Source organism: Amborella trichopoda, chromosome 3, assembly GCF_054954075.1.
Source record: "Amborella trichopoda isolate Santa Cruz 75 chromosome 3, AtrichopodaSantaCruz75HAP2 v2.0, whole genome shotgun sequence".
Lineage (NCBI taxonomy): Eukaryota > Viridiplantae > Streptophyta > Magnoliopsida > Amborellales > Amborellaceae > Amborella > Amborella trichopoda.
The window spans coordinates 24018284-24090372 of NC_142338.1; positions in this window are offsets into that span (position 1 = coordinate 24018284).

Consider the following 72089-nt stretch of genomic DNA (forward strand, 5'->3'; position numbering starts at 1 on the left):
GACTCAAGCATCCTCATTAGTCAACCTTGCTCCTGCCTGCCTACTTGTCCTTCATTGACCAAGGTACCTTCCGCCTCGGTACTTGAAGGTTTTCCCCAAGGGTACCATCCTAAACCAGCCCTGTCACTTTGGTTGTGTCTATGGAGCCCACAAGAGAGCTTAGAGCAATGACCTGATAGAAGATCAAGTTCTCATCGTCCCCAGCCCAAGATGACTCCAGCATCCATTGCCGCACTTGATGGAGACAACTCTATCCCATGAAAGAAAAGCTGACCAGCCGTGACCTAGATCACAGTTTTGGTGCGAGGTCCATCGAAACCTCAAAGCTAAACGCAATAGAGGTCTACAAATTTTGACTAGGGAGATGACCTAGGCAGTCAAAACAACCAATTTTGGCGATCGTCTTCACCTAAATCCCATCTACCCCCTTCAGATGATTAAGCCTGAAGAAGAGTTCCACGAGCCCTGTGTTGTGGTTATTGTTTTAGAAGAAGACCCAGTCGCTCAGCAGCCAAGGTCCCAAGACCATCGAGAACCGGTCCAAACACGACCAGCATACAAGAGTCGAGTAGAGTCAAGGCATGCTTACCCCCTGCTGACTGACCTACCATGTGCGACCCGTCAAGTTCGCAAGCCCTCATTTGGCACTAATGTTGACCTTTATATAGAAACAATCAGTGTAATGGTCGTAAGCGAGCCCGGTGATGCGCAGGAAATCACATGAATAAGTTTGAGCACATGGTGCACGCGATGATGGAAAAGATCGATCGTATCGATACCTCACGCTAGTCGGCTAACCATGAGGTCAATTCCCATCACTCTAATGGTGCACCTCCATGGCAGCCCCCTCCCTCTACCTCACAGGACAATTCTGTCCCTCATCTAGCCTCGCAGACAAATATTGATGCTATGGTCACCTATAGCCTAAAGGACAGAAAAATCCCGGGGATACAAGCTTCAACGACTTATCAAAGGCCATACCCTTCTTATATTGATTAGGTCCCATTTCCCTCAGATTATAAGAAAGGGAAGTTTCCTTTATTTAACGGAACCACATCCCCCAACCAGCATATTGCCCACTTCCAGGTAGATGTCGAGAAACAGTGGCTGACGGGAGACTTCTTCTTCGACAGTTCGTTGAGACCCTCAATGGCCCAACATTTCAATGGCATGCTTGACTTCCTCCAAACTCAGTCCACACATGGTAGGAGATGGAGAAAATGTTCTATCAATGCTTCTATGAGGTCGAGAGAGAGGTTCAAATCATCAAACTTCTCACCCTGACTCAAGACCCCATTGAACTTGTGGATCAGTTCACATCAAGATGGAGAAACTTGGCTTTCTGCCATCCAAATCCTATGCCTGCGAAGGAAGCAGTCCAAACTTGTGTGCAGAAGATGCGACCCAAGATCGCTCTACATGTCGAGGCCTCTAATCCGACCTTCATGTCAGAGTTGATCTCTAAATCAGTCTGCATAGAAATTTTATCACGCCACCATGGTGGGACTCGACAACCATCTATAGGTTCAGCAAACAACAGGGGCAATGGTAACTCTCGAAATAACACACAGGGCAGCTAATAGAAAGGGGTAATCAGTGCAGCCCTCATGGTCACTATTTCAAAGAAGGCTCCCTCCCAAACTTTGGACCTATCTAAAGGGGTGAGCATGGCAAAGGTAACACCCCAGGCCGGCAAGCAACAACAGTCGTACAATCGGGTACCCTAACCAGCCAACCTTGTTCGGGGTGATTATTTCACCAGGCATAGGAACAAGGTATATACCTTCGAGAATTGCGATATTACGATTATTATTGGAACAACAAATGATCTAGCTTCCAGAAATCAAATTCCCTGAGCAACTTGGCCTTGACACTTAGGCGAATTATTGTGCCTACCATTGGAGGATCAATCATCCCACAAATGACTGCTACATGCTAAAGGATTTTATTGACGTCCTGATTCAAAAGGGTTTGATAAATCTTGAAGACTTAAAGAAGGACTTTGGGGCGGGCGACGCCTCTCATGTCGTAACCATCGAAGAGGAAGATGAAATGTCCGGTATCCTTTACGCCATCTTCATTATAATGCTTCAGGAAGGCATAATCACACTGAAGTAGGCAAGGCAACCCCGTTGCCTTGCTAAGGGGATTGAAGCTCGTTGGTGTCCATACCATCAGATAAGAAGCCATTACCTATCAAAATGCACAAGTTTCCTTGATATATTCACAAAGAAAATACGGGAGTGTCAGAAGTTTTACAATCTCCCTGTAAGTGATCCCCAAGTCACTTCTCCATCGGGGCAAGGAGATCTCCCACAGCAAGACCTTCCTATAAATAACTCAGATTCTACAGAACCCTCGATTCCCCAGCCATGGATAGTCTATCATGGCCAAAGCAAACTCAAGTCTTTAAGACGAGAAGCAATTCGCCAAGCTAAGGCTGTTCACCAGCCTAGTGAGATGAATCAAACGTCACCTCAAAAAATCAGAAGAAGACGACACTGAAGAAACAAGATCGCTCAACCCACAACCGAGCAGGAATTTCTCAGGCCCCTTCCACCACTGCCAACTTTACTGGACTTCATCCTTGGCACGATCCTTCTTCCTTCTTCATCCTGTCAGGAAGATGTCCCCGTGCCACCTTCCACTCAACATTCGTCCAATGAGGGTGACGACGTTAATAACACTCGCCAATGTTCTGAGAAAGGAAAAGACCTAAAAGACCCCCTGCACCCGTTCAACCCTGGTAATGACATAAAAAGCTGCCCAGATCGGTCTGATGAAGGGAACAACCTTAAAAGTTCCCCACCTTCTAAACCTTCTCCTCCTTTTTCTACTGCTTCTCATTCTTCCTCTTGTACATCCTCTTCAGGTACAACCTTGATATGCCCGGACTTAAAGTTTCTCGATCGAGAATTCAAAGGAATCAATATAAGCAGGATGCAGCAGAACACAAGCAACAAGATTCTTAACAGTTGCTGATGCCCTGGCAGCTAAAGCTCAGGCAGAGCCTCCTTCTTCAAAGAAACATAAGAAGTTGAAGCTAAAGAAACCCCAGTGGCCCCTTGAGCCTGACTTTGAGCAGAGACTGAGAGAGTCAAGAGGGAAATGTTTTTGCACTCAGGAGGCTTGCCACATGATACAAGTCTGTGAAGAACCAGCTGGATCGAAGCAAACACTCCAGGCATCGGTACGAATACCGTGTGATTTGTATGAAGGCACCCTTCACATCATTATCACTGAACCTCAATGTCCCTCTAACATTCGAAATAAGTTTCTCCAATCTGACATGTTCTCCACGTTTGAGGTTGACCTTTCCGTCACTGGGTTCAAGAAAAGAGCAGGAAGCATGACCTACCCCGGAGCCCAATTGGACACATAAATGTCAGGGTCATGGGTCTCCATGCATGAAGTTGATGAAAAGGCCTCTGAGAACAACGAGGAAGAGTTGCAAGAAGCCCAGAAAGAATGGGAAGAAGGTGGTCAGGTCGCAGTTGATGAACTCGAAGAAATAAATCTTGGAGACGAAGTAGACCCCATGCCCACTTTCATTTCAGCGAATATGTCTCTAGAAGGGAAAGAAGATTTCACTACCTTCTTAAGAGCAAACCGAGAAGTATTTTCTTAGCATCACCATGAGGTGCTTGGTTTAGAACCTCAAGTTGTTGTTCATCGTTTATTTTAACCGTCAAACCTGTCAAGCAGAAATCAAGAAGGCTCAGGCCTGACCTTGAAATGTAGATAGACACTGAGATAACCAAGCTCAAACAAGCAGGTTTCATCCATGAAGTCAAATACCCGAAATGGCTAGCAAATGTCATTTCGGTAAAAAAGAAGAATGATCAAATCAGGGTGTGTGTTGACTGTCGTGACTTAAATACCGTATGTCCCAAGGATGACTTCCTATTGCCATTCATCGAGATGCTCATCGACTCTATAGCTCACTGTCAAATCTTTTCCTTCATGGACGGATACTCCGGGTATAATCAGATAAGGATGGCACCCGAAGATGAGGAGGCCACTGCATTCTTAACTCCAAAAGGGGTCTTCTGTTACACAATTATGCCTTTTGGATTAAAGAATGCTGGAGCCACATACCAAAGAGCAATGACGACCATTTTCATAGACATGAGGCACAAAGACGTGGAATCTTATGTTGATGACTTGGTGGTGAAATCTGAAGAGAAGGATGCTCACATGAGAAACCCTTAAAAGTTATTTAAGCATTTACGTCTTCATCAGCTAAAAATGAACCCGCTGAAATGAGCTTTCGACGTACGCCCCAGAAAATTCTTAGGGTTCATCGTCAGACATCGAGGGCTTGAAGTTGAGCCAGTCAAGATCAAGGCAATCCAAGAATTGTTGTCACCAACTACACTTTGAGAACTGTGCTCTCTTCAAGGGCTACTGACAAGCATTCGCAGGTTCATCTTGAACCTCTCATGTCGCTGTAAATCTTTACACACCTGCTAAAGAAAGATATCCCTTTCATCTGGGATGAAGCATGTCAGGCATCCATTGACGACCTCAGGTATTATTTACTCAACCCTTCAGTGCTCTCTACACCAATATTGGAAAAATCCCTCATTCTATACATGACTGCTTTAGAACAGTTACTCGGAGCATTATTGGCACAAAACAATGAAGAGGGAAAAGTGACTGTGCTATATTACCTCAGCCGCAAGATGCAAGGGGCCGAGAAGAATTATCCCCCTATTGAGAAGATGAGCATGGCCATGATCTTCACAGTACAAAAACATCACCATTACTTTCTTGGTCATGAAGTGAAACTTATATCAAAAGCTGATCCCGTAAAATTTCTCATGACACGCCCATGCTTGTTAGGACGCCTTGCTAAGTGGGCATTATTGCTTATTGAATTCGACATCATGTATGTCCCGTAGAAGGCTCTCAAGGCCCATGCCTTGACTGACTTTCTCGCAGCACACCCCTTACCAGCAGAATTCCTCTATCAAGCGACCTTTTACTTTGACAGAGACTTCCAATCAGATCGAGGAGGTGTCGGAGTAGTACTCTTAACTTCGAGAGGAGGAATATTGCTACTTTCTTTCTCTCTCGCTCAAGCCGGTTCTCATAATGAGGCAAAATATCAGGCCCTTATTATCGGATTGGAGATAGCCTTCAACCTTGGCTTCGAGTAACTCAAGTTCTATGGCGACCCTAAGATTGTTATCCGATACCTCAAAGGGATCTATGATGTGAGAAAAGACACTCTCAAGCCTTATCATGATACTGCAAAATCATATATGGCCCAGTTTGAAGATGTATCCCTGAGTCACATCCCCAGGAGGCTAAACTCGCAGGCTGATGCACTTGCGAAAGTTAGTGCTACAATTCAGTTGTCCTCATCAAGACCCATGCTGTTTTGGGTGGCAGAATGGAGACACATCGAACTAAAAATCGAGGTTGATCCGGATGAGGAGAGAAATGTCTTACCTGAGTGCCCACCTTATCCATTTGGAGCACTTCTATCTGCCAAAGAAGTAATCAAGATTGAACAAGGAATAACCCAGAGTCAAGGAGCTAAGGGTCGAAATCAAGAACCAGAATTCTTTGACCCAAAATTCACCGAAGTTCAACAGGTAGAAGATTGGAGAGAGCCCATCATTACTTTCCTAAAACATGGCACGCTTCAGGAAGATCGTGCCGAGCGCAACAACATATGTTGAATGTCTATTATGTTTACCCTCCTTGAAGGAGACATTTTCTTCAGACGATCGTTTGACGACATTCTCCTTAGATAGTTCGATATCCAAGAAGCAAATAAGGTGTTAGAAGAAGTCCACTCAGGCATTTGTGGACTACACCAGTCCGGTCCTAAGCTCTATGAACCAATACGTAGGTTGGGATACTATTGGCCTTCCATGATCATCAATTCCTTAAGCTATGCTAAGAAGTGCCAAGTATGCCAAATACACTCGAGCTTGGTTCACCAGCCGCTAGAGCCCTTACATCTACAGTTGCATCATGGCCCTTCTCACAATGGGGTATGGACATCGCAGGGCCCATTGACCTTCCTTCCTCAATGGGCCATGTTTTTATTCTAGATGCAATAGATTATTTTTCTAAGTGGGTTGAAGCGGTTCCCCTTAAGCAAGTTCCTGGGGTAACGGTGGCCCACTTCGTTCGACATCACATAATATATCGGATCGGAGTGCCCTATCGAATTATATCTGACAACAATCCTCAATTTAGGAGTCATCATATCGATCGCTTAATTAACCAATTCGGTTTCGAATGCAGGCACTTGACTATGTACTACCCTCGGGTGAATGGATTAGTTGAGGCTTTCAATAAGACTCTGTGCAACTTTTTAAGAAAGTCAGTATCAAAACAAGGAAGAACTCACTGTGGGCCTATCGTACCACTATGCGAATATCTACTGATTCCACTCCTTGTTCTCTGGTCTATGGGGGTGAAGTAGTTTTACCTCTCGAAATACAAATCCCTTCACTGCGAGTCGCTATTCACCAAGCAATAACCGAAGACGCGAGAGTCAAGCTACGGTATCAAGAATTGGATGCACTCGATGAAAAGAGGCTAGCGGCTCAGTAGAGCCTTGAACTCAACCAAGGGAGAATGAAGAGGGCTTTTGACAAGTCTGTCAAAGTCCGCTCATCCACCCGCGGTGATCTAGTCTTAGATGTCAAAAGGCCTATTGTTATGCACGACCATTGTAAAGGGAAGTTTGAGCCTAAGTGGGAAGGTCCCTTTATAGTCAGAAAGGTCTCGCTCAATAGAGCCTATATAATGGCACATCCTGAAGGAAGGGAAGTAATGCTCCCTATCAATGGACAATACTTAAAGAAGTAGTACCCATAATGCGTATTCAAAAGAAAGGGACTCAATGTGAAAACAAGCAAGATAGTCCAAAAAAAATTCTAACTCTTTTTGTTGCAGTAAAAACGAGTTACAAGTTACAAGAAGCCCATTACTAGGGAGGTTACAAGTCTCTTGCATCTGAGGATAAGAGGACAGTTACAAACCAAAACTCCTACTTTCGCTCTTGCATCTGAGGATAAGAGGACCGTTATAGGCAAAAACAAACTTCTGCCCCCTGAGGAAGAAGAAAACCCACCAAAGAAAGGCATTCCTCATGAAGAAGAACCAAAACCACTTGAAGAGTTAGCTTTAATTCATCTGACAAGTAAGAGGATGGTTACAAGCCAAAAGACAAAGTAGAGCGACTCCAAGAAGTTACCCTCAGTCCATCCGACGTGTATCTCAAACATAGAAGCAGAACATCTCATCTGATGTGCATATCAATTATACAATGTAGGATTCATTCGACGTGTATATCAAACATACAAGGTGGGCTACCTTGGCAAGGAACTGGTCTATGACGGAAAGCTTACCGTGTTCACTGTGGATGCCCTTCCACAGAACAACATGAACCTCACTGTTTTGCTGCAGGATTTGGCTTCCAACAGGTACCACAAGCCATGCCTTATCATCATTCACTACTTTTTTTCGGCTCATGAACATCGTCGTACATAGCTTAGCGACGAACATCGCAAATCCTGCACATGACTTATTGCCACATGCGAGCATCACTCTCCACATCATTATAAGCCACACATGCTCATGAGCACTGACTGAAGCTAGCACCGGCAGTGTCCTCCAAAGGCTAGCATCAGTTGTGCTCCTAACCCATCGCACTGGTTCCTTTTCTTGAGGGTTAGCACTGATTGTGTCGGCACTCCAAAACATCAGAGCCGGTTCTCCCAGTGCCAGCTGCACTTCTGTTAGCGCCGACCCTGTCGTGACTGTTCGAGACTCCTCGTTTTCAAAGCATAAGTTTTTGCACCTATGGTCGCACGATTTCTAGCGGTAACCGTACAATTTCCCTATGACGGTTCATCTCCCACAACGGTTCACCTCCTGCAATCGTACACTTTCCACGATGGTCCACCTCTCATGACCGTTTGTCTCTTACCGGAACTTCTCCTACATGGCTGAAAAACCTACTGGAAAACTTTCCCGTTTGCGTTTTTCACCTGGATAGCACTAGAACCTCACTGAAAACTCCTCAAAACTTCTCCTAAGTCCACAAGAACCACTGCAACATCACTAACAACGTCGAAAAGCTACCACGATCCCCAGGAATCCTCTAAAAAGTCCCTGAAAAACTCTTGAGACGCACGTAAATGCTCACTGTTTCACTTCCTGCCTCTTCTACCAAAGGAACTGCAGCTGAAACCTCTTTTATTTCCCAGAAAACTCCTCGAAGAACTCTCCTTTTATGCTCCTTTCCCTGCAACTTAACCAAAATATTGGCAAGTCAGCTCGCCGAAGGCCTTCTCTATAGAAACCGCTTGGAGTCCCACTGTTTGCCTAGAACCATCCCTGCAAAACATTTGTTGGAGTCCCACTACTTGCCAAAACATCAATCAAGCACCCTCTCCTCACCGTTAAGCAAATTTTTGCTTAAGTTTTTTTACCATTAGTGAAAACGTGAGGGAAAACAGGATTTAACCCCCTTGTACAGACCAGACTACCCTCAAATGCCCCAACAAATTGGGAATTCCAGTCAAGTCCAAGGGAAGCCAAGTGAGGAAGAGTCGGGTCAAGCTTTTACTCGAGGACGGGGGTAACTCTCATCGGTCCATGCCCAGCGCCGGGTGAATTTCAAACAGCCCTAGCACTGGTTTACTTAGTGTCGGGTGTGTTACCAAAGAACCCTAGATTGACTTATCATTGGGTGTGTTTCCAAACACCCCTAGCGCCGGTTGACTCAGCATCAGGTGTGTTTCCAAATGACCCTCGCGCCGGTTAACTTTGCACCGGTTGTGCTCAAAGAATATCACGGGTCGTTCACAGCGCCGACTAAGTTGTTAACAACCCAGCACCGATTGTGTTTTTGTGAACACTCAACGCCCATTCTCGCAAGAAACCATTAGCGCTGCACCTAGCACTGACCGTATTTCAAGCAGCCTATTGTCACCTGCTTTAGGCTGAAGTCTTGTGCATCCTACCACTATCCTTAGTGGAGTTACACCCAATTCGTGACCTGTCATCCCTAGTGATGTTGCACCCACGCTGTTGCACCCAAATTGTGACCTATCATCCCTAATGGAGTCACGAGCTATCCCTCATCCCCAAAAGAGTCACACGTATACTGCAACCCATTATCCTCAGTGAAGTTAGGGTCATTCTTACCTCTTCAATTCTCGGTGGGTTTGTTTCACACTAAGTAATCTTATCCTCAGAGAGTACACTTACCTCCTTAAGCCCTGGTGAAGTTGGCTTCTATTGGCCACCCTGCCAGGTCACCATTTCAATCTAAGCTGTCAGTTTGTGAATGATCTTAACCATTTCATCCCCACGGAGTCAGATTGCCATCCACTGACCTATTCCCCATGAGTTCCACATACATGGCGACCTAATCATGGTTCATACTGCACGAACCTAAACTGCCCAGCTTTGGTGCAAAATATATAACCATAAACTGTATAGGAGGTCTAGCTGCATGACCTTAAATTGCCCGATCAGTGCTGCACGACCCTAAACTACATAGCCTTGGTCTAGTTGCACGACCCTAAACTGCACAACACCAAGGTCCAAACTGTATGACCTTAAACTGCACGGTGCTAGTTGTATGACTTTAAACTACATAACCACAGTCCAGCTGTATGACCTTAAACCGTAGTGCATATCATAGCCGCATGACGATAAAAGGCTCAACACCATGGTCCAAACTATATGACCTTAAACTGTAGCGGAGGTCTAGTTGCACGACCTTAAACTGCGTGGTCCTAGTTCTATGACTTTAAACTGCATAACCACGGTCCAGTTGTATGACCTTAAACCATAGTGCACATCCTGACTGGATGACGACAAACTACTTTGCATAGGTCCCAGAGGTATGACCTTTAAAACTTTTCCCCGTAAATGCGTACATGTCTTTACGTGCACTTTCACGCATGCCTTCCCAAAACTACCTATTAGTATGCGTGTGCCATGTTTACTACCACTCCAATGTGTCCATTTACTTCATCACCACACCTCATTACCTAGTGAGTCTCACCCACGCTCACAAAACGGTGACTCAACCCGCCATCCATATTTGTTGTAAGTTAATGGGTCACCATTATCCGCTCACATTTCATACATCATCCACATTTCATAGGTAGCCTAATGCCATTTCCCCAAGTTTCAATTGTTTGAATATTAAACTAGGGAATTTGAATATTATATTGAGCACAAATTTCTTGTAACTAGATAAAGAATCCTTTTGTTTCTCTTCCTTTTTTTAGAAATTTATTGTATTTTGTTCTTTCTTTTTTTAGAAATTTGTAAGTTTGAAGATGTTGTAGGTATTGATGGAGAAGGAAGGATTATAACTTCTGGGGTTGTATGACAATATTTTCTTGCAGGAACTAATGGCTTCCGAATCGTTTTCCTATTTATGTCTAAGTCATCTTGTGATTTATTTTTTTGAAATTTTATTTCAATATTGCCATCCTGATGTTCTATTATTTGGCTGGGAATATTATTCTTAGGTATTTCTCTTGGTTGGTTTTCATTATGGATAGACCATGTTTGTGGTAGAATAATATCTGACCAAGTAATAGTTTTTGGAATAATCGTATTAGATTTTTCTATATTGGTTTGAAATAAAATAGTTTGATCCTTCTTATCTGTTTGCATCATAATATTGGGACAGAGGGTATTCATAACTTTATAATATATACGGTATACGATAGCTAGATTTTGAGATCCAGGAGTCATATTGAATCCATGGGTCTTAAGGTTTATTGTTAATATTTCCAATATATTAGGGTCTGTTAATGAAACAGAAAAATTTGGAAAACAGTTGAAATAAATGGGTCCACTACAAAGGCTGGATTCAACCATGCCTTGGAGTGAGTCGGAAAACTTATTGTGCCTCGTATCTCTTAGGCATACGAGCACTGAGTTCTTTAAACCTAAACATGTTAAAGGTTTTATGGCTATTTGTATTAATCCAATGTGTAAATACTTGTAATTATTTTCTTTATGTTTTTTAATTATTTTTCTTGATAACAGTTTGAAGTCTTCCTGGTTTTGTGTCACTGATAAGCTTTCCTCAACTATTTTACTAGCATATCCAAGTTTGAATTTCAATGTTCCTTTTTGATAAATGTCTTTTATCCTTACTTTGGGGATATTCCAGTTTTGTATATAATGTTCAATATCATTTATGACTATCTCTTCCTTATTTTTCACTCTTAAGGTTAGAGGTTGAGTTACTGTGTTACCTTTAAGATTCCTAATTAAATTTGTCATCTGTAGGTTGCGGATAATGACAATCTGGACGACCAAGGGTCCAGCGTGTTCCGCTAAGCGGCTCTTCCCGGCCTTGGCGGGTACTTTGCCTAGACTTCTTTCGTCTCTTGCCTTAACTCTCAGACCAACTTTCTTAGATGTAAATTTAGTTAGGTTTCTACAGTAATACGGTAACTTAGACTCTTAAACAGTTTCACTGTTTGGCTCTGATACCAAATGGGGTTAGGATCTACAGTGAATTATTTTAATGATATTTAAAGTAAGTATGTGAATACTAAGCTATTATACTTTACTAGTTCTTATAAAATAGGATAATAGTTTAAACAGAAGAGTAATATGCAAATGAATGGAATGAGAGATATGTCAATAACAATCCACAGTGTGTGAGCTAGTCTTAGTTATCGAGCCCGTTTTGCTACCACATCAGGCCAATTATTCACCAGCCTAGTCACTGCTCTGATCCTCTCGCTTAGTCGAATTCTTCTCTTCTCCGTCTCTATTCTCTTCTTCTTTTTGAATGCGCACGCTTGATACGGGTGCCGCCCTATCCTTAAAGGGTCCGTAGGGCGAGATCGTGGCACCTAACCAAGCCTATCATGGACTTCATAAAACATGAAAGGCTACCTCAAGATCGAGTGGAACACAACGACATACGAAAAATGTCCATGAAGTATGCCCTTCTTGGCGGGGGTGTCCTCCTTCATCGGTTGTTTGATGTAATTCTCCTTAGAGGCGTCGATGCACAAAAAGTAAGTAAAGTGCTTGTGGAAGTGCACTTCAACTGGTTAGGTGCCTCGATCTCGCTTTCCAGATCCTTCAAGGATTCAGTGACAGCGTCTCGGGTTTCAAGGGAAGACCCTGGACATTTTTGAGATCGCTCTCTCGGGAACCCCAATCGAAGACAGGGGCAGGTGTTACCAACCGGTGAGAGAGGAATTTAAAGGTGGGTTTCGGGCTTACTCTGGCTGACTCGTGTGGGCGCCCTAAGAATTAAAATGGTTCGGAATCGCCTCCCTTGGCTTGTATTCTTCTTGTTTTTTGCATGTTTGCAATCACACACATATATGGCGAAGGCTATAAAATAGGTGGGTCAGACCTCACCCTTTTCCTCTTTGATGAACATAAACAAGAATATGCATTCAAAAAGAAGAAGAGAAGAAAGAGGAGGGAGAGAAGAATTCGACTAAGCGAGAGGATCTGAGCGGTGACTGGGCTGCTAGATGATTGCTTTGACGTGGTAGTCAAGCGTTCTCGGTAACTAAGACTGACTCACAGGATTACTACTTGATGTCATTACTAATACAGACTAGCTAGGTACGATGGTCAGTCTGTCGTGGCAATAACGCAGGCCAAGTAACCCTGGCACAATAACAATACAACTAAATGACAAAACTACCATGACAGGTTAATCTCAATCCCTCGTAGTCGAACGAAAGAGTAGCAGAATTAAGGCTATGCGGAGAGAATAAGTGGAGAAGAAGGGAAAGAAAGATGAGGGAGAAGATAGAAAGAGAAAGGTAGGAAAGACAAGAGAATAAAGCAGAGAGAGGGAAGGAAGGCACAGTCGAGGTTAACCATTACTGACTGTGTTTAGAAGTAAGGGAGAGAAAACAAGTCGGCACTAAGCTTCACTGACTGATAGGAGAAGAGAGACAAAATCAGTCGGTGTTAGGTCTCACCAACTTATAGATGAAGGAGAAAACCAACTAGTGCTAGGTCTCACTTACTGATAGGAGAGGAGAGAGAAGACCAGTTGGTGCTAGATCTTACCGACTGACAGGGGAAGGGAGAGAAAACCAGTCGACATTAGGTCTCTTTGATTAATATGAGAGGAAAGAGAAGACCAGTCAATGCTAGGTTTCGTTGATTGATAGAAGAAGAAAGAGAAAACCAGTCGACACTAGGTCTCACCGACTTATAGACAGAAGGAGTGAGAAAACCAATCGGTGTTAAGCTTCACCGATAGATAAAAATGGAGAGAGAAGAAGAGAGAGAAAACCCGTTAGTGTTATGTCTCGTCGACTGATAAAAGAGGAGAGAGAAGGCCAGTTGGTGCTAAGCTTCACTGATTGAAATATAGAAGGAGAGAGAAAACCAGTCTACGTTATGTCTCATCGATTGATAAAAGAGGAGAGAGAAGAAGAGAGAGAAGACTAGTCGACAATAAGCTTTATCGATTGATAGACATAAGGAGAGAGAAAATCAGTCAGTGTTAGGTGTCACTGACTGACAAAAGAAGACAGAGAGGAAGAGAGAAGATCCGTCGATGCTGGGCTTCACCAATTGCCAAACAGAAGCAAAAAGAAAACTAGTCGTTGCTAGGTCTCGTCGACGGACAGAAGAGGAGAGAAAAGACCAATCAGTGCTAGGCTTCACGGACTGATAGACAGAAGAAGAGAGAAAACTAATCAGTGCTAGGCTTCAGCGATTGATAGAGGAAGGGGAAAACCAACAGGCACTAAGCCTCGTAAGATATGACAGAAGAAAGCCAACCAGCGCTAAGCCTCGTCAGCTGTGACAGAAGAAAACCAACCGGTGCTAAGCCTCACCATTTGCATTAGGAAAGAATAGATGGAGATAAAGATGAGAAGAAGAGAGAGAAAGATATAGAGATGAGAAGGAGATAGAGATGAGAAGAAAGATACACAGAGTATGCATTCACGATCATGTTGTAATTAACGTAACTTGATTTCGTGTTTGGATGAAGATTTTGTCGTCTTGAGTTTTTGGCTGGAATCTTGAAGTCCGACGACCGAAAGTTATAGCAGCTTTGATGCCTACATGTGTGAAATCCAACCATTCTTTATACGTGAGTTTTGGATAAGAAATAGCGTTGAAGCTCATGCACATAATGCAATTGGTTTCGTGTCGATCAGGTATGCGAGCATCGTGATCTTGCTGCTCAAACGAGATGTGCTGCTGTTGAATTTTCTGCAACTCCCTTCATGGATCAGTGACTTTCATTTAGTTTTTCTCTTTGCTAGGGGGTCATCACGGGGCATACCACATATCCAATTGTTCGTCTTGATGAGACGAACACGCTCACCAAATTTGGGAGCGATTCGACTTGGAACGAGTGAGATATAGGCCCCGAAAGTGACTACTTGTAACTGTAAAAACAACCACCTTTAATGGTGTTTTGGTGCAGTGAGGCTACACAGGAATAGTGTGTGGCCTAATCCTTTTTAGTCCTTCACCTATATCTTTGTCTTGGAGTGCCTGATTAAGCCAAAACATGACCCATAGAGGTTTCGACTTTGCCAAATCTAATGGTGGTGGTCTCATAGCTGTTTGACGCACCAAAAGTATAGCTCTAGTTACGGGGTCCATTTCAAGGTGCTAGAGACAAATTTTGCCCAAATTGTTTATTTGTGTTCACTGCCTTAGACATGTCTAATTATGTTGAACCTCAACAGGTGGTCCTTTCAAGTGCTTATGAAGATCTTGACCAGTTCTGGGGCCATTCTTAGATTGTCAGGAATTTCCACTTTTTTGTAAGCTTTATTGACCTGTTTCCTACTAGGGACCAAGGTGCTAAAAAATACATTCAAATAGCTTCCCTCACTGAATGTGGCTTCAAGAGAAGCAAGAAGTACAATCGTTAGAAAAATTTCCTTTGGCTTTTACTTTTTTTCTTCCTAGCCACAGGACCACTTGAATGTTGAGGAGATTCATGTAATGGTGTGACTAAGCTGCTCAGGCGTAGGGATACATTATTCGCGGGTCCGTCCGTGAAGACTTTAGGGGGAGAAGAGATCTTTTTGAGACATCTTGTCCAAGTCCTCACCCTCGTGCGGACTGTTTGTGATTCTAAATCTGAGGGTTTTGTACATCAGTCAAAATCAGGCCCATCGGGCAATTGAGTGCAATGTAGAAGGGCATCGTTCCCATTTGGTCTGGGTTCGTTGGTTTACCTTGGTCGGCACTATTTGCTGCTACAACAGGTTTTCTTTTGATGTTTAGAGTACCACTACGGGTCTCATCTACCGAATCAAGTCAGGGGCAGGTTCTATTAGCCGATCCCAAAGGTCTGATCGTGCCTGTTAAACGAGCTGACGTCTCTGGCAGGTTCTCTCCTCACTTAGTAAGTTTCTTACCTTTGGAGTATTTGTATCTAGTGTGACCTCGTGGGAATAATGTTCTTCCTCATGAGACCTGTCGTGTCGTCTTGGCAAGTCTTCTATCTTTTGAGTCCTTTTTACAATTGGACTCAGGCTGTCGAAATCTTTTGCTTGAAGCTCATATTTTTTGAGTCCCAATACTATGATACCAGGGATTTTTCTCCTTTTGGGTGAGGGCTAAAGCCGCCTGTTGAGACGAGTGTTGCATTATCCGGTTTATTAATCCAAGCGTCCTTTGTGAATTTTCACTTGAACTTGGGAAGCGACGCCGTAAAGACGGTTTTCACCAACTTCTTTTTATTCTGGGGCTCTTTTACTCATAACCTTTCTGTTATGTCCACCCTTTTCATCCATTTTTGCTCACGATGCCCTTTCAGGTTTTCACTGTGCCCAGTTTTTATTCACGGAACTCTTTTACTTATAGTTTTGTGACCATGCCCGTCCATCATTTTTACTCATGGTGTTCTCTTGTTCAGGTATACACCACATCAAACCTGTTATTTTTTTAATTTCAGCTAAGACCACAATGGAGATGGATGACAGTCGGTGAAGGCCCTAGAGTGACTATGGTGGTGGATTGACTCACTTGAGGGAAATGGTGCGAGGCTACCAATGATGTATGATGTGTGAGTGGATGATAGTGACCCATTAACTTACAACGAATATGGATGGCGGGATGGTTTACCATTTTGTGAGTGTGGGTGAGACTCACTGGGGAATGAGTTGTGGTGATGAACTGAATGAACTCACTAGGGAGGTAATGAAGGTGACACACGCATACTAACAGGTAGGTTAGGAAAGGCGTGCGTGAAAGTGCATGTAAAGCCGTGCACACATATGTGAGGGTGAATTTATGATCATGCGTCCTGGACCTTTGCAAAGCAGTTTATCGTCATGCGGCCTAGACACGCACTATGGTTTAAGGTCATATAGTTGGAGTATGGTTATGCAGTTTAAAGTCATACAACTAGGATCGTACAGTTTAAGGTCGTGCAGCTAGACCTCCACTACAGTTTAAGGTCATATAGTTTGGACCATGACTGTGCAATTTAAGGTCGTGCAACTAGACCATCGCTACAATTTATGGTCATATAGTTTGGACCATGGTGCTGAGCCTTTTAACTTCATGCGACTAGGAGGTGTACTATTGTTTAAGCTCATACAACTGGACTGTTGCCATGTAGTTTAAAGTCATACAACTAGGACCGTGTTGTTTAAGGTCGTGCAGCTAGACCTCCGCTACAGTTTAAGGTCATATAGTTCGGATCAGAAAGTTGAGGGTTGTGCAACTTACACCATCGCTACAGTTTAAGGTCATATAGTTTTCGACCATGCAGTTTACGGTTGTGCAACTAAACCATCATTACAGTTTAAGGTCATATAGTTTAGACCATGGCGCTGAGCCTTTTAACATCATGCAGCCAGGATGTGTACTATGGTTTAAGGTCATACAACTAGGACCGTGCAATTTAAGGTCATGCAACTAGACCTCCGCTACAGTTTAAGGTCATATAGTTTGCACCATGGCTGTGTAGTTTAAGGTCTTGCAACTAGGCCATCGCTACAGTTTAAGCTCATATAGTTTTGACCATGGTGTTGAGTCTTTTAACATCATGTGACTAGGACATGTACTATAGTTTAAGGTCATACAGCTGGACTGTGGTCATGCTGTTTAAAGACATACAACTAGGACCTTGCAGTTTAAGGTCATTGAACAAGTCCTCCGCTACAATTTAGGGTCATATAGTATGGACCATGTAGTTTAGGGTCGTGCATCTAGACCTCCACTGTAAATTAAGGTCATATAGTTTGGACCATGCAGTTTAGGGTCATGCATCTAGACCACCACTGTAGTTTTAGGTCATATAGTTTGGACCATGCAGTTTAGGATCGTGTATCTAGACTATCGCTACAGTCTAAGATCATATAGTTTGGACCATGCAGTTTAGGGTCGTGTAACTAGACCATCGTGTTGGTCAGGTGGAACTCTATGAGGAATAGGTCCGTGGATGGCAATCCGACTCTCTGGGCATAAAATGGTTAATGCCATACACAAGAAGAGCACTCAGATGGAAATGGTGACCTGATGAAGAATGGCCAACAGAGGTGGTCATCACTAGGGCTTAAGGGCGGCAAGCTTACTCCCTGGGGTTAATATAGCTTGGTGCGAAACAGGTCCACCGGGAACTGAAGAGGTAAGAATGACCCTAACTCCACTGGGGATAATAGGCTGCAGTATGGGTGCGACTCCTATGGGGATGAGGGATAACTCCTGACTCCATTAGGGATGACGAGTCACAATTTGGGTACAACATCACTGGGGATGAGAGGTCACTGCTTGGGTGCAACCTCACTAAGGATAAGTGGAAGGATGCATAAGACTTCAACCTGGAGTAGGTCACAATAGGCTGCATGAAATACATCCAGCTTCAGGTGTAGCGTTAGTGGTTTATGGCAACTGCTCAATTGGAGCTGAGTTCTCAAAAACAAAACCTGCACTGGGTTGTTAAAGAATCAGTTGACACTGTGAATAGCCTGTGATAAAGTTTGAAGACAACCGGAGCTAAGTTAACCAGCGCTGGGGTCATTTGGAAACACACCCGGTGCTAAGTTAACCAGAGCTAGGGTTGTTTTTAAAACACGCCTGGCACTAAGTCAACGGGCGCTAGGGTTGTTTGGAAGATACCTGACGCTAAGTCAACTGGGGTTAGGGTTGTTTCGAAGGTACCCAGTGCTAAGGTTAGGTCGATGAGATTTACCTCGGGCCTCGAGAGAAAGCCCGATCCAGCTCATCGTCGCCTAGCTTCCCTTGGACGCAACTGGAATTCCCAGTTTGTGAGGGGCATTCGTGGGTAGTGCAGGTTATATAAGGGGGGTAAAGTCTCGTTTTCCCTCATTTTTCATCTGGGGTAAAAAAAACTTAAGCACAAGTTTTCTTTAACCGTGAGGAGAGAGTGATCTGTTGAAGTTTCGATAAGCAGTGGAACTTCGACAAAGGTGATGCAGAGGAAGTTCTTGGCCAACAGTGGGATTTCAGGTGATTTTACAGGGAAGACCTTCGGCATGCGGACTTTGCTAATAATATGGTGAAGTTGCAGGGAAAGGAGCGGGAAAGGAGAGTTGTTTGGGGAGTTTTTCGGCCAATAGGATAAGTTTCGGCTTTAGTCCTTTTCGATAGAAGAGGTGGGAACTGAACCCGTGAGAATTTCCACCCATCTTAGGAGTTTTTCGGGGATTGTCGCCACTTTCCAAAACTATCATTGGTGTTGCAGAGGTTTTCGGGGACCCAAAGAAGTTTGCATAAATTTTTGGTGAGGTACTGGTGCTATCCATGTTTTTGGTGGGAAAGTTTTTCAGCGAGTTTCTGGTCATGTGGCAAACATTTCGGTGGGAAACGAATGGTCACTGGAGGTTGACTGTCGTGGAAGGTGTACAATTGGTGGAGGTGAACCGTTGTGGAGGTGATCCATCGTAGGGAAGGTGTACGGTTACCTCGGGAAATTGTGTGACCATTAAGGAAGTGCGAAAATGTAAATGAGGAGTCTAGGGAAGCGAACAGTCACGATAGAACCGGCACTAACAGAAGTGCAACTGGCACTGAGACAACCAGCCTGATGATGAGTGCTGACACAAACAACGCTGACCTTCAAGAAAAGCTGTCGGCACTGGCCTTTGTAGGATACAGCTGGTGTTAGCTTAAGTCGGTGCTCATCAGCACATGAGGCTTATCATGGTGCGGAGAGTGATGCTCGCTTATGGTAGAAAGTTACGTGCGGGATTTGTGGCACTCAGCGACGAGCGACATATAGTGATGTTCATGGATCAGCAAAGAGTGTTGAGTTATGATAGGGCGTGGCTTGGGGCACCTATTGAAAGCCAACTCCTCCATGATTACAGTGAGGTCCATGTTGTTTTGTGGAAGGGCACCCAGTGTGAACATGATATGCTTTCCTTCATAGGCCAGTTTCTTACCAAGGAAGCCCAATTTGTATGTTTGATATACACGTCGAATGAATCCTTTGTTGTATATTTGGTACACACGTAAAATGAGATATATGGCTTGTATGCTTAATGTACACGTCAGATGGACTAAGGCTAACTTCTTGGAGTCGCTTTGCTTTGTCTTCTGGCTTATAACCATTCTCTTACTCGTCAGGTGAATTAAAATTAACTCTCTAAGTGGTTTCGCTTCTTCTTCATGAGGAAAGCCTTTCTTTCGTGGCTATGCCTCTTCCTCATGGGGCAAGAATTTGTTTTGGCCTGTAACCATCCTTTTATCCACAGATGCACGGGCAAAAGTACAAGTTTTGGTTTGTAATTGTCCTCTTATCCTGAGATGCAAGAGACTTGTAACCTCCCTAGTAATGTGTTTCTTGTAACTCATTTTTACCACAATAAAAAGCGTTAGCATTTTTTTTGGACTATCTTTCTTATTTTCCCGTTGAGTCTCTTTCTTTTGAATACGCATCATGGATAATACCTTTTTAAGTATCGTCCATTGATAGGGGCCATTGCTTCCTCTCCCTCAGGATGTGCAAGTATATAAGCTTCGTTGGGCGAGACCTTTTTTATTATAAGGCGACCTTCCCACTTAGACTCAAACTTCCCTTTACGCCGACCTTGCATAACAATCGGCCTTTTGGCAGCTAAGACAAGATCAAGATGGGTGAATGAATAGACTTTGACAGACTTGTTGAAAGCCTGCTTCATTCTTCTTTGCTTGAGTTTAAGGCTCTGCTGAGCCTCTAACCTCTTTCCTTCGAGTGCGTCCACTTCTTGATACCAGAGCTTGACTATCTCATCTTCGGTTATTCCTTGGTGAATAGAAACTCGCAGTGAAGGGATTTGTATTTCAAGAGGTAAAACGGCTTCACCCCCATAAATGAAAGAATAAGGAGTGGAATAAATAGCATTTCGAGTAGTAGTGCGATAAGCCCATAGGGCTTCAGGAAGCTTATCATGTCAGTTCTTCCTTGTTTTTGATACTTTCTTAAAATGTTGCATAGAGTTTTATTGAAAGCCTTAGCTAATCCATTTGTCTGAGGGTGGTACATAGTCGAGGACCTCCATTCGAAACCGAATTAGTTAACTAAGCGATCGATGTTAGGACTCCTAAGTTGAGGATCATTATCGGATATAATTCAGTTGGGCACTCTGAAGCGATATATGATATGATGTTGAACAAAGTAGGCTACTGCTATCATAGGAACCTGCTTAAGGAGGCCCGCTTCAGCCCACTTAGAGAAATAATATGTTGTAGCTAGGATAAAAACATGGCCCAATGTGGAAGGAATGAGCCCTACGATGTACATACCCCATTGTGAGAAGGGCCATGACGCAACCGTAGGGTGTAATGGATCTGGGGGCGGGTGAACCAGGTCAGAGTATATTTGACATACTTGGCACTTTTTAGCATAGTTTAAGGAATCGACAATAATGGAAAGTCAATAGTATCCCGTCCTACGTATTTGCTCATAGAGCTTAGGACCGAACTGGTGTAGTCCACAAATGCCTGAGTGGGCTTCTTCTAACACCTTATTTGCCTCTTGGATATTGACGCATCTAAGAAGAATGTCATCAAAACGATCGTCTGAAGAGAGCATCTTCCTCAAGGAGGGTATACTTAGTAGACATTCACCGTATGTTGTTGCGTTCAATATGATCTTCCAAGAGCCTGCCATGCTTTAGGAAACTGGTGATGGGTCCTCTCCAATCTGGGTCAAAGAAATCTGATTCTTGGTTTTGACCCTTAGCTGCTTGACTCTGTACTATTTCTTATTCGGCCTTGATTCCTTCTTTGGCTGATAAAAGAGCTCCAAATGGATAAGGAGGGCACTCGAGGAAGATATTTCTCTCGTCGTCTGCATCGATCTCAGCTCTTAGTTCGATGTGTCTCCATTCTGCTACCGAGACAAGCGTGGGCTCTGATGAGAGTAATTGAATTGTAGCACAGAGTTTCACAAGTGCATCAACCTGCAAGTTTAACCTTCTAGGGATGTGACTCGGGGATACATCCTCAAACTGAGCCATATACAATTTTGCAGTATCGTGATAGGGCTTGAGAGTGTCTTTTCTCACATCATAAATTCCTTTGAGCTGTCGGATAACCAACTCAGAGTCGCCATAGATCTTAAGCTGCTTCAAGTCGAGGTCGAAGGCTATCTCTAGTCCGATTCTAAGGGCTTGATATTCTGCCTCATTATGAGAACTGGCATGAGCAAGAGAGAAAGAAAGTGGCAATATTCCTCCTCTCAGACTTAGAAATACTACTCTGGGGCCTCATCGATCCGATTGGAATGCTCCGTCAAAATACAATTCCCACACAAGAGTAAGGTCAACATATAATCTTCTTCATCAGGGAGGTCGCTTGATAGAGGAGATTCTACCGGTATGGGGTGTGTTGCGAGAAAGTTAGCCAAGGCCTGGCCCTTGATGACCTTTTGTGGGACATACATGATGTCGAACTCCATCCGTAATAATGCCCTCTTAGCAAGGTGTTCTGACAAGCATGGGCGTGTCGTGAGAAACTTTACAAGATCAGCTTTCGATATAAGTTTCACTTCATGACCAAGCAAGTAATGGCGGATTTTTTATACTACGAAGATCAAGGCCAGACACATCTTTTCAATAGGGGGATAGTTTACTTCTCGGTCCCTTGCATCTTGCAACTGAGATAATATAATGCAGCCTTTTTTCCTTCTTCATTGTTTTGTGTCAACAATGCTCTGAGGGACTCATCTAAAGCAGTCACATATAGAATGAGGGGTCTTCCCAATACTTGTGTCGAGAGAACTGGAGGATTGAGCTTGATGTCGTTAAGGATTGCTGCATCCCAGATGAATGGCATATCTTTCTTTAGCAGGTGCATAAAAGGTTTACACCGACCTGAGAGGTTTGAGATGAACATGCGAATGTATGTCAGTTGCCCTTGGAGGGAGAGCAGTTCTAGAAGCTTTGTCGGTGACAACATTTCCTGGATTGCTTTGATCTTGACTGGCTCAACATCAAGCCCTCGATGTCTAACGATGAACCCCAAGAATTTTTCGGAGCGCACGCCAAAAGCGCATTTCAGCGGGTTCATTTTTAGTTGATGAAGGTGCAACCGCTTGAATACCATTCCAAGGTCTCTCATGTGATTTCTTAATTGAATGCCTCTCGACACTTTCATTGCGCCAAGAGGTTAATACCCTAAGCCTTGTCTAGCCGCATGATGGGCTGCCGTGGCTTGGATAGCTTCGGAATGGGGAGTTGATACTTTTCCTTTTTTAATGTCTAATTAGCCAAGGGCTCATAGTTCATTTTACTCATGTTTTGGGGAGGCTGGTCACTGTAGATAGTCCAGTCAAGAGGGGCCTTGGCCACCATTAGTGTCTCGTTTACCTCAAGCTCATCATAACTTTTAATCTTCGATACGAACTCTTTGAGATGCTTTGAAGCGATAAGCATGACCACCAATTTACTCTGGAGACTGCGGACTTCGGTTGTTAAGTTTGGTAGGGGATCCTGCACATGACGGGAAGAAAGTAACTCTTTATTGAACTGCTCTCTTGAGAGGTCGGGGAGAAGTAACACTTTTAGCTGGTCACCGATCTGAGGAGTGTCCTCTGTACTTATAGCAACCGAATTTTGAAAAATATTTCGTGGCGGTTGCCGCGCAGCTTCGGCTCTCAAGAGCGCAATGGGGATATGTAAGACTTTCTGCTGGTCTGGCGTATAGGTGATCCTTGGAGCCAGGAATTCTATCCCCACGGCTTGCTCAATCTCAAGAATGACCTCTGGTTCATCGTCCAGCCAAGGCGGCACAAAGCTGAGGGGAGAGGGCCAAGACTCCTTTTTGGGCGTAGGAGGAGTCTCTTGAGGGATGATGGTTGGGATGTTAAAATGAAGAGTAGTTAGGGGTAAAATTCTACCCTGCCTTTCTTCCTCTATGAGCATGTTCATCAGCGCCCTCCTAACATCCTCAACATCTTCATGAGATAACGACACAGTCTTGCTCGTAGACTTGTGACCTTCATCATTCGGCTTCTTAGGTGAGGCCAAATCTGTGAAGTAATATTTAGCATCTGCATAGTGACTTTCAGCCACATGGAACGGTCTCTTATCAACGTAGACCGTACACTATCTCCCATCTCAACTATATTTGTAGCACTGATGCAATGTTGATGGAACCACCCCCGGGTCATGGAGCCACGACCGATCGAGGAGAATATTGTAAGAAGTTTTAGTGTCGATTACATGAAACTGGGCGTAATCGTTCAGGGCCTCGATCTTAAAGCGAAGGCGTAATGTGTCGGTTTGCTTCGCTCCTTACTGGTTGAACCCTTGAACTATGATGTGGGTTGGGGTAAGATCTTTGGATCCCAACCCAAATCGAGTAAGGATCCCCCTTGGAATAAGGTTGACCACCGACCCTCCATCTAACATAATTTGGATGATGAGACATGCATGTAATTCGCCAGTAAAAAAGAGAGGGCGATTATAAAATTTTTCCCTAGTTGCAGATCGTCCTCTGAAAAGGTGATTGGCATACATCCTTGTAGAATTGCCGAGTCTACATCAATGGGTTCTACTTCGTTTCATGCACTTATGGGTAAGAGAGAGTCTGAATCAAAGCCATCTGGTAATCCTTCAAGAGCATGTGGGCATCGTAGACAGTCAGAAGGGCTGGAAGCTTTCGTAGATGCCCTATCACATCATATTTCACATTTTCTTAAACAGGGCCTTGTACTCCTGGTCCTGCCACCGATTTGGGTGGTTTGTTGGGTTGAGGAGGAGGTTTGGGTAGAAAAGGTTTATTTTGGCCTGCTGGCTGACTTAATTGCACAACAGGCTAGGTTTGAGTGATGGAAGTTTGAGGGTTTGGAAGAGATTGGGTGCAAGGCATAAAAGAGGTCACAGAAATTTGGAGAATAGATGGACTGCTTGAAGTATTAGGATTAGGAAGGAGCCCAAGGAGCTGTAAGATAGGTAAACTAGTCTTTGGATTAGGGGGCAGTGGCAGACTTGGGAACTTCAAGGTGCCCGACTTCTACAGTGGAGGCTACAACTACCTCTCCGATCTGAGATTTATCTGCCCCGTGGTGGGTATTGCTCCTGATATTTTCACCATGTGGCAAACTCCTTGAGAATAGGAGATTTTCCCATTTGATTCTTTCAATCTCTGCTCAAAGTCAGGCTCAGGTGGCCACCGGGGTTTCTTTGGCTTCGACTTCTTGTGCTTCTTTAGAGAAGGTGGCTCTGCCTTGGATTTAGCTGCTAAGGCATCGGCAACTGTTAGGAATCCTGATGCTTGTGCGAGGTCTTTCTCAATCGTTTCCACTGCATCCTACTTATATTGGCTCCTGCAAGTTCTTGGTCCAGAGCCTCTAAGTTCGAGCATATCAATGTTGTACTTGTAGAAGAGATAGAAGAAGGAGAATGAAAAATAGGAGAAGAAAGAGGAGAAGGGTTCGAAGGTGGGGGGCTTTTAAGGTTGTTCCCCTCATTAGACCGATCAGGGCGGCTTTTTACATCATCACCAAGGTTGGATGGGTGCAGGGGGTCTTTTAGGTCTTTCGCTTGCTTAGACCGTTGGGGAGTGCTTTTGACATCATCAACCTCATTGGACATATGCCAAGTGGGAGATGGCACGGGGATGTCTTCTTAACATAAAGAAGAAAGAAGGGTCGTGCCAAGGATGAAGTCCAGTAAATTGGTAGTGGAGGAAGGGGCCTGAGAAATTCCTGCTCAACTGTGAGTTAAGCCATCTTGTTTCTTCGACGAGTAGCCCTTGGTGCACGTCTCTTTCTAGTTTTTTGAGGTGATGTTTGATTCATCTCGCTGGGCTGGCGAACAACCCTAGCTTGGCGAACTGCATCTCGCCTTAAGGACTTGAGTCTACTTCAGCCATGGTAGACTATCCATGGCTAGGGAATCGAGGGTTCTACAGAGTCTGAGTCATTGATAGGAAGGTCTTGCTCTATGAGACCTTCTTGCCCTGATAGGGGAATGACTTAGAGATCACTTATATGGAGATTGTAGAACTCCTGACACTCCTACATTTTCTTTGCGAATATATCAAGGAAGCTTGTGCACTCCGATATATAATGGCCTCTTATCTTATGGTATGAGCACTAACGATCTTTAGTCCCCATAGTAAGACGAAGAGGCTGCCTTGCTTGCTTCAGTGTGATTATACCTTCCCGAATTATTATAATCAAGAAGGTGTAAAGGATATCGAGCATTTCGTCTTCCTCTAGGATGGTTATGACATGAGAGGCCTCGGCTGCCCAGAAGCCTCTCTTTAAGCCTTCAAGTTTTATCTGACCCTTCATAATCAGAGCCTCGATAATATCCTTCAGCATGTAATAGTCATCTGTAGGATGATTGATCCTCCGATGGTAGGCACAATAATTCGCCTGAGTGTCAAGGCCAGGCTACTCAAAGAATTTGGTGTCTGGAAGCTGGATCATATTATGTTCCAATAATAACCGGAACGACGTGGGGACACATTCCTTCTCGACGGGGTAGACCTTGTTTCTATGCCTGGTGAAATAATCACCCTGATCAAGGTTGGCTGGTGGGGGTACCCGATTGTAAGATTGTTGTTGCTTGTTAGCCTGGGGTGCTACCTTTGTTGTGCTTACCCCTTTAGAGAGGTCCAAAGTTTGGGAGGAAGCCTTCTTTGAATCAGTGACCATGACGGCCACACTGATTACTCCTTTTTGCTGGCTGCCCCTTGTGTTATTTCGAGAGTTACCATTGCCCCGATCATTTGCTAAACTTGTAGATGGTTGTCGTGTTGCATTATGGTGGCGTGATAGACTTTCTATGCGGACTGATTTAGAAATCAACTTTGACATGGAAGTCGGATTAGAGGGCTCGACATGTAAAGCTATTTCGGGTCGTATGTTCCGCATGCAAGTTTGGACTTCTTCCTTCTTAGGCATAGGGTTAGGATGGCGGGAAGACAAGTTGTCCATCTTGATATGAACTGATCCACGGGCTCATCGGGCTCTTGAGTTAAGGTGAGAAGTTCCATGGTTTTAACCTCTCTCTCGACCTCATAGAAGCGTTGATAGAACAACTTCTCCAGCTCCTCCCATGTGTGGATTGAGTTTGGAGGTAGTCGGGCATACCATTGAAATGTTGGGCTGTCGAGGTCTCAACGAACTATCGAAGAAGAAGTCTCCCATCAGCCACTATTTCTCGACATGCTTCCTAGAAGTGGGCAATATGCTGGTTTGGGGACGTGGTTCCATTGAATAAAGGAAACATCCCTTTCTTATAATTTGAGTGAAACGGGACTTGATCAACATATGAGAGGTATGGCCTTTGATAAGGCTTTACACCCTGTATCCCACGGATTTGTCTATTCTTTAGGCTATGGGTGACCATAGCGTCAATGTCTATGTGAGAGACAGGATGGGGGACAACATTGTCCTGTGAGGTAGAAGGAGGGGGTTACCTTGGAGGTGCACCACCAAAGTGATGGGAATTGACCTCATGGTTAGCCGACTATCGTGCAGCATCGATACGATCAATCTTTTTCATCATCACACATACCATATCCTCGAACTTGATCATGCGCTCTTCCTGCATATCGCTGGGCTTACTTACGACCATTACGCTGACCATTTCACCATGGAGGTCAACCTTAATGGCAACAGACGGCTTGCGAACCTGACAGGTTGTACATGGTAGGTCAGACAGCTGGGGCTAGCATGCCTTGATTGAACTCGACTCTTGTAAGATGATCGTGTTTGGATCGATTCTCGATGGTCTTAGGACCATGGCTACTGAGCAGCTAGGTCTTTTCTTACAATAGTAACCACAACACAGGGCTCATGGAGCTCTTCTTCAGGCTTCATCGTCTGAAGGGGCTAGAAGGGACTTAGGTAAAGAAGGTCGTCAGAATTGTTTGTTTTGACTGCTTTGGTCACCTCCCTAGTCAAAATTTACAGACCCTTATCATGTTTAGTCTTGAGGTTCTGATGGACCTCGTGCCAAAACTGCGATCTCAGTCACGGTTAGTCAACTCTTCGTGCACAGAAGAGAGCTGTCTCCATTAAGTGCGGCAATAGACGAGGGCTAAGAACAGGAATCATCTTGGGCTAGGAAGGATGAAAGACCTGATCTTCCATTAGGTCCACGCCCCGAGGTCTCTTGTGGGCTTGAGAGACACGACCATACTGACGGGGCTGGTTAAGGATGGTACTCTTAAGGAAAACCTTCGAGTACCAAGGCTGAAGGGGGTTGCTCGATGAAGGAGCAGGCTAGAGTAGGGTTGACTCATGAGGAGACCTGAGTCGAGGGTGAGAGGGCGTCTGTGATGGCGACGCGTGTACGCCCCTTGAAGAAGGGTTACGGGAGACTTGGGGGTATACCCGGGCTCGAGCAAGTGTCTATAAGGGAACATGTAGATGCCTGCCCCTTACAAGGTGCGCTTGTGTGTTCAAAGCAGGAGGACGAGAAGGTCATCAGCTGTGTACTCGGGTTGGCCTGGCAATGGCGTTGCCCCGAGAAGTGCGATGCATATGAGAAGCATCCGCAGGATCTGGCCTTAAAAGGATCGATCTGCCCTGAGGTGTGGCTAGAGTGGGTAACCCACGAGCCTTGTTGTGTGTGTGAGGGGTGGAGACCGTGGGGTTTCCACCGCGACATGATGAGCCTCTAAGGATAGAGAGCAATGGTGTAGAATAGTGGGGGGTAGCTCTATGGCGACCCACAGAAACAATGGCAACCTTTTTACCTTTTGCAGAAAGGAACTGGGCAGCCTTCTAACGTACCTCAGAACCACGACCGGTAAGTGACTTGCCAGTGGCTGGGTGCATGCTGTGTGGGGTAACAGAAGTGCTCCCGATGCAAGGTGCCTTGGTGGAGTTTTCATCAGAGCGAGGAGATGGGGATTGAGGGATTTTTAGGTCCCACCTCATGCTGGTCCAGGTTAAGACCTGTGAGCTAGACAAGGGGTCTTTTCTCAAGAGGATGGTTGGGAACAAAGTTGAAGGAACTTGTTCCCTAAGGACACTCTCGAAAATGGGGATAAGGAAATCCCGATCCGGATAAATGGGTTATAGAACCCGCAAGCCATATCAAAGCCTGTAAAGACAATGAAAGAAGATAATAAAAGAAGAAACTAGCCAAATAAAAACGATCTGACTACGGGGTAAGTAAGTCCCTAGTGGAATCACCAAGCTGGTTAGGTGCCTCAATCTCACCCTCGGGATCCTTTAGAGATCCGACGGCAGCATCTCAGGATTCAAGGAAAGACTCGGGATGTTCTTGAGATCTCTCTCTCGGGAACCCCATTCGAAGATGGGGGCTGGTGTCACCAATAGGTGAGAACAGAATTTAAAGGTGGGTTTAGGACTTACTCGGGTTGACTCACTTAGGCGCCCTCTTAGATCACGAAAAAAGGCCTCCACTAATAAAACTGGTTCGGAATCGCCTCCCTTGGATTGTATTCTTTATGTTTTTGGTTTTTCTGCAATCTCACACATATATGGAAAAAGTTATAAAACAAGTGAGTCAGACCTCAACCTTTTCCTCTTTGATGAACGTACATAAGCACGTGTATTCAAAAAGAAAAAGAGCAGAAAGACGCGGGAGAGAATAATTCGACTAAATGAGAGGATCATAGCGGTGACTACGCTGATTGATAATTGATCTGACGTGGTAGTAAAGTGGGCTCAGTAACTAAGACCGGCTCACAGGATTACTACTAGATGTCGTTACCAATATTGACTAGCTAAGTACGATGGTAAGTCTGTTGTGGCAGTAACGCTGGCCAAGTAACCCTGGCACAACAACATTACGGCTAGACGACAGGACTACCACGAGAGGCTAATCTCAATCCCTCTTAGTCGAATGAAAGAGCAGCAGAATTAAGGCTATGAGGAGAGAATAAGATGAGAAGAAGGGAAAGAAAGAAGGAGGGAGAAGAAAGGAAGAGAAGAGTATGAAAGGCGAGAGAATAAAGGAGAGAGAGGGAAGGAAGCATAATTGAGGTTAAGCAATGCCGACTGTGTTTAAGAGGAAGAGAAAGAAAAATAGTTGACGCTAGGCTTCATCGAATGACAAGAGTAGAGAGAGAAAACCAGTCGACGCTAGGTTTTGCCGACTGAGAGAGGAAGGAGAAAACCAACCGATCTAGGTCTCGCCTACTAATAAGAGAGGAGAGAGAAGGCCTGTAGGTGCTAGGTCTCGTCGACTGAAAGGGGAAGGGAGAGAAAACAAGTCGGTACTAGATCTCTCTAACAAATAGGAGATGAGAGAGAAGACCAATCAGCACTAGGTTTCACTGACTGACAAAAGAAGAGAGAAAAGCCAGTCGGCGTTAAGTCTCGCAGACTATCAAATAGAAAGAGAGAGAAAACAAATCGGTGTTAGGCTTCACCGACTGATAGAAGGGGAGAGAGAAGAAGAGAGAAACCAGTCAACGATGTCTCATCGATTGACAGACAAAAGGAGAGAGAAAATGAAGAGAGAGAAGATCAGTTGGTGCTAGGCTTCATCGACTGACATATAGAGGAGAGAGAAGATCAGTTGGTGTTAGGCTTCGTCGACTGACAGACAAAAGGAGAGAGAAAACCAGTCAATGTTATGTCTCATCAATTGACAGAGGAGGAGAGAGAAGAAGAGAGAGAAGATTAATCGATGTTAGGCTTCACCGACTGAAAGATAGAAGGAGAGAATAAACCATTCGGTGCTAAGTCTCACTAACTGATCAAAGAGGAGAGAGAGGAAGAGAGAGAAAATCAATCAACACTAGGCTTCACCAATTGATAGACAAAAGGAGAGAGAAAATTAGTCGACGTTAAGTCTCAGTGATTAACAAAAGAGGAGAGAGAAGATTAGTTGATGCTAGGCTACACCGATTAACAAACAGAAGGAGAGAGAAAACCAGTCGATGCTAGGCTTCACTAATGGACAGAGGTAGGAGAAAACCAGCCTGTCCTAAGCCTCATCAATTGTGACAAAAGAAAATCGAGCTGTTCTAAGCGTCGCCGTTTGCATTAGAAGAAGACAGATGGAGATAAAGATGTGAAAAAGAGAGAGAAAGATATAGAGATGAGAAGGAGATAGAGATGAGAAGGAAGGAGATAGAAAGAAGAGAGAGAAAGAGAGGAGTAAGAAAGAGATAGAGAAAGAGAGAAGGAGAGAAAGAGAGAGAAAGAGAGATAAGAGAAGAGAGGAGAGAGAAAGAAGAGAGAGAATGAGAGGAGGAGAGAGAAAAATATAGAGATGAGAAGAGAGGAGAGAAAGAGAGGAGGGAGAATGTTACCTACCTAAAGGGTATCGGCCCTTTTCTTCTCTCTCCTCTCTCCCTCTCTAATATGTACTCACAAACTCAAGTAGGAATGGAAATTTTATTGAACCAATAAAAAAAAGAACCGAAGGCCTTTGTGTTGTTCTCTACAATGAGGTAGTGCCTGTTTATAGAGAATTAGGCTAAAACATGGATGTATGCTCAAAACTAGCTACAATTGAAGAAAATTACAATTTAATTGAATTCAAAGAATTCTAAAAATGGGTGCAAAATGACTGCTTTACCCCTACCTAACAATGTGTGTAATTTTAGAACAGTCCCTGCTACTACCTAAGAACTTGCGTGATCTTCTGTGGCTGACCTGAGGTCATTCTGATGCCTGTTTGATCAAAAGATTATTGTTTTCTTGTAGGGTTCAGCATGACGATCATTTTGATCCCAACTTCAAGCCATGAATCATGTTTTTGAGGCATGATCATGAGACTTGAATCTTGGATGAATCTTGAAAACTTCAAATCGATTGTATGCTTGTTCCTTGATGTTTCTTTGTGATTTCTTCATTGAATCACAGTGAGCATGCCGTCACGATCATGTTGCAACAAACGTAGCTTGATTTCGTGTCCGGATGAAGATTTTTTCGTCTTGATTTTTTGACCGGAATCTTGAAATTCGATGATCAAAATTTACAGCAGATTTGATGCCTTCGTGTGTGAAATCCAACCGTTCATTGTACGTGAGGTTCAGATCAGAGATAGCCTCGAACCTCACACACATAATTCAATTAGTTTCGTGCTGATCAAGTATGCGAGCGTCGTGATATGGCTGCTCAAACGAGGCGTGCTGATGCTGAATTTTCTGTAACTCCCTTCACGGATCAGCGAATTTCATTTAGTTTTTCTCTTTGCTAGAGTGTCGTCACGGGGAGTACCACATATCGAATTATTTTTCTTGATGAGACGAACACGCTCACCAAATTTAGGAGCAACCTGACTTGGAACGAGTGAGATATAGGCCCTGAAATTGACTACCTGTGACTAAAAAAACAACCACCTTTAATGGTGTTTTGGTGCAGTGAAGCCATATGGGAATAGTGTGTAGCCGACCTCTTTCTAGTCTTTTACCCATAACTTTATTTTCGAGTGCTTGATTATGATGAAACTTGACCCATAAGGGTTTTTGACCGTGCCGGATTGAAGGCAGTGGTCCCACAGCTGTTGATGCACCAAAAGTATAGCTCTAGTTATGAGGTCCATTTCAAAGTGCTAGAGACCGATTTTGCTAAAATTGTTTCTTTGTGTTCACTGCCTTAGACATGTCTGATTACGATGAAACTCGGCAGGTGGTGCTTTGAAGTGCTGATGAAGATCCTGACTAGTTCCGGGGCCATATTGAGACTGTCTGGAATTTCCACTATTTTGTAGGCTTTATTGACCTGTTTCCTACCAGGGACCAAGGTGCTGAAAAATACGTTCAAACACCGACATTTATGGGTTGCATCAGTTGGCCCTAAGCTCTGGGAAGGTATACGTAGACTTGGCTATTATTGTCCTTGCATGGTTTTTGACCCCCAAAATTACTCTAAAAGATGCCAGGTGTGCCAGATCCACTCAAGCCTCACTCATCAACCCCCGGAGCCTCTCCCCCCTATATTGACATCGTGGCCCTTTTCCCAGTGGGGTATGGACATTGTAGGACCTATCGATCCCCTTTCTGCCTTGGGTCATGCCTTCATTCTAGCAGTAATAGACTACTTTTCTAAGTGGGTTGAAGTGATCCTTAGCAAGCAGGTTCCAGGGACTGCGGTAGCCAACTTCGTACATCATCACATCATCTATCGATTCGGAGTTTCGAACCGAATAATCTATGATAATGGCCCCCAGTTCATAAGCCATAATGTTGATCACCTAGCCAACCAGTTCCGCTTCGAGTGGAAGTACTGGATTATGTACTACCCTCGAGCCAACGGTTTGGCCAAGGCATTCAACAAAACTTTGTGCGAGGTGCTCTAGAAGTCAATTTCGAAGTCAAGGAAAGATTGGCACGAGAAGTTGCTTGAAGCTCTGTGGGCTTATTACACCACCACTCAGAATGCTATATACTCCATTCCCTATTCCCTGGTCTATAGAGGTGAGGCAGTCTTACCTCTTGATGTTCAAATACCCTCGCTCCATGTCGGTATACATCAAGGACTGACTGAAGATGAGAGGATCAAGCTCCCTTACCAAGAGTTGGACGCCCTTGACGAAAAGAGATTAGAGGCCCAACAGAACCTTGAGCTCAATTAAGGAAGAATGAAGAGAGCCTTTGACAAGTCTGTCAAGGTATGCTTATTCGATCGTGGGGATCTAGTCTTAGCAGTCAAGAGACTTATTGTCATGCATGGACGCCACAATGGAAATTTCGAGCTCAAGTGGGAAGGTCTGTTCATAGTTAAAAAGGTCACACCAAATGGGGCCTATGTACTGACAAACTCGAACGGAGAGGAGGCAATGTCCCCTATCAACGTATGATTCCTGAAGAAGTATTACCCCTGATGTATCTTTAAAATGCGATGTGCACAGTAAGAAAAGAAGGAAATGAAAAAGAAGAACATTAAGCCAGTTCAAAAGAAGTTCATTTCTTTCATTGCATTAAAAAGTGTTACAAGTTACAATTAAAAGCCCATTACTGGGAAATTACAAAGCTCTTGCATTTAAGGATAAGAGGAACGCTCTCCTCATGAAGAAGAAGCAAACCTATCGATGACATGCTCTCCTCATGGAAAAGAGGCAAAACAACTTGGAGAAGAAGAAGCCAACCATTTTTGAGTTAGCTTCAATTCATCTGACGAGGTATGGCTAGCTTCCAAGGAACCGAACCACGACGAAACAACATGGACTTCACCCATACACTGAAGGAATTGGCTTTCAACAGACCTCGGCAGCATAGCCTTCTTGTTTGCCATCACACTAGACCCCCGCGAGACATCGCCATCCATGATCATCACCATGCATGACTCAACACCATGCGCAGCCATCGCCGTGTGCAACACAATGTCACGTTCTACCATCACCATGGGAAAACCAATGCCGCGCGAGCCTATCGCCGAGACCAGCATGCTCCTGAACATGGCTATCGTCGTATGTGACCTAGGGATGTGCAAAGGCGGCATCGCAGACGACTTAATGTCATGCATGACCTTGAAATACCTCGGTTCCCACCGTCCCGGACCGTCCACCTTTTCATCCCCCAACCCTTCGGGTTCTGACTTGCGTTTCCCCTCCTCGCTGGGAATCCACTAGGAAAACCCTGCCCTGCCTTCCACTCACTACCAAAATTAGTAGAAAACCATTGGAATCCCCAGAAGGCTTCCCTGGGACCCTACGGATCTCCCTTCTCCCTTCTCTTCCCACTTCAACAAGTTCACCATCAACTCACCAAAATTCCACTGAGTTCCCAGAGAGCCTACTGTTGCTCTCCCTTCTTGTCCTTCGATAATCAGAGGACCTACAAAGCCCTTTGAACTCGCTGCAATCTCCCCTTCAGTAGTAGAACGACCAGAGAAACGTTCAAACCCCGGCAGGGCACCTCTGCAAATCTTGCTAAGGTCTTTGAAAGCCCTGTTCCTTGCTTAGAAAGCCTCGGCACTTCTTGAAAAGGTTCGCAATCACGGTACAAAGCTTCGCAACCTCTTGAAGCTCCCCAGAAAAGCTCCTAATTGCCTGTCTCTGCAAATTTTGGCCGGGAAATTCTCGTCAGAAAACCTTCACCAAAAGCTTTGAACCCCCCTGTCTAAAACCCTTCTACTGTTTTACCCTTTGGTAAAATAGTAAAGTGGACTTTTTCCCCCTTTTATTCCCAGCAGTGCCATAAGTTGCCCTCGACAAACATGAAATGATGTCCCAGTCCCCAGTTCTTGGCGACAATAAGACCAGGCCGGGACAAGTCAAGCCTGAGACCTGAGAGGGCTATCGCCGTGCCCTTCGCCCAGAGGGCTATCATCGCGCGCCTTCCTCAAGGGACATCGCCGCTCACCCTTGTGAAATGGTCATCACCGCGTGCCTTTGTCAAGGGCCATCACCGTGCGCCCTCGTTAAAGGGTTATCACCGCAAACCTTTGTCAAGGGCCATCGCCACACGCCTCGTCGAAAGAATTATCGCTGTGCATTTTGCCAAGGGCCATTGTCACGCGCTTCACCATGGGGCCTAATGCCACGTGCGCCATCTGAAACTTAGTGCCACGCGCACGCCATGGCACTCTCAACTAGACCATCGTCCGGTACTCTCAGGAATTTCGTCCCATGCACCATAGCCTCACTTCTCGGGAAGTCTAGGTTCCGATGACTACTTTGTTCCCCATAGAGTCAAATTCCCTCACCACGCCACGGTTTAGATGCACGACCCTAAACTGCACGGTCCTAACTATATGACCTTAAGTTGTAGTGAAGGTCTAGTTGCATGAACTTAAACTACATAGTCCTTATCTCATGACTCAAAACTGTACAACCATGGTCCATGCTGCATGACCTTAAACTGCACAGCCATGGTCCAAACTATACGACCATAAACTATAGCGAAGGTTTATTTGCACGGCCTTAAACTGTACAGTCCTAGCCACATGACTTTAAACTGCATAGCCATGGTCCAAGCTACAAGACCCTAAAATTGTAATGCACGGCACGACAAAGCATCCATACGCACAACTCCAATTGAGAGATATAACACCTCCTTACTGAAAGGGTATTTCATCAACATCCCCAGTGGAGTTTGATGTGTGCAAGAGTCATACCCACCCCTTAACCCCTAATGGGTATGTTTCACACCAACATTTCAGTGACGTCTTGCTACAAACCACTATCCTCAAGGAGTCTAGGGTCGTTATTATCCTCTCAACCCTCATGAGATTCATTTGTGCTCTAGCCTGTCATCCTCAGCAGAGTCACATGCATGCCATTTCTCATTATCTCCAATACGTCACAGTGGTCCTCCTAGTCCCTGGTGAGCTCACCTCCGTTTGCCACTCCTCGAGCGCCGTCATCTCTATCTACACCTCTCACTTGTGTATTGCCTTAACTATCTCCATCCCTAGGGAGTTAGATTGTTATCCACAAACTATCCCCATGTAGCTTTACCTACATGATGATCCACACACTGGTCCATACTGCATGACCGTAAACTGCACAGCTCTGGTCCATGTTGCATGACCTTAAACTACATAGCCATGGTCCAAATTATATGACCTTAAATTGTAGCGGAGGTCTCATTGCACGACCTTAAACTATAGTGCACATCCTGGCTGCATGACATTAAACTGCTTTGCCCAGATCCAACAGGCATGACCTTAAAGACGCCCCTACATACATGCACACGTCTTTTATGTTCATCTTCACGCACGCCTTCCCTAGCTAGCTTGTGCGCATCACCTTCAACATCATTACCATCTTGTCCTCCAGTGAGTCTTACCCATGCTCACCAAATGGCGAACCCTTCCACAAGCCATACTCGTCGTGAGCTAGTGGGCAACCATTGTTCACTCACCAACCATTCATCATCAACTCTTCAAAAGGCAACTTCATGCCATCTTCCCAATTGAGTTAAAGTCATCACTAAGCTCACTCTATGGCCTCTACAAACTACCACTCACCACCACAAACTACCACTCTATGGCCTCCACAAACTATCACTCACCACCACTACGATCCAACTGTAGGACCCTAAACTATAGTGCACATCTTGGTTGCATTACGTTAAAAGGCTTCGCACAGGTCTCGAAGGCACGACTCTAAATAAGCCTTCACATAAAAAAAAATGGGCATGATGTACACTTGACAAGGGAACCCCATGAGTAAAAATGACGGACGGGCACGGTCATGAAACCATGAGTTAGAAAGTTCCGTTGAAAACAAAATCCAGGAATGGTGAAAACCCCAAAGGGCATCATGAGGAAAAAGAGATGAAAAGGGTAGAGATGACCGTTGGTCATGAGTAAAAGAGTCCAAAAATAGGAGAAGTTGGTGAAAAACGTCTTCACGGTGCCACTTCCCTTGTTCATGTGAAACTGCAAAAGGGTGCTTGGACCGCCAAGATAGGCTGACGCACGACCACTGCCTCAGTCGAAATTCAATCTTCAAACAGTCACAATCCTAGCTAATGAGGTCTGCCAAAAATCCTCAAAAGCCAGCATCCAATCACAACACCACATGGCTCATTAGGGAATGAGAGCCACATAAGATCTCCCCAACAATCATGGCTCCTCAGGGGGTGAGAGCCGCACAAGATCCCCCAAGTTATAACATGGCTCATTAGGGAGTGAGAGCCACATAAGATCTCCTAACCATCATGGCTCAATAGGGGGTGAGAACCAGTTATGATCCCCTACATTCAACATGGCTCATCAGGGAGTGAAAGCCACATAAGATCTCTCAACACTCATGGCTCGTCATGGGGTGAGAGCGACATAAGATCCCCCATGCTTCAACATAGCTCATCAGGGAGTCAGAGCCGCATAAAATCTCCGCAGTTCAACAACAACAAGAGTCCTTAAGGGTGAGGACGATGACTAAAATATCCCTTTGGAAATGTTAAGGACCATTGTGAAGGTAAGAAACTGATGAAGCAAGGGTCTAACCTGCCTCAGGCTTCAGGGTACGTCTCGCTAAAACCCCCAAGCTTACATGGGACCAGGCTTTAGGGATGGGTCAGAGGCCCCCAATTGGACCTCTCTAGATGGGACCTACAGTGATACCTTAAGCAACAAAAGCAAACCTTGTGTAGCAATGAACAATGCCCACCAAAGGCTCATAACATTTGGCCTTCAAAAAAGGACTGGTAGTCCCTTGAGGGTGAGGACTTTGACAAGATCCCTCAAAATTTATGAAATTATTGCACTTCTCAATTCTCTCGAAGCACAACTTTCGACAAGACATGTTGTTGGAAGGTACTTTTCATCAATATGGGGCCCCCACTCAATAAAGCTTAGAGAACAGTGGAAATTTCAGCAGTCTCATATTAGCCCTGAAATCGGCCAAGATCTTCATGAGGTCTCTCAAAAGTCTTTTGCCAAGTTTCATCATATTTCAACATGTCTAAGGTAGTGCAGACTGATAAACAGTTTCAGTAGAATCCACCTCTTGCACCCTGAAATGGCCCTTATAACTAGAGCTACATTTTTGATGTCTCAAACTGCTGTAGGACTACCATCATTGGATCTGACATGATTGAAAACTACCAGGGGTCAAATTTCAGCCCGAACGAACACTCAATGAAGATGTTATAGGTAAAAGAGTGAAACAAGAGGGGGCGCACACTATTCTCGTGCGGCCACCATGCAACTCCACGCGATGGAAAGGACAGTCACGACCAGTGACTTTCTCATATCTCACCTGTCTCAAGTTGGATCGTGCTCAAATTTGGTGAGCATGTATGTCTAGTCAAGACGAGCGATTCGTTAAGTGGCACGCCCCATGATGAGACCCGAACGCGAAGAAAAGCTAGAGAGAAGTTGCTGATCCGTGAAGAAAGTGCAAGAAATTCAACAGCATAATGCCTCGCTCGTACGGCCATATCACATCACTCGCGAGCCATATCGTCATGAGAACAATTCCATCGTGTGCGTAGGATCTCAGGCTATCACTGACCTGAACCCCGTATGTGATGAATGGTTGGATTCTGCATACAAAGCTGATGAAGTAACTGTAAATTTCGTCATTGAAATTCCTGATTTCGACCAAAATTCTAAAGATGCAAAATCTTCGTTCGGGCATGAATCAAGCTGTGTTTGTTGCCCTACAATTGTAACGGCATGCTCAGTATAATTCAGCAAAGAAATCTCTGAAAAACATCAAGGAACAAGTACACTATCGATCCGAAGTTTTAAGATCCATTCAAATTTCAAGTCACATGATCGTGTACTAAAAACACGATCCATGGCTCGAAGTTGGTATCATATCGATCGTCATGTCGATCCCTACAAGAAAACAATCATCTTACGATCAACCGAGTATTAAAATGATCCTGGATCAATCATGTAAGATCGCACAAGTTCTAGGGCAACACAGGGACTGTTCTTGAATTCTACGAGTTCTTAAGAAGGGGTAAATCTGTCATTTTTCACCATATTGTTTAATTTCTTTTAATTCAATTTAATCTTAATTTTCATCAATTAGGGTTACTTTTGATCATCTACCCATGTTTGGGGCAAATTCTATATATACGTACCAACATCGTACGCACTAGAGGACTCAACCTTTCACAAAAGAAAGAGTTTTTACTGAATACAAGTTTCTCTTTCTTCTCATTGTTGGGTCACATTTGAGAGAGAGTGAGGTGAGAGAAACTTTTAATCGGTACCCCTAGGTCCGAGGTAAATCTTCTCTCTTCTTTTCCTTTTCTTCTTCTCTCTCTTCTTTCCTCTCTTCTCCTTCTTCCCCATGTTGGCTTCTCACAGGGGTCATGCACGGTAGTGGTACTACCGTGCATGCCTCCCTTGAGGTCACACAGGTTGCGCATGACGATGGCAGTGCCATGCGCGAGCCTCCTTCTCCTTCTTTTCTTCTAGCCCTTTTACCTAGTGGGGCCTGCAGGCGGCGTTGCCCATAGTCGTCCACAGACGTAGCTTGGACGTCTTAGTGAAGAACCCAGACGGTGAACCCGTTGCCGCTCGTAGGGGTATTTCCCTATTACGCGTCTAGAGTAGATGGCGATACTCATTGCCGCCCTGTATAGGCCTTAGCAACGTCTACCGTCTTTCATGCTCTTCCTTCACGTGTTCACTTTCATCGCCGTCCATCCTGTGTCCCACGCCTATCGTCATGCACCTCGTGAGGATTACTGCCACACGCTTCACGAATGACCATCGTCATACGCTTCATCAGAAACTATCGCTGCCCCTACGGTGGTGTGTTGTTTTCTTATGTTGCCAATGGAAATGCCTAGCACCTTTCGTAGTTCATTTCTCAATCTCTAGCCATGAGCAGTAGTGTCGAGCGCCGCCTAAGGGCAATGACACTGCTACTCCACGGTCGTGAGCCATAACTCTTAGCATCGTCAAGAGCTCATCCCTCTAATGTCTCGTTTCTTCTTTTCATTTTCTTGTCTCTTCTCGATGACATCCCGGCTGCAATGCTAGTCTCACCTCTTCGTCAAGTTTTCTTCCCTTTTCTATCATTATTTAAGCCTTACGCTTCATTGCCCTCTCGTGTGAACGTACAGTGCCCTAAGACAAGGGTGGGTCTCTTTGACTCACTTGTCTCGCAAATTAACCATATAAGTGTTGTGCTGAAAATTAGAGGAATGCAGGTCAAGGAAGGCGATTTCGAACCAGCTAAAGCAGCTGGGGGCTTTCTTCATTATCTAAGAGGGCACCCACGTTAGCCAGCCTGAGTAAGTCCCGAATCCACCTTAAATTCCTCTCTCATCGATTGGTATACTTGCCCTTGCTCTCAAGTTAGGTTCTAAGAGAGCGATCTCAAATCCCGGGTTCTTCAGAAACCTGAGATATGTGCCTCCAGATCATTTAGATCCGAAGGGCGAGATCAGGGCACCTAACCAACCTCAAATGGTGATGTGCCATTTTTAAAATGTCCAAGAGCACTATAGTTAGGTGCCTTTTTCTCGCCTTTCGGATCTAGATGATCTGGCGGCAGTATCTTGGGTTTTTAATGAAGCCAAGATTTGAGATTTCTCTCTCGGAACCTTGCTCAAGAGCAAGGGTAAGTATACCGATTGATGAGAGAGGAATTTAAGGTGGGTTCGAGACTTACTCGAGCTAGCTCGCGTGGGCACCTTCTTAGATCATGTCAAAAAGTTCCCCAGCTGCTTTAGCTGGTTAGTAATCTCCTCCTTGACCTGTAGTCTTCTTGTTTTTCTCCACAATACTACTATGGTTAATTTGCAAGACAAGTGGGTCGAAGAGACCCACCCTTGTCTTAGGGCATTGCACATCCACGTGGCTAAGAATGTGCTAGGTTAGAGTGACGAAGTGGAAATTTTGAACAAAGGTTGAAAACAAAGAAGAAAACTTGATGAAGGGACGAGACTAGCTTGATAGCTGGATAGTGATCGACTCAGAGTGGTAGCAAGATGGGCATGGTACTCAGGACCAGCATGGCAGCGATACTACTCGAAATCGAGACCGATGTGGTGATGCTAGGCTAAGTCCACCTCAATCAAGTGAGGAGAGAAAAGAGTGAAGAGAAGGAAAGAGAGCGAAACGACGTAGGGGATAGGGTCCCGACAGCGCTAGGCATTTCCACCCTTGACCATGGAGTAGCAGTGTCACGGCCTAGGAATGGCGCTAGACACTACTGCTCATGGCTAGAGGGTGAGTAGAGGACTATAGACAGTGCTAGTAACATAAGAACGTAATGCGCCTCTGCGGGGGCGGCAACAACCTCTCATGGAGCATGCGACGTTGGCCATTTGCGAAGCGTGCAGCGATAGTTCTCATGAGGCGCACTGCGACAGGCGTGGGACGCATGAAGAATAACGATGAGCACCAAACGCACAAAGGAAGCTCGCAGATGACGATGGGCACTGAGTTCATGAAGGAAGCTCGTGGACAGCTATAGTTGTTGCCGAGGCCTCTAGCAGGTGGCGATAAGTATCACCGTCTACGATAGGTGCGCAGTAGGGGAATACCCGTGCGGGTGGCAACGAGTTTCGCCATCTAGGCTCTTCACTGAGATGTCGAAGCTTTGGCTGCGGATGGCGATGAGCAGCACCATTTGCAGACCTCACTGGGAGAGAGACAGACGAATAAGAGGGGAAGAAGACTCATGCATGGCAATGCCATCACCATGTGCGACCTGCGAGACCATGGGCAAGGCATGCACAGAACTGCCACTGCCGCATATGCCCTCCGCGAGGAACTCAGACAGAGAAGAGGAAGAAGAAATAAAGGAAGAGAAAGAAGAAGAAGAAGAGAGAGAAGAAAAGAAAAAGGAAGAGAGAGAAGATCTACCTCAAGCCTACAGTTACTTATAAAATGTTTCTCTCACCTTACTCTCTCTCTCCAAACGTGACCCAACAATGCTAAGAAAGGGAAACTGCATGAAGTAAAAACTCTCTCTTATGTGAGGGATAGAGTCATACAATGATGGTACGTATATATACAATGTGTCCCAAACATGGGTGGATGATCAAAAGTAACCCTAATTGCTGAAAATTAAGATTAAAATGATTTAAAAGAAATTAGACAATAGGGTGCAAAATGATAGATTTTTCCCCTCCTAACAATTTGTGGAAATCCAAAACAATCCTTGTGTTTCCCTAGAATGTGCATGATTTTTCATGGATGATTTGGGGACGTTCTGATACCTAGTTGATCGAAAGATGATTGTTTTCTTGTAGCGCTCGGCATGGCGATCGGTTTGACACCATCTTCAAGCCATCGATCGTCTTTTTAGTGCACAATCATGTGACTTGAAATTTGAATGGATCTTGAAACTTCGGATCCATAGTGTGCTTGTTCCTTGACGTTTTTTAAGGATTTCTTTGCTAGATCACACTTAGCATGCCATTACAATCATGGGGCAACAAACGCAGCTCGATTCCATGCCCGTACGAAGATTTTACAACTTCAAAATTTTGGTCGAAATCAGGAATTTCGGCAATGTAATTTGTAGTCGCTTCATCGGCTTCATGTGCAGAATCCGACCGTTCATCATTTACAGGGTTCGGGTCAAAGATGGCCTGAGACCTTATGCATGCGATGGAATTGGTCTCATGTTGATCGGGCTCACGAGCAACTTGATTTTGCTACTCGAGGGAGGCACGATGCTATTAAATTTTGTGCACTTTCTTCACAGATCAGCAACTTCTCTCTAGCTTTTCTTCGCGCTCAGGTATCGTCACGGGGCGTGCCACATATCGAATCGCTCCTCTTGATACGACGAACATGCTCGCCAAATTTGAGCAAGATCTGACTTGAGATGGGTGAGATATGAAAGTCGAAAGCTACTGTTCATGATTGTCCCTTCAATGGTGTGGAGTTGCAGGGTGGCTGCTGGAGAATAGCGTGCGGCTTCCTCTGTTTAACCCTTTTGCCTATAACGTTTTCCAAGAGTGTCCATTTGTGTTGAAATTTGACCCCTGGGGGTTTTTAACCATGCCGGATCCAATAGTGATGGTCCCATAACAGTTTGAGATGTTGAAAATATATCTCTAGTTATAAGGGTCGTTTCAGAGTGTTTAAACCCAATTTTACCAAATCTGTTTCTTAATCTGCACTGCTCTAGACATGTCGGAATGTGACGAAACTTGGTGGGAGACTTTTGAGAGACCTCATGAAGATCTTGGCCAGTTCAGGGGTTATTTTGAGACTGTCAGAATTTCCACTGTTTTGCTAGGCTTTTATTGAGCGGGGACCCCATGATGATGAAAAATATCTTCCAACAGCATGCCCCACTGAATGTTATGCTTCAAGAGAATCGAGAACTGCAATCATTTAGGAAGTTTGAGAGATCTTGTTGAAGTCTGCACCCTCAAGGGACTATTTGCGATTCTGAAGCATGAGGACTTTGTAGGGACCTCCTTAGACAAAATTAAGCCTGTGGGATCTTGTCGAAGTCCTTACCCTCAAGGAATTATTTGGTATTCTGTAGCGTGAGGCCTTTGCAGGGACCTCCTCGGACATAATAAGGTTAAGGGATCTTGTCGAAGTCCTCAACCTCAAGGGACTATTTGTGATTCTGAAGCGTTAGACCTTTGTATGGACCTCCTCAGACAGAATTAGGCCCATGTGGAGGTCGTTCTTCGCTGCTACACCAGGTTTTCTTTTGATGCTTAAGGTATCTCTGTAGGTCCCATCTACAGGGGTCCATTTGGGGGCTTCTTACCTATCTCAAAAGTCTGGTCCCATGTAGGCTAGGGGATTTGGCAGGGAATACCCTGAAGCCTGTGGCAGGTTAAACCTTGGCTTCGTCAGTTTCTTGCCTTCGTGATGGTCTTTAGCATTCCAAAGGGATATTTTGGTCATTGTCCTCACCCTCAAGGACTCTTCTTGTTGTTGATGTTGAAATGTGAGAGATCTTATGCGGCTCTCACTGCCTGATGAGCCATTTTGTGTCGGTTGATGTTTGACATTTGAGGATTTTAGGTAGACCTCATTAAGATTGTGATTATTTAAAAATTGAGTGTCAGCTGAGGCGTCGGTCGTGCGTGAACCTAAGCGCCCATTTGCAGGTTTTCACTTGAACAGGGGAAGTGGCACCGTAAGGACGATTTTGTCACGACTCCACTCCCTGACCCCTACGAGAGGGCGACGGAGTGCGGGATCACGACCGGAGGTCGTGAATGCCACTCAGGTGGGAGTGGCTCAACGCATAGAAATAGGGAATCGAGAGCAAACCACGAAAGGAAACTAGAATAAATCCATTCCTTAAATAAATATGAATCCAAAAGGTTCAGACATTTCATTCCTTCAATATCAAAGGTCTTTACAATTTCTTCAAGGAACTAATGGCCCAAAATACATAAAATGAAGTATACATCAGTTGCTGATATCACAAAAACATAATATGAAAATCTTTGAAACAAGGTTTCCCAAACTTCTAAACTTTGAGCATCAAAACCCCCAAACGGCCACCCACCTTTAGTATGGATGCCACCACCATTCACTCTACAGTTATAAATTACAATGAAATGAGCTAAAAGCCCAGTAAGTAGATCTATAACATTGCATTCCAACCAACATAACAATGATACAATATGCAATACACACACACACACACACACAAAAACACACACACACACACACACACAAAAACACACACACACACACACACAAACATATATATATATTCACAAGGTAACAAATGAAAACCTCGAATATGCTTCTCATCATTATAATAGTAATATGATAAAAAGAAGTTAAATATACAATGCATAAGTCACAATCACCTTACTTAAAGTGGAGTAGTAAGGACAACAAATCACAGGTATAGTTAAAAGTTCATGCAGAAAGCTTAAATAAGACAAGAAAATAAATTTATGTACTCTTGAAGTAGAAGCCACATTGGTTAGGCTAAGCTAATCCTGAACTTGGGACTTCAACCCTCACTCAGGAAGGAGGACAATGACAAATGGGTAAATCCACTTCGTAATATCCTTACTCACGGACACAATCCTCGACGCGCTTGGGGGTTTCGAAAGGCAGTGGCCTTGCAAGACAGAACCCTCTCCTTATTCCCTACTGGCGAGAGAGCATTACTCTACCATTAGGTGATCCAATGCATAGTGCCCACAAATATCTGAGAGTGCGACTCTCCCAACTACTTACATCTTGAGTCTCGTCCTATCATGGGGAGTTAGGGGAAGATTGTAGCTGCCGGCACCATCATTCACACAGTAGGTGCCTTTCCCAACAGGCAGCTGCCAACACCATCATTCACACAGTAGGTGCCCATTCACATAACACATAAGCATCACAGTTGCCAGCACCATCATTCACACAGTAGGTACCCTTCCCAATAGGTAGCTGCCAGCACCATCATTAACACAATAGGTGCCCATTCACATAATACATAAGCAGCATGATACCATCATTCACACAGTAGGTATCCATTCACATATCCCATAAGCAGCATGATAGCATCATTCACACAGTAGGTATCTATTCACATATCATTAGTTAGGTGCCTCAATCTCGTCCTTCGGATCCTTTTGGGGATCGGGCGTTGTCTATCAACTTCTTCACCAAAGACGGGAACATGATCAACTCAAAGAGAGAAGCCCAGTTGAAAAGTTGATAAGCGGCTCTAAGAAGATCATGTCTGTTGTCTATGGAAACATTATGGCGATTGAGCCTGGTGAGTTGTGCAGGGAAAGGCATCATGGCCTATGAAACAACAAAGCATCCCCGAATGTGCCAACCAAGAAGATGAGTAACTTGTCCCGAAAAGAAAGTGACTACCAAAGCTGAGCTTATGATAAGTTATCTTCGAGCGGAAGACGCATGACCCCCTCTCAAGGTGGCAAGAGGGATTGCCTTGTTGCCCATGATTATCAAATCATACTCGCTCTCACCTCCAAAGATAGGAGGTTGAGGAGAGGGATGCAGTTCATTCTCAGTAGAAAGAGGGTCCTCATCCTCAATAACCACAAGGTCCCTACTTGAAGAAGACTGCCTCCTAGTAGCTTTAGAAGCCTTGACTGATCGACGAGAAGGCATTTGTCGAAGGACACTAATTATCGTCAAAGTCAGGACTATCGCCGTCTTCCACTAGGAGGAAATCGTCGCCTCACAATCAACCGAGGTTTATCGCCATCCCACAACCAAGGCGTATTAATGCCTTGCTCTAGCCGTCAGCACACGTCGCATGTGCATCCCTTGAAATCTGGGCACGCCGCCTGACACTTGTGGTGTGGCCTGTCATCGAATGCGGAGAACGACCGTTCGCCATCCCACAACCCTCCGTCTTCACCATCGTTACGGTCCCACAACCCTTCGGGTTCCTATCGACATTTCTCCTCTTTGTTGAGAATCCACACCCGACAGCCGAAAAACCCTTCCCCGCCTTCTACTGGTTACTGGAGTTAGCGAAAACCACTTAAAGTCTCCAGAAGACTTCCCAGCAACCCTGCGGGTCTCCCTATTCCCCTAGTTTCCCACTTCAATAGTTCGCCAAAGCTCACCAAAATTCCACTGAGTTTTCGGTGAGCCCAATGCAACCCCATCTCTTTCTCCTTCAACAACAAGAGGACTGAGAGAGCCCTCTAAACTCTCTGTGACCTCCTCAGCCACAGAACGACTAGAGGAGCACTCGAACCCCGACAGGTCACCTCTGTCAATCTTGCTAAGGCCCTGAGAAGCCCTCTTCCTTGCTCAGAAAGCTTTGACACTTTACAAAAAGTGTTCGCAATCACCCTGCAAAGGATCGCACTTCCTGAAGCTCACTAGAAAATTTTTGGTCGAAACATTTATGCCAAAAAATCCCTTGCCAAAGGATCCGGCTCTCTCTCTCTTACATTATTTTACCATTCGGTAAAATAATGAATGGGGTTGACCCCCTTTTTATACCCAGTGATGCCGTAAACTGCCCTCAACAACACGAAATGAGATTCCAGTCCCCAGTTCCTGAGGACAGAAAGACCAGGCTGAGTTGGGTCAAGCCCGAGACCCGAAAGGTCATCGTCACAAGCTTCATTCAAAGGTCAGCACTGCACGCTTCGTCTTAGGACTATCATCGCGCTCCTCGTCTGAAGGCTCTCGCCGCACCCCTCATATAGGGGTCATCGCTGCACACGTCATCAAGGGGTTATTGCTGCACTCCTCGTCAAGAGGTCATCATCACGTGTTTTGTCAGGAGCTACCGCCTCGCGCTTCACCAAGGGGCCTAATTCCGCATGCGCCATCTGACACATAGTGCCACGTGCATGCCGTGAAACTCTCAGCAAGACCATCATCTTGTACTCTCTGGAAGATCATCCCCTACACCACAACCTCCCTCCTCAGGGAGTCAAGCCTTCGGTGACGGCTCTACTACCCATGGAGTCACATTCCCTCACAATACCATGGTCCATGCTACATGACCTTAAACTGTACAGCTGAGGTCTAGTTGTACGACCTTAAACTGCAAGGTCCAAACTATATAACCTTAAACTGTAGTGGTTGTCTTGTTGTACTTCCTTAAACTGCATAGTCCTCGTTTCATAACTCTAAACTGTAGCAGTGGTCTAGTTGCATGACCTTAAACTACAAGGTCCAAATTGCATGACTTAAACTGTAGCGGTGGTCTAGTTGCATGACCTTAAACTGCATACTCCTCGTTTCATGTTTCTAAACTATAGGGAAGGTCAAGTTGCACGACCTTAAACTTCGAGGTCCAAATTATATGGTCTTACACTATAGAGAAGGTCTAGTCGCACAACCTTAAACTGCATAGTCCTAACTGCATGACTTTAATTGCATAGCCATGGTCTGAGTTACAAGACCCTAAAAATTATAATGCACGGCGTGACAAATGGCCCATGCGCACAGATCTAGCCGAGAGATATATGACTCCTTCGCTATAAGGGTACCTCAACAACATCCCCAGTGGAGTTAGATGCATGAAGGGGTCATGCCTATCCCCTTAACCCCCAATGGGTATGTTCCGCACCAACATCCCAGTAAGGGTCACATCCTACTGCGACCCACTATCCTTAGGGAGTTAGGGCCATCCTTATCCCTTCAACCCTCAATGATGTTCACTCGTGCTCTGGCCTGTCATTCTCATTCGAGCACGTCTTACCTAATCGACCCATTCAGGTGTACACTCCACCTCCATATCCTCCCCGGTGAGTCTACATACACACACACACGCCCTTTGAGTGTATCTTTATGCATGCCTTCCCTAGCCATCCCATTTGTGTGCGGGCACCCCCTTCACCATCATTACCATCCTTTCCCCTAGTGAGTCTTACCCCTGTTCACCAAATAGCGAACCCTTCGACAAGCCATACTTGCCATCAGCTAGTGGGTCACCATTGCTCACCCACCATCCAGCCATCATCAACTCTTCACAAGGCAACTTCATGCCATCTTCCCAACTGAGTCAAAAGTCATCACCAAGGTCACTCTATGGCCTCCACAAACTGCCATTCATCACCACTATGGTCAAGCTGTATGACCCTAAACTATAGTGCACGTCCTGGTCGCTTGATGTTAAAAAGCTTCGCATAGGTCTCAAACGCACAACCCTAAACACACCCTCTCAAAAAAAAAGGGCACGGTGTACACCTAGACAAGGGAACGCCTTGAGTAAAATGATAGACGGGCACGATCATGAAACCACGAGTAAGAGATTTCAGTGGAAAACAAAATCCATGCACGGTGAAAACCCCGAAAGGGCATCGTGACTAAAAACGGATGAAAAGGGTGAACGTGTGTGACGACCCAACTCTTCCCAACTGGATAGAGTGCATGGCAGGAAAAGGAGGAAAGAAGGATTGAAGAGAGCCTAACGCTGGCTGTGTAGAGAGCCCAATGCCGGCTATGTAGAGGAGAAAGTGTCAGCATCGGCAAGGTTGAGTGCTAGCGCCGGTTGGGTTGTGTGCTATGCCAGCTAGGTTGTGTGCAGTGCCAACTGTGAAGAGGAGAAGGTGCCAGCGTTGGTTGGGATGTGTGTAGTGACAACTGTGAAGAGGAGAAAGTGTCAGTGCTAGCTAGGTTGTGTACAGCACCTGCTAGGTTGTGTGCAATGCCGGCTATGTAGAGACCAACACTAACTGAGTAGAAAGCCCAGTGCCGGCTGTCTAGATAAGCAGCGTCGGCTGTGTCTCAAACATGCATGAGTTGAGTATGCCACTTGTTGAATGCATGTTGTTTGAGTGCCACTTATCCAGATTTTGAAGTCCTTTGGTGCCACTTGGGCTGCCATCCCACCCACAAGAATACATAGGCCTCCTCTGTCACCCATGCCACTCACTTTCCCCTCATCTCTTCTCTCTCTCTAAAGTAAGGACTCAAAGGAGTGGCTATTGGAGGGAAGCCATTGTTGAGTTGGTGAGAGATGTGAATGGAAGACTTGAGAAGGCACCGTTGCTGTTTATGTAAGTGTACTTATCACCATTGCATGGTAGTCGTAAGGATGCATAGGAATTTATGCATGTGAAATAAGCAAGGAAAGTGTATGTGATGTCCTTTTGCATTGAAATTTGGGGGCTTTGTTCTTTAATGAAAGTGGATGCTAAGACTAAATGTATGATTCTTAGATTATGTGAGAAATAGATGTTACGTGTGTACATTGTGAGTGAATGGTTGTTATCATGTTCCTCACCATGAAATGATGGCTGTGGAGTGTGTTCTTGAGATATGTTATATGCGACTGTGAAATTTCAGAAATATGAGTGTTCTTTTAAGAGGATTTTGAACAGTTAAATGGGGTCCGATTGACCTCAAATCACTGTCATGGGAAAGATGTATGAGTCTATGTTTGAACTCTTTACAAAAATGAAGTTATGTTTCAAAATGAGAAGGTATATCATTGTTGACTATTTTCCTGGAGTTTTCATTAATACCATTGTGGTCATTGATTTAACCAACCAAACGACATTAATTTTAAACTAAACCACAACTATTTGAAAGATCATAGAATGGGCTAAAATTTACATGAGAAACTATTTTGAAATTCTTTTTAGATTAAAAGTTATGCTTTGTTTTATAAAGGTATGTCACTGTGGGCAGTTTTGATAAAACTCATGAACTATCACCTTGTTTGGAAATAATTTTTGGACCACCAAATAGAATCCAAATGCTTTAGCTTTGGTAGAAAGATATGCGTTTTGGCTTAAACATTGATTTTGGAAATTATCAAAAGTTGCTTCACAGTTTGGGAGTTATAGTGATCTTAAGCAGGGTATGTTGTTGTCCCCTGCATCGCAGGGTGCAGCTAATAAACCCTCACCTCTTTGAACCTTTAAGAGGTCAAATGGGGCCCAAATTATCTTCAAACCAATTTCATTTGAAGGATAGGTGTGTTTAGTACTAAATTGGTTCTGGAATCGTCTTCAAACTCTAAACGGTCTAAACCTTACTACCCTCGTGGTGAGAGCATATCATTGCCGTTGATGGTAGGAAAATTACGCTATAAAGCTTAACTGGAATAATGTTGGCATTACTATGGTACTGTCATTATGATATTGCTTAAATGGGATACGCCACTCTATAATGTGATATTGCTGTTATCATGATGAATTATTGATATTGTCATAATGTGATATCATGTAGCTTAGGTGATATGTGAATGGATACCTACTGTGCGAATGATGGTATCATGCTGCATATGTGATATGTGAATGGATACCTACTGTGTGAGTGATGGTATCATGCTGCTTATGTGATATGTGAAAAGATACCTATTGTGTGAATGATGGTATCATGATGCTTATGTGATATGTGACTGGATACCTACTGTGTGATTAATGGTATCATGCTACTTATGTGATATGTGAATGGATACCTACTATTTGAATGATGGTATCATGCTGCTTATGTGTTATGTGAATATGCATCTACTGTGTGAATGATGGTGTTGACAGCTGCCTATTGGGAAGGGTACCTACTGTGTGAATGATGATGCCAGCTGCTGTCATGCCTATGTGTTGTGTGAATGGGCACCTACTGTGTGAATGATGGTGCTGGTAGCTGCATGTTGGGAAGGGAGCCTACTGTGTGAATGATGGTGCCAGCAGCTACGATCTTGACCTAACTCCCCATGATAGGACAAGACTCAGGATGTGAGTAGTTGGGAGAGTTGCGCCCCACAGATCTATGTGGGCACTACACATTGGTTCACCTAATGGTAGTGTAACGCTTCCTCACCAAAAGGGAATAAGGAGAGGGTTGTGTCTTGCAAGGCCACTGCCTATCGAAACCCCAAAGCGCTCTAGAGATTGTGTGCGTGAGTAAGAACATTATGAAGTGGATTTACCCACTTGTCATGGTCCTCCCTCCTGAGTGAGGGTTCATGTCCCAAGTTCAGGATTTGCTTAGCCTTACCGATGTGGCTTCTACTTCATGAGTAAATAAATCTGTTTGCCTGTCTTATTTAAGCTTTCTGCATGAACTTTTAACTGTACCTACGATTTGTTGTCCTTACGACACTGCTTTAAGTAAGGTGATTGTGACTTATGCATTGTATATTTAACTTCTTTTTATGATATTAATATTATAATGATGAGAAGCATATTCGAGGCTTTCACTTGATACCTTGCGATTATATATATATATATATATATATATACAATATACATTTCATAATGTGTCACTGTTATGCTGGTTGGAATGCAATGGTGTAGATTAGCTCATTCCATCTTAATCTCATACTTGTAGAGTGAAGGGTGGTGGCATCTGTGCTCAAGGTGGGTGTCTGTTTGGGGGTTTTTGATGCTCGAAGGTTAGAAGTTTGGAAGCCGTCTTCTGAAGACTTTCACAGTATGTTTTGGTGATTTCTGCAACATGATGTATGCTTCATTTTGTGTATTTTGGGTCAATAGTGCCTTGAATAAATTGTAAAGAGCTTTGATATTGAATGAATGAAATGGCTGAACCTTTTGGATTGATATATGTTTTAGGAATGGATTTATTCTAGTTTTCTTTCGTGGTTTGCTCTCGATTCCATGTTTTTATGTGTTGTGCCACTCCCACCGGAGTGACGTTCGCAACCTCCGGTTGTCATCTCGCACTCTGTCGCCCTCCAGCAGGGGTCAGGGAGCATGGTCATGACATTTAAGGTATCAGAGCAGCTAGGATAGGATTCTTATTCTAAAGAGTCTTAAGAGTGTTTGTTGGATTGTTCTTTGATAGACTAGTAACTGGATGCTTATGTTTTAAGTTTGAGATGCTAAGGACTCGTACCAACCACACGAGTTCAAGTAACGGGAACACCAAGGCCATCAGTGAGCTCATCAGAACTTTGGAGACGATGACACAAGTGATGAGAGAAGTTGTACCGGTGTCATCTACCCCCACCTCTGATATGAATGATAGTAATATGATAGAACGAATAAGGAGGATGGCGCCTCCAAGCTTTGTAGGGCATGGGGGAGTATAAAAGGCTGAAAGATGGAGAAGGCTGATAGAAACGATCTTTGAAGTTCTTAATTGCACAGACGAGCATAAAGTTAGGTTGAGTACATTTATGCTTGAAGGAGAAGCTGGGCACTGATGGAGCTCAATAAAACAGTCGTGGGAAGGGTCAGGAGTTGTGACTACTTGGGAGAATTTTCTAGAAGTCTTTTATGAGAAATACGTCACCGACTCAGTGAGGGGAAGGAAATAGGTGGAATTCATAGAGCTACAACAAGGGAAGATGTCCGTTGAGCAATATGCAACGAAATTTTCTAAACTCTCTAGATATGTGCCGCATATCATTAGTTTTGAGGCGCGAAAGGCTAGTAAATTCGTGAAGGGCCTTGAGCCCAGATATAAGGAGAAGGATTATCGTAGCCAACCTTAAGACCTTTACCCCGTTGCTGGACTTAGCTCTAAAAATGGAGAGAGATGATGACGACTTTTGGGCCAAAAGAGATGGAAGTTTGGGTGTCGCCCAGCCTGGGAGATTTAAGAAGAAGGAGTGACCACCTCCAAGGAGAGAGTTAAAGGGGAGAAACAATCAAGGTGGTTCCAGGATTCCAAGGGTTGTTCCAACTGATGTGAGGGGCAACCGATGCCCAATCTACCCTCACTGTGGATTGGGAAACCACACGGCGGCTGAATGCTTCAGAAAGATCAAGACCTACTTTCGCTGGGGTAAATTGGGCCATCTAATGAAAGACTATCCCATCAGGGGTCAGAGGACCGATCAAGGGCTCAAGGGCTGGTGTTCGCCCTGACCGAGAAAGAGGATAAGGAGTCAACCTCTTTCATTCAAGGTACGCTTTCTGTATGTGGAATTGAGGCAAAATTTTTAATTGATCCTGGATCATCCTATTCATTTGTTGCAGCACACTTTGCATGTCAGTTGAATGTTAAGTCCATACAACTTGTTTGGACTTTGGTAGTACGTATGCTTATGGGAGAATCAGTAGAATTTGATATAATGTATAAACAGTGTGGGATTTTGTTTGAAGGGCATTTGGTTCCTATAAATTTGATACTTTCAGATATTCAAGACTTTGATATTATTTTGGGTATAGATTGGTTGTCTACCCACCATGCTACAGTGAATTGTTTTGATAAGATTGTAACTTTTAGATGCTCGGGTCAACCTGAACTGTATTTTATGGGCATTAAGAATGTGGATCCTTTGCATATCATCTCAACCCTTCGGGTCTCTTGCTTGTTAGCCAAAAGATGTGTTGGATACTAGGCTTATGTAGTAGAAAGCCGGGCTGTTCAGTCTAAGCTAGAAGAGATACCGGTGGTGAGAGAATATCCAAAGGTCTTCCTTGAAGAGTTAACTTCTCTGCCCCCAGTTAAAGAGATTAAATTTGAAATAGAGGCGGCCTCTGGTACTACTTCTATTTCTAAAGCCCCATATAGGAGGGCCCCAGCTGATTTGAAAGATATGAAGGAGCAATTGCAGGAATTATTAGATAGGGGGTTCATCTGACCTAGTGTGTTACCATGGGGCGCACCAGTTCTATTTGTGAAAAAGAAAGACAGGTCTTTGAGGCTATGCATTGATTGTAGATAGTTGAATCAGATTACAGTAATGAATAAATACCTGCTGCCCAGAATTGATGATTTATTTGATCAACTGCAAGGGGCCCAAATATTTTCTAAAATTGACCTCCGGTCTGGGTGCCACCATAAAGAGGATATCTCCAAGACTGCGTTCAGGACTCGTTATGCCCACTACGAGTTCTTAAACATGCTATTTAGGTTAACAAATGCCCCGACTGTCTTTATGGATCTAATGAACATATTTTTTAGACCCTATCTGGACGACTTTGTGGTGGTCTTTATAGATGATATTTTGGTGTATTCCAAGAATCAGACAGATCATGAACAACATTTAAGAGTGGTCCTCCAGACTCTAAGGACGGAAAAATTGTATACCAAGCTCAGTAAGAGTGAGTTCTGGCTTCTAATCGTGGCTTTCCTTGGGCATATCATTTTCAAAGAAGGGGATGCAGTTGACCCTTATAAGATTGAGGTTGTACTTAAATGGGAAAGACCAATGAATGTATCTGAAGTTCGCAGTTTCTTGGGACTGGCAGGGTATTACAGGAGTTTTGTAGAGGGGTTCTCGAAGATAGTACTTCCTCTAACTCACCTAACCTAAAAGGAAGTCAAGTTTGTGTGGTCTATTAACTGCGAGAGAAGTTTTCAAGAGCTAAAAAAGAGATTAACTACAGCCGCGATACTGAGGTGAATGAAGATTTTGTGGTTTTCTACCGATGCCTAACACAAAGGGCTTGAGTGTGTACTGATGCAAAGGTGAAAGGTTATAGCCTATGCCTCAAGGCAGTAAAAACCTTACGAGCAGAACTATCCCATTCATGAATTGGAATAGACAGCTATGATTTTGCCCTAAAAATCTAGAGACATTACCTGTATGGAATTCAATTTAAAGTTTTCACCGACCATAACAGCCTCAAGAACTTCTTTTCTTAGAAAGAATTGAATATGAGGCAAACACGATGGATGGACTTGCTCATTGATTATGATTATACCATTAACTACCACCCAGGTAAGACCAATGTTGTGGCAGATGCCTTAAGTAGGAAGCCCATGGTGTTAATGGGTCACATGATAGTCCGAGCTACTAGAAGATGTAGTAGAATGGCACCCAACTCGGCCCCTTGATGATAGGAAAGGAATAATTTCATGTATGAGAATTGCAGACACCCCATTTTAAATCTGGCAAATTCTGTGGTTTTCTGAACCCTTGGGACGACACTTAACCTATTAAACCTAAATCCATAGTTCACATAGCCTACCTTGAGGTCTGGAACCAGTTTGCCTGCCCGGAACCCTGCAGAAACCCTGTTTTAACACAAATTTCTTTAAATGCCCTGTTTTACCAAAATAATCATTTAAAATATTAAAAAAATCCGTTTTGACCCAAAATTTCTTCACAAGAGGCTGAGGAACGCACCAGAAGTGAAAAATATCAATTTCGACAAAACTTGATGTGTGCAACATGGGGCGTGCCGCCTAGGTGACACGACCCGTGCTGCCCAGGCGACACAACCCGTGCCGCCCAGGGTACACGCCCCGTGCCTCCCTGGAGACATGCCCCATGCTACCCAGGCGACACGACCTGTGTCGCCTATATCCGAGACCTCTAAAACTGATTTTTTACTGAGCGTTTTGGTTGGTTATGGGAAGATATTCTCCCCAAGAATTCTCCCCCCCCTTTAGCATCTTTTGGGGACAATTTAGGGGGAACGGAGAGAGAAACAGGAAGAGGCTGGAGACAAGAGAAAAAACCCTAGAGATAGAGATTAGAAACCCTAGAGAGCTACAGGAGATAGAGACCCGAGAGAAAAACTCGGAGAGAAAACACTAGCTAACCTAAGCCTATGAATCCCAGTTGCAAGCCATTTTCCAGGGCACAACTACCACCAAAGACTTTCTGATCGACATTTGGACCAGAAGGGCAAAAGGAATCGGTTCTGATACAGGAGAGCCCTAGAAGGCCCGGGAAGCTCGGGCCGTCCAGCCCGGTTTTGTATTCTCTTCACCTTCATTTTCTCTTTTCTTTAGTTGTATTTATTTTATTTTTATCTGGATTTGACTTTTTTATTGAAAATCGTGTTTTGAAATGCTTCGGATCACGCTGGCTCCACCACAAATCTGAGAGTGGCTCCACCACAAATCTGAGAGTAGATCTGCTCATTTCCAGGCAGATCTGATCTAAGATCTAAATTCAATTGTTCCCACCTTCTCTACCATTGTTTTTAATTTCATTTATCAATTTAAAGTGTCAGATCAGAGTGATCTACATTTGTCGATCTCTCTGATTTTTCACGGTAAACAGTTTGGCCCCCATCGTGGAGCAAATCGAGCGTGATCCGAGCATCAAAATTTTTAAATATCAGAATATTTTGAAACTTTGCAAACACGTTCCAGATACCATTTTGTCACTGTTCCAAAATAAAATATTTAAAAATACAAAAAAAATAGTTTTTGATAGATTTGCAGTCCCCTCATTTTGCTTTATTTTAATTTATTTTCATCAAAAAAAAATTTGTTTGTTGTTTCTCCAAGTTTACCGTAATATTATTTTATCAATATCTACAAGGAAAAAATATAAAACAAATAAAAATAATAATTGTTTGGGTAACACTAGGCGTGCCGCCCAGGTCTAGGGCGACATGCTCTCTGGTTCCCCTTGTCACCCAATCCAGAAGTTTTTGAAAGTTTTTAGGCTGGGTCTTGGGACACTTTTGTGACTGTTCACACAAATTCAAAGCAAAATAAAATTTTTAAAATTACCAAAACAAATATTTTGCTTGTTACATGTCTGTTATATCCGTTGTTCTTCTGTTTCACTTTGTTTTAATTTTATTTCATCAAAAGTTCTGATTTTTCTACTTTTGCAAGATTTGATAGCCTTATTTCATCAAGATCATCAATATAAAAATAAAACAAATATTATTTTTTTTTAGCGACACAACCCATGCCGCCCAACCTATAGGTGCGACAAAACCCATGCCGCCCTATCGTAGAGGTCCCAAAAAATTCTTGGGACCCCAAAATACTGTTTCAGAGAATTTAGGCTCCCTGTTGACCAATTTTTTACTTAAAACAAATTTTTTAAAAATATCAAAAAAATATTTTGCTTCATATAAGTTTGTCTTGCTCTTGACTTTTTCTTTTTTATTTTAGTTTATTAATTTTGGTTGAAAATGTTTTTTCTTGATTTCACCATTCTTAGTCTAATTGTATTTCATCGAAGTTAAAAAAGATAAAAGTTAAAAATATATATATATATATACATCGAGCGCTGCTTTCACTCTTCCTAAACCGTGTCCCGTTCGAGTCACCCTCGACTCGGGTCGGGCTCGACTTAGCATGGACTGTGCCTGGTTTCATTTTTCTGACTTAAACTTCTTAGGGGTTTCTTACCCCTCCATCTATATTATGCTTCGAGCGAGTTTCGCCTCGAAGCATGCATCGCTAAGCACGATCAGTGCCGAGCACCCACTTATTTTCTTTCTTTGCATTGTGTGTTTCGGTGCTTGACATTATTTTCATTTCCGTGCTTCTTTACACACTCTAGCACACACCGACTAGGAATCCAAAAAAACCAGAAAATAAATTTTTTGAAAACCCCTAAAATCTGCATTAACAGCGAGAGGGGAACCTAGCATTGAGAGCCGAGGCGGTTGTGATTCACATACTTTAACTGTGAGCGCCCCTCCATAATCCTCTGCCTCAATGCAACTTCGCGTATGATAGGACCTAGTAAACATCATATAACAAGAGGTTAGGACCTATGTGGGGACCTATATCAGCCTAGCCGCATTTCAATAGTTAGGAACCCACTCTCAAGCCAAGCCTACGCATAATCAGACTAGGTCAAATGTTTTCGTGTACTTTCTTGGTTATTCCTAATCGGTTAATCTTTGATTCTAGTCCGGATCCGCTTTTGGTAAGAGCTGAAGCTTCTGGGTCCAAGTTCAAGCTTATTCTCAGCCTAGCCCAGGTTCAAACCAAATTTCGCCTTAGTCCGAACATAGGTCCCCTCTTGGTCTGAGTCGAAGGCTCGTTCCTAGCTCATCTTTGATCCAGTCCAGGTCCGCGTCTGGTCTGATCATTAAAACTCTTTGGGTCCAAGTCCGGGCTTGTACCCATCCTGGCCCAGGTCAAAACCAGGTTCACACCCAGGTCCAAACCTAGGCCCCCTCTTGGTCCGAGCCGAAGGCTCGTTGCTAGTTTAATCTTGATCTAGTCTGGGTCCACATCCTGTCTGAGTTTCAAAACCGTCTAGGTCCAAGCCCAGGCTTGCACTCAGCTCAGTCCAGGTCTGAACCAAGCTCACACCCTAGTCCGAACCTTGATACACCCTTGGTCCAAGACGAGACTCGTGCAGCATCTAGTCTAGATCTTAGTCTAGCTTCTAGCATAGAGTTGCCTCTAGAGCTAGACTAGGCTTACCTTAGTTTAGGGTCTGAACCAAAACCCATTGAGTCTAGCAAGTCTAAGATTCAGTCTAATCTTAGCCTATGTCTTAGTCAGGGTTGTACCTCTAGAGTTAGGATAGGTGTTCCTTAAATCATCGACTTCCCCAAGTCTAGATTCTAGAACCCCGCCAAAAGAAATCACCATGATTGTCACTCAAGCCGACTATGATGATCACTCCACGACCAACTCTAAGCCTAAGTTGCCTAGACCTAGGGACCAATTTGTTGCAATCCCTTGGAATTATCAACAGACCTCAGATGGAAAATCAATTATCCAACTCTTAGGTTTTCAGTTAGAAACAAAGTCCCAAACATCCGCTCCTAATCTTGAAATTGGTCTGATACAAAAGGTTGGTTCAGCCCAAAAGACTCTGAATAGTCAAGGGGTCAGACCTGGAGTAGTCTTGCATGGGGTCTTAGGCAATCAAAGCAGGAGTCGTGTGAGGGAAGAAGTTCATGCGGCATCTAATGCCAATTCCCACAACTCGAACTAAGATAACCCCGAGATGTAGCTATTTCAGAACCAAGATCCACCTCGGTCTAGGAGTTTCAATCCAGCCTCGAGCCACCATAGTACCGCTAACGATGTTCTTAACATTATACGGAGTAGAGGCGCCAATTTATATCAACCCTTAAGAGAGATAGGTGTCCAAGCTGCCCTTAAAAGTCTGGTTCACTTAGGTTGCACTGCTCAAGCCCCAACTCATGGGTTAAAGCCAAACGAAGTTTGCGGTACAAGCCCACCCCAAGCACAACCGAGTCAACCGATTCTTCATTTGGCCCCCTTAGTTCACCCGATCCAACAGACCGTGCGATTTTCGCAACTGGTCGTGACACCGATGGGTCAGTACGCCCCTCAGGCACAAATGTCGCAAACTGTCCGAGTGACCGCGGCCCATACTGGTCCACATCTCCCCCAAATCTCAACTTACCAATCTATACTTGGGAACCCACCGACCGGTGGGCCTACTGTCATGCCAAATACTCAACAAGAAGGCACTTTAAATATGATGCAGGATATGATCGTAAGAATGGGCATGCAGGATAGTTTACCTCCAAAGTCGTATGTTCAAGAGACCCTTGGAGGCATGGAAGACCTTCCCCTTGGTTTTGTCATCCCAGAGTATAGAACCAAATTCAATGGGAAGAATGACCCAGATATTCACGTCAACGTGTACCTCCTCTCTGTCCGAGCCTTACGAGACATGCCCAACCAGTTGAAGGTCCTGTTTTCACAAACTTTGACCGGCAAGGCTATAAACTGGCATGGAAGAATAATGACCGCTCAACCACACATAACTCCAGATTAAATGTTCAACCAGTTCGTCTCTCATTACCATGGGTCGACATCAAGATCTCTTTCCCTGGGTGAACTAAGTGCAACCAAACAAAACCCAAGAGAATCCTTCGAGGATTTTATCAGTCGATTCCGCTAGGCGGCGATGCGGGTCATCGAATGTCGACTAACAAATCCAGCTAAAATCTCCATGGCCTTAGAAAATGTAGCTCCTGAATAAACGACCTTCTTTAACCAGGGACTTATCCCCCACTCTTTCAACTCCATGATCGAGTGGGTGACACGACATGAAAGGGCGAGAGGGACACCTGTTAGTACTAGGCCTGATAACAAACCCACCATGACTCCCCAGAATAAAAATAAGAGCAACGACAAGGGGAAAGCTTCCAGTCAGGTTAACGAAATTGTTGTGAACGGACCGGCTCAGCCACCCAGCACAATAATAGGAATCAAAATCGAAGGGGTCAGCATAGAGCCAATGCTCAAAATAACAATTGAAGACAAGAGGACAACTACACTCCTGTCAAAGACCCATTAGATAAAGTGTTGGAGTTACTCTTGAAGAAAAACATTGTTCAACTCCCGCCGCCATCTGAACCACCATTTGAGTTTATGGATAAGAACAACTGGTGCAAGTGGCATAGAAACCACGCCCTTGATACCCAAAACTGTTTCTACTTGAAGCGGGTGATTCAAGGGTTGATTAATAGGGGCGACATCACTATTGGATGTAGAAATCAACCTGTTGAAGAACCTAATCAAAAGATGGGTATCTTCACAAACCCACTCCCCAAAAATATGGCCACAACACCCGAAGAAACGAGAGCTCCGAGTAACTCAAAGGAGGATGTTATCATTCACATGATTGAAAATGGAGATGAATAAGATGATCCTAGCCAATTTATATTTTCTTGTGATCATCCTCTACTTGTGATCATCCTCTACAAGTAGTTGAAGAAGATCTTTTGAGTCTTCTTAGAGGAAACTCTTTGTCCGTGGACTCTGGTGATCTTTCTAAGTGAGACCAGTATGACAAAGATGATGCCCTCGAGATTGACATGGTCAAAGCTGATGAAAAGTGAACATCTTCCAAACAAGGGGCCAACACCTCGACGTCTCCCATTACTCTCACTAAGGCTGACCCTATCGAGCTCTACGCTAGAGAAGTTGATTCCTTAACCCGAAGAGGTCGAGTGTTCAAACCCATCCAATTGATGGTGGGCACTCTTAATGAAATAGTGGGAGCCACTTCAACAGTCACACCACCAGCAGGGGTTGCGAATCATGAACCTAATAGAAGAACTCAAGGATCCGTATCCACCTATGATCTATCGACTCATCTCGGGAAGATTCAGTCTCAAATATCCATCTTAGAGCTGCTTGCGCATTCACCGGCACATAGAGTACAATTTGAAAAGGGTCTTACTAAGACCTACATCTCAAGCAACACACAACCGAATGAGTTGTGCGGGATGATCAACCAACTAATGGCACAAACGTCAATCATATTCACGGAGAATGACATCCTGGCTAATGTCAATCACTTTCATGTCCAGCACTATTTTCATGAAACGATATGCGATAAGGAGAGTGCTAGTTGATAATGGGGCATCCCTGAATATATGCCCTATGAAACCGGTGAAGAAGATACGCAAAATCCCAGATGACTTCGAACCATGTCAATTAACCATCGCTTCATATGATGGGACAAAGAAGCAAGCTAAGGGCATACTACCTCTCACACTCAAGATTTGTCCCACCATTCAACCGGTAAAGTTTTATGTCTTAAATATTAAACTTTCTTTCAACATGCTACTAGGAAGACCCTGGCTCCACGAAAACCTCGTGGTCGTCTCCACGCTACAGCAATGCCTAAAATTTCCAACAAAAAATCGTGTTGCAAAGGTTTGTGCCGACCCCCCTTCTTTTCTTAATCCTAGAACACATAGCAGAAAGCTAGCCGTAGGGATCGAGCTCGGGGAAATCCCGCTCGCTTCCTTCAAGCAAGATGACTGTGCCACTTTACACGTAGAGGCCGGCAACCCCGTTCCTCAAATTTTGCAAACTTTCGCATCGATGGAGGATATTATCCAATGTCAGCATCGACAGGACTTCGGGTCCCTTAAAGCCTAGCACACGCTCCTCTCCCAAGGCTTCCAACCAGGCCAAGGCTTGAGGAGTCAAGAGCAAGGGGTAAAGGAAGCGATTTTCGCATCACCTAAAGCAAAAATTGGAAAAGAGGATCGAAGAGGGCTTGAGTGTACTCTCACCCTATTTTAAAGCTAGATAAAGCCTTCAAGCCCTCCATGCTTCATATCAGAGGGCATTCAAAGCCACGATCCTCTCGATGCCCGTCCTCCAAAATGGTCGAAAGTGATCCTCGAATCCCCACTGGGAATAACTCTTCTTCCACATCTCAACACACACAAGGACTACGAATTGAAGACCTATTTGCTGACCTAGATCTAGAGGAGGTGTGCACAGTTGGCTCTAACACAACCAAGGGTGCTCATCTACCAACACTAACCCGGGGACGGAATTGGTCGATCATTCTTTTATCTTGAGAATCACTGGAAGCATACCAGTGGCACCTTCAAGTCTCGGTGCCGAGAAACAGATGAGTGCGGGGTGGCCATCTAACCACCCTGCACGTCCAGTCCCCAACATTTCTCTCGCACGTCCCATAAGGGACACCTTTTCCAATATTTCAAAACCGGTGAAAATTTAAAACATGATAAAGTTGATAATAATGAAAAGGAATTTTCCAAAACAGTGCTCACTCAAGATAGCCCAGTAACAGTGCATAATACCCAAGGTGATGAGTTGGACAACTAAGATGAAGATCAAGAGAGTCAAGAGTCTGAAGAAATCTCTCAATCGGAGGAACTTACTTCCCATGTTAAGCAATTCAAGAAGAGGTTCGATGGTGTCCCAACGGCTATCATTGAAAAGATGATTGACGTAAACCTGAGAAGGAACCAATGTTAACCAAGATTGGAACCTCCTTATCTTTTGAGGAGTGGGAAAATGTGATTTCCTTTCTCAAGGAATTTCACGATGTCTACGCTTGGTCATACGATGATATGCCAGGGCTAGATCCCACATTGGTGCAACATCACCTAATATTCAACGATGGGGCGAAGCCCGTTAGACCGAAACTCCGACATCAAAAGACCCACCTCGAGCTCAAAATCAAAGAAGAAATTGATAAACTGCTCAAGGTGAAGTTCATTACTCCCATCGATGACTCAGAATGGTTGGCCAACATAGTGGTCGTACCCAAGAAAGACGGGAAGATCCGAGTGTGTGTCGATTACAGAGACCTCAAAAAGGCATATGCTAAAGACAATTTTCTATTACCAAACATAGTTGCCTTAGTTGACAACACTGCGGGTCACGAGATATTGTCATTCATGGACGGCTTCTCGGGCTACAACCAAATCCTCATGATAGATGAAGACCAAACCAAGACGTCATTCATAATGCAATGGGAAACCTATTGCTAAAAAGTCATGCCCTTCGGTCTCAAAAGCGCAGGAGAAACTTATCAACGTGCAATGATTAGCATCTTCCATGGTCTAATGCATACCATTATGGAAGACTATGTCGATGAAATTCTGGTCAAGTCAAAGACCAGGTCTGATCATCTCACCAATCTGAGAACCATTTTCGAAGGACTTCGAAAACATCAGCTCAAACTCAAGCCATAGAAATGTGCCTTTGGAGTTGCATCTGACAAATTACTAGGCTTTATAGTAAGCCAAAGAGGCATTGAGGTGGACCCGTACAAAATACAAGCCATCACTGAAATGCATCCTCCCCGGAACATCTGAGAAATTCGTGGGCTTCAAGGTCGCATACAAGTCGTAAGGCATTTCATTTCACAACTAGAAGACAAGTGTGCACCATTTAATAGGCTCCTTAAGAAGGACACCTCATTCATATGGGACAATGAATGCCAAGAAGCGTTTGATCAAATCAAGGTGTACCTCATCAAACCTCCCCTTGATCCTCCTAGTCAAGATAAACCTATGTTCTTATACATGTCAGTGAAAGACAAGACCATGGGGGCAATGTTAGGACAATATAATGACCATGGTAAAGAACAAATGATACACTATATCAGTAAAACCATGGTCGACTATGAGACAAGATACACGGATGTGGAGAAGCATTTGTGTGGGCCATGCAAAAATTAAGACATTATGTCTTATCTCATTTAGTCACGCTCATAACAAAAATTGACCAAATCTCAACGGACTTTTAGCAAAGTGGTGAATGCTATTGAGCGAGTTTGACATTGAATATATCACTCAAAAATCAATTAAAGGACAAGCCATTGCCGACCACTTCGCTGAACACGCACTGCCAGATAAAATTACTGCTAACACGGATCTCACTGATGAGAACCTCTTCACAATTGAGGACTTAATTTAGGAGCTATACTTTGACAGTGCAAAGAATGAGTACGGGTCAGGTGTAGGAGTTATACTATGCTCACCCGAGAAGATTTTAATACCAACAGCCATCATATTGAATTTTCCATGTACTAATAACGTTGCTGAATATGAAGCCTTGATAGCCGGGCTTGAGAATGTCATGGGCATGAAAATCTAGCAAATGCAAGTAATTGGTAACTTCTTACTCATCATAACCAAATTCAAGGGATTTGGAGAGTGAAAGAAGAAAATCTCAAAATCAAGAAAAGGTGGAAAAGACGATTCCATACTTTAAGGAAATCATCTTCAGCACCTAACTAGGGAAAATAATCGATTCGCCGACACCCTTGCTTCAATAGTCGATATTCCTCTAGAAATCACCATGCTACCATTCTACATCAGAAACAAACATGACCCTTCCCCACCGAGGATTGAAAAAGAAATAGACCAAGAGAATGAGAACGACGGGGATGTATCTTTCGTCGTTTCAGATGTGCTAGTCAAAGCATGACCGTGGTTCCACGATCTTTTGTCCTTGCTAAAAGATGGTTTATACCCCGAAAGAGCCACCAACAAGGATAAATAAGCCCTTCGAATGTTTTCTCTAAGATTCTTAGTAAGAGATGATCTTCTATTCAAAAAGTCCTTCGATAGCATCATTCTACGGTGCCTCGATCAGCCAGAAATTGACCAAGTACTAACATAGTGGTACAATGAAGGAGGTCATTCTGGGGCAGCCGCCTTAGCTGAGAAAATTAGAAGCCAAGGCTATTACTGAACCACCATGGCTGAAGACTGCTGGAAGTTCATTAAGAGGTGTTCCAAATGTCAACTATATGAAGACCTCATCCATGCACCATTTGTATCACTCAGCTCAACACCACTCGTATGGCCCTTTGCCATGTGGGGTCTTGATATCATTGGAATGATATCACTAAAAGCCTCAAACGGCCACCGTTTTATATTAACAACTACAAAATACTTCACCAAATGAGTAGAGGCCGCATCATTAACTAAAATTTAAGGCCAACATGTTGCCCGTTTCGTAAAGAACAATATTGTATTCAGATTCGGCATTCCTGAGTCAATCATCACTGACAATAGATCCAATCTCAAAAATGAAAAGGTCACTAAGGTGTGCAAAGGGTTCGGGATAATGCAGAAATTCTCCACACGTTACTACCCTCAAGGAAATGGACAAGCGGAGGCCACAAACAAAGGACTTCTCATAATAATAGACAAAATAATAGAAGGCGGGAAAGATCGGCAGAAAGGCAAAATGACTCCCTATGGGCCTACTAGACAACTGAGAAGACTTCTACTGGCATGACCCTATACTCATTAATGTCTTGTATAGAAACAGTGCTACCCATTGATGTTGAGATACCTTTCTCCGAGTGCTCATTCATAGAAATTCATATGCGGAACAAAAGATCGAAGCACGAATTGCTGCTCTCACTAATTTGGATGAACTACAACTATGAGCGACACAAAATATCGTTGCTTACGGGCGTAGAATCGAGAGGGCGTACCAAATGAAAGTTGTTCATCAGCAATTCAATGAAGGGGATATGGTACTCAAGAAATCTTCCACACTTCTGCAAATCTACACCCTTTAGGCAAGTTCAAACCGAATTGGGAGGGGCCATTCGCGGTTACCTGAGTGCATGCAGGCAATTCTTATGAGATCAAAAATTAGGAGGGGTACAAACTGAACAACCCCTTTAATGTAATGTATCTCAGAAAATACAACCCGTAGCAAGCTAAAAAATGTGGTGAAAACCTAAAAAAAGCATCACAAAGAAAAATAAAAAAATAAAAAAAACAAAAAATGGACGTGGTGAAAACTTGAAAAGGCATCACGAGTAAAAGGAATAAAAAGATCTCCAAGAAGGAGCTTTTGATGCAAATCACTCAAGTACAAACTAGTACTTGCAAGTTCCAATAATACTGCAGAAGTAGACCTTGAGGTTGAAGACTCCTCCTAAAACCCCACAGGTTCCCAACGTAACCAACTCAGAAAGATGTAGGAGGGTGACATGAATGGAAAACTGAAGTGATTTCGACGAACCCTGGAAAATGTCGATATCCCTTCAAGATAGAAGTCCCTGTAAGAATCCAGAGAACTCTTCATGAATCCGTGAAGTATAGAATGAATGCTCCAAAGGTAAACTGACAACTTCAAAACCTTTGAGTTCTCACGATCCCACAAGGATTTCATCATCTTTGGGTAAAACATAATAAAGAAAATAACCACCAAAGGGGCCATAGGTGGCAAAACTGTAAGGCCCGTCATTTTGAAAATTCTTATCAAATTGACTTTTAAATTATTCGTTTTTAGAAACAAGACCCTTTTAGAAAGGACTTCCTCCATCACTACAAGAGGCTAAACTGTTAGTCAATCTGGCCTCGTTCTCGAAGCCAACTTCCTATACCTGTTATGAAGGCTTGAAATTAGCCAGGCACTCCATGGTTGTGTGAGTATAACTACCAACTACCACATATAGGATATGGGTGAACCTCGCTAAGGATGAAATTGGCTAGTTTGGGAGCATTTTTCTCTCGATTGGGTCCCCTAAGGCAAAATGCGGCAAGCTCATCCCTGTGTGTGCGCATGATGACCCAAGTTTGAAAAGATGTGTGCAAATAGAATATCCCCTCATGCCTTGAAAAATCAATTGCACACGTACAAGTTAAAAGACTCCCAACAGAGGCAATAAACAAAAAAAAAAAGATCAAGCAGAATAGAAAATTTTTTTTTGGGTATCTCAAAACTCTGATTTTATTCATCCATTAAAATGGGCTTATTACAGGCACTCACGCCATTAAACTTGGTTCTATGACCCAAATTCCTACTATCTTAAAGGACTTCAACCAAAAAATAATAATAAAACTACTGAAAAATAACGCTGATCATGAGCTTAACTTACTCATGCCAAGAAGCAAAACTTTAAATAATAATAATAATAATAAATTTGGTTGGCGAAACATCCCATGCCCCCCAGGAGACACACTCCATGCCACTTACCCCAAAAAAAAAAAAACGTTTGGTTGGCGGCACACCTCGTCCCTCCCACCCCATAAAAATAATTTGATTGGCGGCACACCTCGTCCCGCCCACCCCATAAAAACTAAAAACAATTTGGTTGGCGCCACATCCCGTGCCTCCCGAGTGGCACACTCTGTGCCGCCCATCCCATAAAAATAAAAATAAAAAATAAAAAATAATTTGTTTTTTTTTTTTGGCGGCACACCCCGTGCCCGCTCGGGAGACAAGCCCTGTGCCGTCCGGGTGACGTTCCCTGTGCCGCCTAGTGAAGCCTAGTGACGCCCTGACGACATGCCTCGTGTCTTATCCCTGGACATTTCAATAATAAAAACTCATGTTTAATTATAAAATGACTTTTTGAAATAAACTGCTTTCAAATGATTTTGAAGCACAATGGTTTCGGGTATTCTGTCAGATGCTCCATCGTGGCATGAGCCTAAACTAACAACCATCTTTCAAAAATAACAATTTCAAAAATAAAATCAAAAATAAAAAAGACAACGCTCCTCGGTGGAATGAGCCTAAACTGAGAACGAATTTTCTAGAAAATTTAAAAAAAATATTCAAAAGAAGAAAAAATGCTCCTTGGTGGCATGAGCCTAAACTGTCAACCAATTTTCCAGAAAATTTCAAAAAAATTAAACAAAAAATAAAAACACTTTGTGGTGGAATGAGCCTAAACTACCAACCACGTTTTCAAAATTTCAAAAAAAAAAAAATTAAATTAAAAATAGAGCACACTCATCGGTGGCATGAGCCTAAACTACCAACTAAAGCTCGATGCAGGCCACAACCACCTTGTTTCAATGAAAAAACATCAAGCTCGTGTGAAGTTAAAGAGCTGAGATAGAAAAAAAGTCAAACTTATGAGATGTTAAAGAGTCGAGACAGGAAATACATCAAACTTGTCCGACGTTAAAGAGCGGAGAAAGGTAACGTCTAGCCCCATATGATGTAAAATATCGGATGTGTTTAGGGCACAACCACCGTTTTCAATGTGTTTAGGGCACAACTACACTGTTCAAACGTCTAGCCCCGTATGACACCAAAGGTCGGGTATATCCAGTTCAACGTCAAAGTCGTGCGACGTAAAAGAGCCGAGACAGGTAACGTCTAGCTCCGTATGACATAAAATGTTGGATATGTTCAGGGCACAATCACCCTGTTCAATGTTGTTCATGGCACAACCACCCTGTTCAATGTGTTTAAGGCACAACCACCTTATTTAAACGTCTATCCCCATATGACGTAAAAGGGTCGGGTGTATGGCACATCTCTGCATGTTAGAGGGCTCTATTGTTGCAGGAGTTAAAACTGCTAACCAACCTTTTTTTTCAAAATATCTTTCTCTTTTCAAATTTTTCACTATATGTCTCGTGTATTCAAAACCTTTAATTTCTTTGTTAAAATCGTAAGTTGTCCCTGCTCCGAGTTTTATTTTCAAATCTCTCCCTAATTTCAAATTTCTAAAACATTTTCTAAATAAAAGGAGCATGGACACACGTATATGATGAATACCGCGTTTTCCACGTTGTTGCCTCATCTCTCACATCGGATTCGGTAAGACAAGTCTCTTCCTATAGAAAGCCTTTCCCTATAGACAGCCTTAGGAAACTCTAAGGAGATAAAAGAAAATATTAGGGTTAAAATTATCAAGCTGCAAAACCCCTGAAGTTAAGTGGCATGGACAAAAAATCTAACTCGCGTTTCAAGCTTGTGTAACTCATCAACATCTCAAGCCGAAAACCCTAGGAGGAAAAATGCCCTAAGTGGGTGAGCTCGATGAGCACAATGACTTGGAGGGATAGTTGGTGTGCCCTCTGACCACATGACCTCAGGAAGAAATCTTTGATGTTCTTCTGCCTCTTGAAGGACATGGAACGCTAGAGTGCCTACTTCTTTGCCACTCACCTATCCCCCAATGGATAGGGAGTGCCAAAGAGGGGCAACTGTAGACACGCCATTTTAAATCATACAAATTCTGTGGTTTTCTGAAACCTTAGGACCACACATAACCTAGTAAACCCAAATCCATAGTTCACATAGCCTACCTGGCGATCCGGAACCAGTTTGCCTACTCGGAACCCTGTAGAAACCCTGTTTTGACTCAAATTTATGTAAATGCCAATTTTACCAAACAAATCATTAAAAATAGAAAACAAAATATTTTGATAGAAATTTTCTCTAAGAGATTTACTAGAGGCTGAGGAACACACCAGAAATGAAAAATATCAATTTTGAAAAAAATTGTTGTGTGCAACATGGGGCGTGCCTCCCAGATCCAAAACCTCTAAAACGCGTTTTTGACAAAGATTTTTGATTGGTTATGGGAAGATATTCTCCCCAACAATTTTTCCCCCCCTTTCAAGATCGTTTGGGGACCATTTAGGGGACGGAGAGAGAAATGGGAGGACGCTAGAGATGAGAGAAAAAACCATAGAGATAGAGATTAGAAACACTAGAGAGCTGCAGGAGATAGAGATATGAGAGAAAAACTCAGAGAGAAATCACTAACTAACCTAAGCCTAAGAATCTTAGTTCCAAGCCATTTTCCAGGGCACAACTACCACCAGAGACTTGGTGATCGACATTTGAACAAGAAGGGCAAAAGGAACCGGTTTTGATGTGGGCGAACCCTCGAAAGCTCGGGATGCCCAGGGCATTTGGCCCAGTCCGGTATTCTCTTCACCTTCATTTTCTCTTTTATTTCATTGTATTTACTTTATTTTGATTTGGCTTTGATTTGTTTTGATTGAAAATCGTATTTTGAAATGCTTCGGATCATGCTGGCGCCGCCACAGATCTGAGAGTTGATCTACTCGTTTCTATGCAGATCTGATCTCAGATCTAAATTTGAATTGTTCCCACCTTCTCTACCATTGCTTTTCATTTCATTTACCAGTTTAAAGTGTTAGATCAGAGTGATCTACATCTGCAGATCTCTCTGATTTCTCACGGTAAACAAGAATAGAGCCCCATCTCTTTCAGCAAATCCGAGTAGCGCAAAAGGAGGATCCTCGGTTCATGAAAATTTTTTAGGAAATAAAGTCAGAGGGTAAGGAGGATTTTTTTTTGGGCAGTGATGAAATGTTAAGATTTAAAGGTCAAATTTGTATCCTTGACAATGAGAAGGTAAAAAGGGCTATTTTAGAGGAGGCACACCACTCCCAGTATATATTACATCTAGGGAGCACAAAAAGGTATCGGCATCTAAAAAGAGTCTTTTGGTAGAATCACATGAAGAAAAAAGTAGCACAATTTTTTCTAAGTGCTTGACCTATCATCAGGTGAAGGCTGAACATCAGAAACCTTCTGAGCAGTTGAAACCCTTACTTGTGCCAGAATGGAAGTGGGAGCATCTAACGATGGATTCGTGACTGGCCTGCTTAGATCAAGTTTGGGGCATGATAGTATTTCGGTCATTGTGGACCAACTCACTAAAGCTGCTTATTTCTTGCCAGTCTGTACAACTTATACCATGGATAAATTGGAGCAATTATACATTAAGGAGATAGTAAAACTACATGGGGTTCCTGTTAGTATTGTGTCCAACAGAGACTCCAGATTTACTTCAAGATTTTGGAATAGCCTGCAGACAACAATGGGGACGAAACTCACTTTTAGTACTGCTTTCCACCCTCAGACTGATGGACAGTCGTAAAGGCCTATTCTTACCCTAGAAGACATGTTGAGGGCCTGTGTCAAAGAATTCAAGGGAAACTGGGGCAATCATCTGCCTCTGATAGAATTTTCTTATAATAACAGTTTCCAGACCCGTATCCAGATGACACCTTTTGAGGCATTGTATGGGAGGAAGTGTAGATCGCCTATATGTTGAAATGAGGTTGGTGAAAGAAAACTGTTAGGGCCAGAGATTGTTCGAATGACATCAAAAAAGATCGCTTTGATTCGAGAAAGACTTCAAACGGCTCAAAGTTGGCAAAAGATATATGCCATCAATCAGAGAAGGGAACTTGAATTCATGGTGGGGAATCGGGTCTTTTTGAAGATATCACCAACTAAGGGCATAATGAGATTTTGCAAGAAGGGGAAACTGAGTCCATGATTCATTGGACCCTTTGAGACTTTAGAAAGGTTTGAAGTCATGGCATATCGATTAGCCCTACCTCCTGAGTTGGCAAACGTCCATAATGTGTTTCATGTGTCGATATTGAAAAAGTATCAACCCGATCCGTCCCACGTCCTAAAGTATGGGCCAATTTTGATTAGGGAATATTTGACATATGTTGAACCACCAATTGTGGTTTGGACAAAAGAATTCAAGTACTACGCAACATAGAGATTCCTCTAGTCCGGGTTTTATGGCAGTATCATTCAAAGGAAGAATCAACGTGGGAGCAAGAAAAAGAAATCTGGGCCCTGTACCCCCATTTATTTGATTAACGATTTTGAGGACCAAATCTCTTTTCGGGGAGATGATGTGACGATCCAACTATTCCAGTCTAGTTAGAGTCCATGGCGGGATAAGGAGGAAGGAAGGATAGAAGAGAGCCCAGCGCCGGCTGGGTTGTGTGCCGCACCGACTGTGAAGAGGAGAAAGTGCCAACACTGGCTGTGAAGAGGAGAAAGTGTCAGCACCAACTGGGTTGTGTGCATCACCGGCTATGAAAAGAAGAAAGTGTCAGCACCAACTAGGTTGTGTGTAGTGCCTGCTGGGTAGTGTCCATCGCCAGCTGTGAAGAGGAGAAAGTGCTAGCACCGGTTGGGTTGTGTGCAGCGCTGGTTGAGTAGAAAGCCTAGCGCCGGCTGTGTCTCTGACATGCATGAGTTGAGTATGCCACTTGTTTAATGCATGTTGTTTGAGTGTCACTTGTCTAGATTTTGAAGTCCTTTGAGCCACTTGGGCTGCCACCCCACTCACAAGAACACTTAAGCCACCTCTCTCTCCCACGCCACTCACTCTCCCCACATCTTTTCTCTCTCTCTAAAGTAAGGACTCAAAGGTGTGGCTACTGGAGGGCAGCCATTGTTGAGTGGGTGAGAGCTGTGAAAGGAAGATTTGAGAAGGCACCATTGTTGTTTTGGTAAATGGATTCATCACCATTGCATGGTAGTCGTAAGGATGAATGGGAATTTATGCATGCGA